Source organism: Spodoptera frugiperda, chromosome 31, assembly GCF_023101765.2.
Source record: "Spodoptera frugiperda isolate SF20-4 chromosome 31, AGI-APGP_CSIRO_Sfru_2.0, whole genome shotgun sequence".
In the NCBI taxonomy this organism is placed as follows: domain Eukaryota; kingdom Metazoa; phylum Arthropoda; class Insecta; order Lepidoptera; family Noctuidae; genus Spodoptera; species Spodoptera frugiperda.
The window spans coordinates 9,525,606-9,596,062 of record NC_064242.1 but is presented as its reverse complement, the minus strand read 5'-3'; the positions used below and the strand labels follow the sequence as shown (position 1 = coordinate 9,596,062).

At 34.5% G+C, this 70,457-nt stretch overlaps 10 protein-coding genes across 10 annotated transcripts in view; 9 read left to right on the top strand and 1 right to left on the bottom strand.

Moving 5' to 3' along the window:
- Positions 1-4,616: 4,616 nt before the first annotated feature.
- LOC118276429 (protein takeout) lies at positions 4,617-6,712 on the top strand. The gene is made up of 5 exons (XM_035594732.2): positions 4,617-4,696; positions 5,180-5,387; positions 5,704-5,834; positions 6,175-6,327; positions 6,526-6,712. Exons 1-5 carry the CDS (start codon positions 4,639-4,641, stop codon positions 6,681-6,683), a joined length of 708 nt encoding a protein of 235 aa, XP_035450625.2. The 5' UTR covers positions 4,617-4,638; the 3' UTR covers positions 6,684-6,712.
- A 2,954-nt stretch (positions 6,713-9,666) lies between these two features.
- On the top strand, positions 9,667-11,748 carry LOC118276340 (circadian clock-controlled protein daywake-like). Its single transcript, XM_035594612.2, has 5 exons — positions 9,667-9,764; positions 10,370-10,580; positions 10,844-10,974; positions 11,160-11,312; positions 11,519-11,748. The coding sequence occupies exons 1-5, from the start codon at positions 9,707-9,709 to the stop codon at positions 11,674-11,676; spliced, it is 711 nt and encodes a 236-aa protein (XP_035450505.2). The 5' UTR covers positions 9,667-9,706; the 3' UTR covers positions 11,677-11,748.
- Positions 11,749-11,796: 48 nt separating this feature from the next.
- On the bottom strand, positions 11,797-15,294 carry LOC118276339 (uncharacterized). Its single transcript, XM_035594611.2, has 5 exons — positions 15,193-15,294; positions 14,254-14,467; positions 13,268-13,404; positions 12,513-12,668; positions 11,797-12,109 (listed from the first exon to the last, which is right to left on the bottom strand). The coding sequence occupies exons 1-5, from the start codon at positions 15,245-15,247 to the stop codon at positions 11,955-11,957; spliced, it is 717 nt and encodes a 238-aa protein (XP_035450504.2). The 5' UTR covers positions 15,248-15,294; the 3' UTR covers positions 11,797-11,954.
- Positions 15,295-16,951: 1,657 nt separating this feature from the next.
- Positions 16,952-18,907, top strand: LOC118276338 (uncharacterized). The gene is made up of 5 exons (XM_035594610.2): positions 16,952-17,079; positions 17,223-17,433; positions 17,683-17,816; positions 18,038-18,193; positions 18,708-18,907. Exons 1-5 carry the CDS (start codon positions 17,007-17,009, stop codon positions 18,836-18,838), a joined length of 705 nt encoding a protein of 234 aa, XP_035450503.1. The 5' UTR covers positions 16,952-17,006; the 3' UTR covers positions 18,839-18,907.
- Positions 18,908-20,032: 1,125 nt separating this feature from the next.
- Positions 20,033-24,998, top strand: LOC118275992 (uncharacterized). The gene is made up of 5 exons (XM_035594118.2): positions 20,033-20,162; positions 20,842-21,052; positions 21,493-21,626; positions 24,323-24,487; positions 24,810-24,998. Exons 1-5 carry the CDS (start codon positions 20,108-20,110, stop codon positions 24,959-24,961), a joined length of 717 nt encoding a protein of 238 aa, XP_035450011.2. The 5' UTR covers positions 20,033-20,107; the 3' UTR covers positions 24,962-24,998.
- Positions 24,999-27,215: 2,217 nt separating this feature from the next.
- On the top strand, positions 27,216-30,615 carry LOC118276335 (uncharacterized). Its single transcript, XM_035594606.2, has 5 exons — positions 27,216-27,490; positions 27,977-28,196; positions 28,786-28,922; positions 29,430-29,585; positions 30,261-30,615. The coding sequence occupies exons 1-5, from the start codon at positions 27,436-27,438 to the stop codon at positions 30,398-30,400; spliced, it is 708 nt and encodes a 235-aa protein (XP_035450499.1). The 5' UTR covers positions 27,216-27,435; the 3' UTR covers positions 30,401-30,615.
- Positions 30,616-31,335: 720 nt separating this feature from the next.
- On the top strand, positions 31,336-34,686 carry LOC118276493 (uncharacterized). Its single transcript, XM_035594836.2, has 5 exons — positions 31,336-31,436; positions 31,731-31,944; positions 32,406-32,545; positions 33,397-33,558; positions 34,496-34,686. Exons 1-5 carry the CDS (start codon positions 31,385-31,387, stop codon positions 34,633-34,635), a joined length of 708 nt encoding a protein of 235 aa, XP_035450729.2. The 5' UTR covers positions 31,336-31,384; the 3' UTR covers positions 34,636-34,686.
- Positions 34,687-39,760: 5,074 nt separating this feature from the next.
- On the top strand, positions 39,761-46,694 carry LOC118276515 (protein takeout-like). Its single transcript, XM_035594871.2, has 5 exons — positions 39,761-39,881; positions 40,776-40,995; positions 41,426-41,559; positions 43,463-43,621; positions 46,416-46,694. The coding sequence occupies exons 1-5, from the start codon at positions 39,821-39,823 to the stop codon at positions 46,565-46,567; spliced, it is 726 nt and encodes a 241-aa protein (XP_035450764.2). The 5' UTR covers positions 39,761-39,820; the 3' UTR covers positions 46,568-46,694.
- A 4,713-nt stretch (positions 46,695-51,407) lies between these two features.
- Positions 51,408-57,341, top strand: LOC118276282 (circadian clock-controlled protein daywake-like). Its single transcript, XM_035594535.2, has 5 exons — positions 51,408-51,567; positions 54,358-54,577; positions 55,201-55,334; positions 55,578-55,733; positions 57,050-57,341. The coding sequence occupies exons 1-5, from the start codon at positions 51,480-51,482 to the stop codon at positions 57,199-57,201; spliced, it is 750 nt and encodes a 249-aa protein (XP_035450428.2). The 5' UTR covers positions 51,408-51,479; the 3' UTR covers positions 57,202-57,341.
- A 6,469-nt stretch (positions 57,342-63,810) lies between these two features.
- Positions 63,811-70,457, top strand: part of LOC118275991 (circadian clock-controlled protein daywake) — an 11,006-nt gene continuing 4,359 nt past the window's right edge. Inside the window, exons 1-2 of the mRNA XM_050707502.1 lie at positions 63,811-64,044; positions 64,234-64,453. Coding sequence (XP_050563459.1) covers positions 63,981-64,044; positions 64,234-64,453 — 284 coding nt within the window. The 5' untranslated portion in view covers positions 63,811-63,980. The remainder of the gene's footprint in view (positions 64,045-64,233; positions 64,454-70,457) is intronic.

Sequence of the window (70,457 nt, the reverse complement as noted above, 5' to 3'; positions counted from 1 at the left end):
ATCCGTGTATTCAGAAACGTCTAAGATGCCAAACTAAAAAGCAACGGTACATATTCTGATCTGCTCCATAATTACATGCAGCACGTCTTTCTAAAACCTTCATAGAATACATAGAACGTATTACTCAACAATTTCTTAGAAAATTGTCCCAGAACAGTTCCACTCTAGTTCAATATCGACGCGAAACTTCAATAATCGCGTCGTCCATTTTCTATAGTATTAATAGAGTGGGCCCTTGCAACGATAATAATGCCTATTTGCTGTGCTATTGTCGACGTGGTTTCTGAATGGAAGGCGGAGGTAGGCACGTCATTATTCTGTCAGCCGAATGTGCCGGGTTTGTTAGGGATTGGCATAACGTATCGATACTTTGTCCATTTTGTTGTGCTAAAAATATTCGTGTTTTTGGACACAAGTCAAAGTGGTTATTTTATAGGTAGGTCATGTTAGTGTTTAGTGAGATATGAGACTATATTTTCAGCGTGTTGTTAGGGATTCCAAATGGGGTCCTTTAAATTGAAAATGTTTTTTTTATGGAATAGGGGGGCAAACAAGCAGACGGGTTATCTGATCGTAAGCGATCAGCGCCGTCCATGGAAACCCGCAAAACCAGAGGAGTCAGAGGTGCATTGCCGGCCTTAAGTGTGTAATATTTTTAGAGCTAAACTTATTGTCTGTCTCTATATTTACTATTATATTGTCTGTAGATTTGATATCAATGTCATATTCATCATCATATCTGACACAAGACGTCATCTGCTAAACATAAGCCTCTGGCAATTACTTCCAAATCGGCTGGTTGAAAGCAACCTGTATCCAGTGATTTTCTGCGAACATAAATATAAATAGAGCATATTTTCATTTCAATAATGAAAGCTATAGACTACTCTTATTCTTACATAGAATTTAGTACTATTTATTTTCTGTTGATTGGTTACACACAGTGTCTAATTTCTATCATTTTTCGTGCCAAACGTTTGCAGGAGGATATCTCTTCAGGAATATGCAGTACCTATGTACCTTCTATCTATGTATAATGTTGTCCTGTATTATGTCCGTGTGTTGTACAAAATTAATAAATCTTCAGAGACATATCGATATAAAACCCCATCCCTAAACTGCAACATTATAGTTCCCACATTTTTTGCGCAAGCCCACAAGGATTACCAAACAATGTGCATAGACGCACACGCAGGCCACACATCATAGCAACGAGCGAAGTTTTTGCTTGTCACATTTAATGGGATTCCTGACTTATTGTACAACTTTTAAAGAAATATTATTGTAAGTTTAATTCATACACCAGTTTAAAATTATATAAAAATAGATTTGTAAGTGATTGAATACGGGATTAAAGATGGTGGAGCAAATCACTTGGCCGTTACTTTATTATGTTTTTAAATAATATTATGCTGGATGTCTTCTTTGTTTACCTAAGTTGGATTGCGTAATACGAAGTACTGCGTTTTGGCAAAACTATTGATAGATATTAAAATGACCGTACTAGGATTATTTTGACAAAAATAAACTGTTGATACCTTTACAGTGACTGCAAGAAATGATGGCTAGGCAACTGATTGCCACGCAATGTGTAGCAGGTTCGATTCCCGCTCGGAGCAACACTTTGTGTGATCCACAAATTGCTTTTCGGGTCTAGCTGTTATGTATATTTGTACTTGTATGTTTGTAAACACAACAAACGTGGGGCTTTAAAAATAATAAAAAAAAACATGAAGTTTTCAATTTTATATAATTCCAAATCAAATAAATATTCATAATTTGCCTAACCTAAGCCCAAACCAAGGCTTTTGTTAATGCTTTCGTACTCAGTAATTGCAATAAAGATTATAATAATGAAGCAGAAAAAAATATAATTTATTACTTTTCCTATAAAAAATGCCATTAACAATCTCTTGATGCTATGAATATTATACAATCTTAGAGTGATAGAAAAATACTAAAGGAGATTCTTATATTCAGATTACAATAAAATTTTGGTTCAGTAAATAATAATTACAAACATTGACGTTTTTGGCCCTAACTTAGTTTACTGAATAGCACAAAACATATCCCATGTTTTGTACAACGAAAGTACAACGTACTTCGCAAAGAATCTAAAGAAGAAGAATATCATAACGTGGTTAAATAAAATCATTTCTATGATACATTCATTTCTGTACATGTATGTGTTATACATGTGGCATCTAAAAATAGCCTAGTTTATGTAACATTTGAACTCAGCGCCTATAATATTTTTAGTATAGATGGTAACGGAGCCTCCCCACGTTACACATGAGTCCCCCACTTGTTTCTTTTCGGAAACAATTTGCAACAATGTAGGCTTTCGAGGCTAGAGCTTTGGTTGTTCATTCACAGATGGCGTTGTACTACATTTAATATTTTCTGAACGCGTACTAATATATTTTAACAAGTTAATTTGATTTTATAAAATAATGTTTTATATTAAGATTATTTAGAAAGATTGAGAATAACAATAAACATGGAATAACTAATCTATTATACAAATTCACTGTTTGTTTTCAATTTGATAGTAGTGAAAGAAAACACTTAAAATTTCTTAGTAGGTATGTAGTAAGAAAAATAAAAAAAATGCAATTAAATTTAATCTAAAAATCATTTTCAATGTGAATATATTGAACACGCAGTTCACACCCACTTCGAACAAGTTCACCAAATAACAGCAAATGACATAAAATAAACCTTGAATCCTTAAAATAAGGACGACCTGTTTTGCAATAAACAACGTCTTAGACAAACTTTTTAGATATTCAATATCATCTACAACAACACTAACCAAATCATTCAATCTTTAATCATTTGAAAACAACGTGTGAACGTGAAGGGTTAAAATCCTCACCTTAATTTAATTAAACCTTTACGTAAAGAAAAGTTTGGTTAAAAAGATACTCCTCAAAATGTGTTTCGTTCAACCAGATTCGGCTTGAATCTGATAAAACTCGGGCTCGATCCATTTCAAAACTTTCCTTTTATCTGGCCACAGAGAGGATGGACCGGAACGCCCGAAATTTGTATACATTTATCGCTGAATGGAAACTTCGCTAAATTCTATTTTATATTCAATCTTTCAAGTCTGTGTTCATTGACGATAAGAAGAAACGTTCGTCTTCAGTTTTAATCTAACGAAATTAGGTTTGCTTTTGACTTTGAAATTTGGTCTTATTTTTTAGTAGCCTTATTTATACTGTTTGCTGATTTGCTTGTTAAGGATACTTTATGGACTCCTATTACTTTACTTTTGCGTATATCCTACTAATATTATAAATTTAAAATTTGTATGTGTTTGTTTGTTTGTTTATTACTCCGACACTGAGGTGAAGGTCTTTTTGACAAACGGCTGAAGGAATCACAATTAATTTTAGAACAGGGGTAGATTATGGTCTGAAATATCACATAGGTCACTTTTTATCCCACGGGCAGAAGCCAGTAAATTATAATAGGACGAATTAATTGCTAATTTAATTCGTACATTGAATAATAACAATAACGTACCTATGACTGTTTATCCGTATGTATTAATATTGGTCAGGGTAGGAGCCATAGTATAAGTATCCATAGTTACCCGGTTAACTATTCCATAGCAACCCACACCCATAACCCTATCATTTTTTTACCATATTTCACAATAGTCCTGCATCGACCGGGGATTGTCCATGAGTGCACTTCCATAGTGCAAACAGGGATAATTGCTGACTGATGTCCCATTTAACTTAGATTAAAATTCTTCAACGAGCTTCTGCGAATTGGCTTCGGCTCCTCGTACGCCTTCCAAAGGTCCGGGACCCTGTAACCCCGTGAATTAAAGCGAATGTACCTATTTGGTTAACAACATTCGTGTTCAATTCAAATGGGAAGATTACACCTTATACACCTTGACTGATATGCGCCTATTTTTTTTTCTCACAATATTTCTATTTTTTTCTATTTTTCTTGGCTCACGAGGTTGTCGACATGTGGAATGTGGATTCGGCTATCATTGTGCCGATAGTCGTGTCGGCCAACGGATTAATACCCAACAGCCTCGACAACCACCTTAGGAGGCTGGGGTTGGGCGGATGGATCAAGGGTCTGATGCAGAAGGCAGTACTCCTCGAAACGGCACGTACTGTGAGGAGGTTTCTGTCTCTGGAGCCCTAACCACCGGTGGCTTGACCACGCTCCCGCTACTGGTCGGCTCCTATTTTTATATTTTTAAATATTATTTTATTTATTTTGTATGTATAGTATTTAAAAATGTAAATGTAGAAATTTTAAATAAATATAAAAAATAGCCATTATCCACTTTCGACGGTCGCCGGCAAAATATGTATATTTGTGTAATCTTTATTCAGTATGAAACTTAATTTATATTTTTTATATTTTTTACATTAAAACCCTTATACCTATAAATTACGATGATTGATAACCTTGTGTTTTTACTACTTCTAAAGTATTTTTGTTAAATCTATTAACACTTAATGATTTGCGTTAACCTTTAGATTTATGGTTTTTGCAAATTATAAAATATTTTATTCATGGACATTTTTGTGGTATGTTTTAAACTATAAATGCAGTAAACATTGAAACATGCCAACATTGCACAATTTGAACTGATCAAGTATGGCTAAATTAGTATTGTTGGCTGCAGTTGGGCTGTTTTGCCTCAACGGCGTTATTGGTAAGTGACTCGTTTACCATAATTATATATTTTGTCATAAATGATTGCCATCCTTTGCTAAAATTCCCCCAAAAATCTTAATAATCCACCTATTAAACGCCATCGTATGGAAACCATCGATAGCACTCATTCATAGCACGCATCTATAGCACACATCCATAGCACGCATCTTTACATATAAAAAACATCTTAGTTGAATCCGTTTCCACCAGTGCTAAGCTATGAGTACCAATGAATAAAATTAGAGATTGCCAAACGCATCTACAGCAACGTAGCATAGCACATGTGCTGTGGAAAAGCACCTAACTTATGCAGGGGTGTAAAACTACGCCATTTAAATTAGTTTTGAAATTAAAAAAGTAAATGTAACAAAACTGAAATTACAAATTTATTTTACAAATAAAATTAGGTTAAACTTATTGAACTTTTAAAACATTTCACTTGCAACAAAAAATTCTAAATCATAATTACTTTTATTTCCAGGTCCTAGAGTCCAGTGTGACTTTAGTGATGCTGACTGTATAACCAGAACTTCTCAAGCAGGTTATTCTGATTTCGTTAATGGTATTCCTGGTGTGGCACCTTCTGACCCTTTGCGCCAAGATTTCATTGTAGGAAATCTCCCAACAATTAAATACACTATTAAAGATGGCGTTTTGTCTGGATTCAAGAAATGTTCTGTTAAACTAAGGTACTGATAATTTAAGCAAAATCAACAGTCACTACTGGCCAAAGGCCTCTTCTGGTATGCATAAGGTTTTGAGTATTAATCACTACGCCTGCTCAATGTGGGTTGGCGATTTATTTCAAACTTATAATAAGCCCAGGTTTCCTTACGATGTTTTCCTTTATCGTTTGCCAGTGGTGTCCAAATAATCTTCGAAAGTAACATATAACTCGGAAAAAGCTAGATTAGTGACCAATCAGCAGATTTTTTTAGGAAATATCTTACACAAAAATTTAAGAAATAAAATATTTTTAAAGTACTATGTTTTATACGTTTCCAGATTTATGAAAGATCAAACATATGACTTTGAAGTTAGATGCCCACAACTTACTTTGGTTGGTGAATATGACCTAAAGGGTGACTTACTTAACAGCTATATTGAAGGCAAGGGTCCCTTTAAAGTAGAACTTTGTAAGTACAATTTCAAGTAATCATATTTAATTTTTCAAAGTAAAGTTAATTGTTAAATCAATCAATATCAAGTAATCGTCATATATAATTTTGTTTTAATGAATATGTTTGTAAACTAAAGAGCAAAAGCCTTTCAATCCTTAATTTACCGCCCGTCTATGTGACCGATAGCTCATACAAATTACACTCCTAATTCAAAATCAAGGCTTTCAAAACACTATAACAGAACCTTAAACCAGACTCAATGTGTCGATAATGAAATCTTGCAAACGTCTGATCCACTTACTGATTACCGGTTGAGTTGATTTTTGTAATATGCAATACGTTTTTAATCTTCCAGATGACTACCGATTCCTTTTACAAGGCAACTACGAAATAAAAAAACGCGATGGCAAATCATATCTACGTTTTGCAACTTATACACTAAATATGGATCCACAAGGAAAAGTAGTTTATGACTTCAAAAATCTCTTCAATGGTGATAAGCAAAAATGTAAGACTAAGATTTTTTATGGGATTGGCCGTTAATTGTGCGATCTAATGGGATCTAAATGGACACTCATGGATCACTCATGGACATCCACACTACCAGAGGATTTGCATGGCCCTTCCACGTGACTTGATTTGAAATAAAAGTTATCTGTTCAAATTATGTATATTTGTCATTATATGTATTTGTCTTATATTTCAGCTGATGCTGCTCTCAAAATGATGAACGATAACTGGAAAGCAACGGACGAAGCGATGCATCAACCAGCCATGGAAGCATTTATGAAAGTATTTGTGAAAAATATGAATGATTATGGAGATAAAGTGCCAGTTACCGACATATTTTCTTATGAGCAATGAAAATGTAACGTAAAACCGATGTACTTAAAATGACAATAAAGGAAATATGAGCAACTTATCAATATCAATCCTTTCTTTGGTATCTAATAGTGAAATAATTAATTGTAAGCGATTTAAAACTGTTGCTTAACAACCTTAAACATCTATCTAAGAGTAATAAGACTAATAAGAAGAAAAATTAATAAGCCACTTCATGAACCAAATATATACGCACTGAATACGGTTTCCGATTTTTAAACGTCATACTAAACAATATTCAAAGTCAAAGTTAATGCATTTATTTCAATTAATCCTAAATTAGGCACTTTTGAAATGTCAAATTGAATTGTCTGGCAGTCTGTCTGTCAGTGAAACTAGGTGCTATTAAACTATACGTAAGATACAATTGTAAAGCTCAAAACACAAGTTCAAATTAACCCAAGATAGGGTCACCTATTGGCAACTTAAGAGATATTTCTAGATTCTGAACTTTATATACCTTTAAATTCTGATTTTAATCATTCGTTGACCAACGAAGTCATTAATTTTTTTCTACTATCATAAAAATAAATATGTCATTTTACCTTAAAATAGAGCCAGAGTCATATCCAATCTTTTGTTTCAAGACAAGTTTGAAGCCAAATTACCACGTTTCTGCAGCGTACAGGTGGGATTATTTAATTTTGACGCTTCCTTGGCTATGATAGCTAAGAAATCTACTCGGATTATGACTTCGTAAACGACGGTTATGTTAGAATATTTCCTCTATGTAAACATAACATTTTCACGTCCATTGAATAGAAAACTGTTTTAACGTTTCTTTCCATTAAGATTTCCTCAACATCTATCTAGAAACCAATATATCAAACCGATAAAATTAGCGGTGGAGCATACGAAGACGGTGTGTCCTGCTTTTTTTTTGAGGGGGGAAAATCATCCAATGTCTTCTCCCTCCTTGGACGAGGCGGGAGGGAGTGTCAGACTCTTACTGACTAAAAACCGCCCCATTCCTACTCCTACTTTTCGAGGCTGCGGCCCAGGTAAACCCGCTAGGTAGTCCGCAGTTCCAGATCAGCACCCCATCTGTGGTGGTCTGATGGCTCTTTGAGGCGCGCGCGGAACGCGACGCTTGGGCTGAGCACTGCTGTACGGAAGTGATCCAGCAACCTCTCGCACATGGCTTTGGTTCAGCCTGTGGTGGAGAGTGAGTAAAATTGCACGAGTCGAGGGTTGAAACTATAAGTATAAATTTAAAGTTACAAATTTGTTGGTTTGATTTGCAAAATGGCTGAATGAATTATGGCTGAAAGGATCGAGATGAAATTTAGAACAGGTGTAAATTATGTTCTGGAATAAAACATAGGCCACTTTTTATCCCACGGGAACGCGGGCAAAACCGCTGGCAGAAGCTAGTAAATTATAATATGACAATATGTATTAATATTGGTCAGGGGCAGGAGCTATAGTATATTTATGAATGTTAACTATTGCATAGCAACCCACACCCTAACATTTCGTATTACCATATTTCACAATAGTCCTGCATCAACCGGAGTTTGTCCTTGGGTGCACTTCCATAGTGCATACAGGGATAACTACTGACTGATGTCCCATTTCACTTAAAGATTAAAATTGTTCAACAGGCCTCTGCGAGCTGGCTTCAGCTCCTCGTACGCCTTCCAAAGGTCTGACTGGGGCTCGGTGATTTTTTTTTATGGAATACGCTGTAAACTAGCCGACGTATCACCTGATGGTAAGTAATCACCGCCGCCCATTGACACTTAAAACATTAAAGGCGTTACAATAAGTGCGTTGCCCGCTTTTTGGGGGTTAGGAATTTAAAGGTTGTTGGGGAATCGGGGATTGGGAAGATTGGGCCTCCGGTAACCTCACTCATACAACGAAACACAAGGCAAGCGTCGTTTCACGTCGGTTTTCGGTGAGGCCTTGGTATCACTCCAGGCGATTTGGCCCATTCGTGCCGAAGCATGGCTCTCCCACACTTGAATGGAAGCGAATGTACCTATTTGGGTAACACCATTCGTGTTCAATTCAAATGGCAAGATTAATAGACATTGACTGATATACGTCAATTTTTTTTTACTTATCACGATATTTCAATTATAAATAATAATATTATATAAGAGACATTACGCACTGTCGACTATTCGCCGGCGACACAGTTGCCGGCGACTGTCTCTTACTATAGTTTAAATAGATACTTGCACACTAAGTCGTCAGTCGCCCAAGCGACTCGAAGACTCACCACGTTGTGGAGATGCACAGGCGACAATAGACACACGATTTCAAATGGGAGCGTTTGCACTGCAAGCAACTGTCGTAGCAACTGGAGGCTGCGCACTAAAATGGCACAGGCTTTAGCTACTTAGAAATTTATTTTGGACATACATATTATAATCCCGAAAAGCAATTTGGGTCAATAATATTTTAATCGGGACTTAAAGAAATAGTGGAGTTATTTGGAGATAAAGGATTACCAGACGGAAAAAAAAGACAGTCATTTATTTGTCTTGTTACAACAGACGTACCCAACACTCTTTTGGTTTTCTTTTATTTTTTCTTTTTCTTTATTATAAGTAGCGCTACTATTGCACTTCTTCGATGTTCATTCTGCATGAATGTACTTAGAGTACTGTCGCTCGGCTTGATCCTGGACCTAGTTTCTCTGTTTTGGTCGCCGAGAGACTGAGTCACCGGCGACAAGTCGACAAGTAGGTAACGGCTCTAGTAGGTAATTATGTATATTTGCTGAATAAAGATTATATCTTTATTCAGCATGAAACTTAATTTATATTTATTACATAAAAACCCTTACAATTTACGATGATAGATAACGTTGCGTTTTTACTACTTCTATCGTATTTATGTTAAATCTATTAACACTTCATTATTTACATTATCCTTTAGATTTATGGTTTTTGCAATACGATTTTTTATCATGGACACTTTTTTGGTAAGTTTTATACTATAAATGCAGAAAACTTTGGTACATGCCAACATTGCACAATTTGAACTGATCAAGTATGGCTAAATTAGTATTGTTGGCTGCAGTTGGGCTGTTTTGCCTCAACGGCGTTATTGGTAAGTGACTCGTTTACCATAATTATATTTATCATAAATTATCGCCATCTTTTGCTAAAATTCAATAAAAATCTTAATACTTCCTCTATTGGACCGTTTGCCTGAATGTCCTGTAAAACTGATTTCGAAGTTTTATCTCGGAGTATATTATACTTCTAAATAATCATTTATAGGTAACTCTGTGATCTGTTTTAAAATTAAAATCTTGAAGTGATAATTATAAAAGTTAAATATAAATGAAGTTGTTGATTAGTAGTAGTAGAAAACTTCCGCCTGTTTATCGCTTTTTCAATTCTCTTCTCTTTCATGCTCCTTAGGTGCTTTTCCACTTAAGATGTGCTATGTAGGGGTATAAAACTAAATTTTTTTAAAAGGAAAAAAACATTCAATGTCTTCTCCAGCCTTGAGTGAGGCGAGAGAGAGTGTCAGACTCTTACTAACAAAAAGCCACCCCGTTTCTACTCCTGCCCTTCGAGTCGGAGCCCCGGTAAACTAGGTACTAGTGCTAAGCTATTAGTACCAATGAATATGATTGGTGGATGCCAACGTAGCGTAGCAATTACCTTTAACTAAAATTTCTAAATCATAATTACTTTTATTTCCAGGTCCTAGAGTCCAGTGTGACTTTAGTGATGCTGACTGTATAACCAGAACTTCTCAAGCAGGTTATTCTGATTTCGTTAATGGTATTCCTGGTGTGGCACCTTCTGACCCTTTGCGCCAAGATTTCATTGTAGGAAATCTCCCAACAATTAAATACACTATTAAAGATGGCGTTTTGTCTGGATTCAAGAAATGTTTTATTGAACTAAAAAGGTTAGTTGTCTAAACATATAATTCAAACAACATCAACAGTCACTACTGGCCAGAGGCCTCTTCTGGTATGCATAAAGTTTTGAGCATTAATCACAACGCTTGCTTAATGTAGGTTACCGATTTACTTAAAACTTATAATAAGCCCAGGTTTAGTCTGGAAACTGCAATTGTAAGTTCGTAGTTTTCCTTGGAAATTCCATACGCAAAAATTAAAGACATAATATTTTTAAAGCACTATGTACTTGTGTGTTACACGTTTTCAGATTTATGAAAGATAAAACATTCGACTATCAACTTAGATGCCCACAACTTACTTTGGTCGGTGAATATGACCTAAAGGGTGACTTACTTAACAGCTATATTGAAGGCAAGGGTCCCTTTAAAGTAGAACTTTGTAAGTACAATTTCAAGTAATTATAATATTTAATTTTTCAAAGTAATGTTAATTGTTAAATCAAGCACAATAATTGTAAATCAAGTGTCTGTTTTAATGAATATGTTTGTAAACTGAAGAGCAAAAGCATTTCATTTTCGAATTGATTTTTGTAATATGTAGGTAATACGTTTTGAATCTTTCAGATGACTACCGATTCCTTTTACATGGCAACTACGAGACAGAAAAACGCGATGGCAAATCGTATCTACAGTTTGGAACTTATACAGTTAATCTGGATGCACAAGGAAAAGTAGTATATGACTTAAAAAATCTCTTCAATGGTGATAAGCAAAAATGTAAGACTAAGATTTTTTAATGGGATAGGCCGTTAATTGTGCGATCAAATGGGACCTAAATGGCAAGCAATCATCACTTTCACGGACATCCACAATACCAGAGGATTTGCACGGCCCTTCCACGTGACTTGATTTTGAAATAAAAATTATCTGTTCAAATTATGTACCGTATATTTGTCATTATATGTATTTGTCTTATATTTCAGCTGACGCTGCTCTCAAAATGATGAACGATAACTGGAAAGCAACGGACGAAGCGATGTGTCAACCAGCCATGGAAGCATTTATGAAAGTATTTGTGAAAAATATGAATGATTATGGAGATAAAGTGCCAGTTACCGACATATTTTCTTATGAGCAATGAAAATGTAACGTAAAACCGATGTACTGAAAATGACAATAAAGGAAATATGAGCAACTTATTGTAGAAACGCAATTAGTATCTTATTTATTTTTTAACTTAACCTGCAAGAAAACGCACGTATACGATTTCATAATGATTTTATTAGGATTTGATTAATACATGGAGCCATTCTCAGTCATCAAGGTCAATTAGAAACAACGTAGACAACAGTTCCAAAATCTAATCGAGTCATAAGAGTACCTTTATTGAATTAGGGTCGTTTTCCGAGTGATAATGAACTAATCTTGGTAGAATATATCATCCACGGGCACTTTACTGAGGTAAGTGTTGATATTTTTAATGTATTTTTTCATGAGAGCTCCCATCGTTGGTGTACGTAACAGTTTATTCACAAATTGCCAGTGTTCGTTCAAAAAGTCCTGTACAGCGGCAGCTAGAAATGTACAAAACAAATATTAGTACTATAATTACTAATATTTAATTTTAAGTATTATTTATTTTTTATGTCCTAGATAAGTCTAAAAAAGAAATACAATTTTGAGATGTTTTGAACAGACCTTGCCATAACATATCTTCAGTATTTAAATCTACAGATAAATAAGATATTGAAATTGGCCATGACATAAATAGGGTTTAAAAAAATTACTATAACTATACTGTCTGCGTGACGTGGCCACGTCTGCACACGCTGCTCATGATAAAGAGTCCCTCTGTGACTCGAAACTAGTAGAACTTTTCTCCATCAATTTACGTGAGTAAACCGTGTTTTCTGGTCTATTTAATGTCTCACGATAATTTTATTATTATAAAAGACGTATTAAAAAATAATAACTTACTTTTCTCTTTATTTCCATTAAATAGGTCTTTAACTTGATAAACCACTTTCCCTTTAGCTTCAATTTCTAAATTACTAGTTAGTAATTCGAAGTAAACTTTATTGTCAGGCCTTACTTTTCTGTAAAAGTCACCATTGAAAAGGAAATTGTAGTCATCTGTAACAAAATGTATAAATTATCAGCTTTAATTATTATATTTTTGTTCCTAGTGAAATGTGATTCTAGACATACGAACATTAATGTAAACCATGCTGGTACTCTACAGCATGAGTATGTTATGCTCAGTTGTGAAAGATACATAAAAGCATTATTGTACCGTATGTATTTGTATTTCAAAAACAGTTGAATCTAGTTAGAAAAATATTCGTTAAGGAGATAGAGAGAGTCATCATTGCCTAATCTCATATATGCTGCAACCAGTAGGCAAACCATGTCACCCCTGTCGCCACCTAAGGAATAGCCAACTGTGTAGTTCTGCGCGCATTATCTATTCGTCGGGTTTTCCTTCCTGATGCTAACACCCCAGAACGCATGAACCGGTTTCCACGGTTTTGCATTTGTTGGAAAGATCTCGGGCTCCGTGAGGTTTACGAGTATAGCAAAGAAAATTCACGAAAAATTTAAGAGAAAGGCAGGGAAACAGGGAAAATCATTGGTGGCAAAACGGTGTTCGCGGGGTTTGCTAGTAAACAATAATAAAAAGTATCTCTCTCTCTATCTCATGTTGAAATATTTAGGTGAAAAGAAATACTTACAATGGTCAACTTTGCACGTTGAGCCTTTGCCCTCGATGTATTGAGGACCTATATACCCTTTTAAATCACATTTTGATTGGAAAGTTAAATGTGGGCAAGAAACGTGATAATGGTACTTCTTTTCTTTTCTATATATTCTGAAACAGAAGTAAAGTATAGTTTTAGTTATCATAAGTAGATATATCTTTTTTTTTTTTTTGCGGTGGGAAAATCATCTAATGACTTTTCTCGCCTTGGGCGAGGCGAGAGGGAGTGTCAGACTCTTACTGACTAAAAACCACCCCGTTCCTTCTCCTGCTTTTCGAGCCGGAGCCCCGGTAAACCCGCTAGGTAGTCCGCAGCTCAAGTAGATATATCTACGGAACGTAAACAGACGTACGAGTGATACGGAACCGCTGGACTTAATAGGTGCCGGGGCTCCGGCTTCAAAAGCAGGACTTAAGCAGGACTCAAAACCACCCTGTTCCTAGTAAGAGTCTAACACTCTTTCTCTCTTTCACCCAAGGTGGGAGAATTGAATGCTTTTGTCCTTCTCAAAAAATCCGGTATTGCAGTGTCCGGTTAAAAAATGTTACAGTAAGTGATATGGACATCAGTCAACAATTTATCTTTGTATGCAGTGGAGTGCACCTTTATTATTAGCTATTCTGTATGTCAATTTTCTTTCTTTTTAAATTAAACGTTGCCCCACATTAGGATTTTCTCCTGTGTCGTGGGTGCGTTTACAAATATACAAGTTCACGGAGACTTTACACGCAGACCCGGAACAACAATTTGTGGATTACACAAAGAGTTGCTCTGTGCGGGAATCGAACCTGCGACACGTTGCGCGACAGCTGGTTGCCCAGCCACCGCACCAACCGTGCAGCAATTACAACACACAATGAAATAAAAGGCTTTTTGCTATATGAATACTACTTATTCTCTTTAGATCTGTAAGAGTAACAACTAAAAACACAGCTTATAAAGAGTTTAAATGTACTTACTTTACAAAATCCACCTTGCAATCACTCATACCAGAGAGTGAGGCTCCTATTAACTTGTACGATACCGTTGGAAGATCTACTTCTAAATATTCTAGACGTAAAGGGTCTGATGGTAGCACACCAGGTATACCTTTAATAAACTCATCGAATGATCTGTCAGCACCTTCTGTTAGGCATCTGTGGTCATCTACATCACATGCTATGCGTGGTTTAGCTGAAATTTTAAAAGAGTTTTGTATTAATAATATAGAGAATTTAGAAATTAGATTTAAAATCTTACTAATATCATAAATGCGAAATTTAGTGAGTTTGTGAATGTTTGTTACTCAACCATGTTAAAACAGCTGAAAAGATCGCGTTGAAAATTGAAACAAGGGATTATTGTTGAAATTTTATTGACTAAGATGGGTAGCTAAAACTATAAAAGTATTGGTAAAATTTTGGATCATCGATTGGCTGGATAGTATATTAAGTCACAGATACATAACTAGTCTTTGTTTGTTTGACGATATTTCAACGTATAACATTTATCAACATAACTTAATTGCAGTTACAAAGCTAGAAACTTTCGTTTAGTCCCTATCGGCTCCCGATAATTTATGTTTCCACTCGACCCCTAACTAGGGTGTCATCTCGTCCTTAGTTACCCCTAACTACTACTAATTGGAATTTAACCCCCTTTCTGATTTCCAATCGACCGATCTGATATTTGGTGCACGTTCTTAATCTTAATGATCATACAATATAAGCATATATTTAAAACCATTTAAAATATAAAAAATATGTATTAGGTGCTTGTTCATTATTGCAATTGAATAAATATATCGATAATAATTCTGTAATTGGCTTAATGTAGTTATGCTTGCTGATATGTGAATTTTTGTATTTGCATTAGCTGTTGGTTGCCTTAATATAAAATTAATAAATAATATCACTTACATGTTACGCTACTTATTAAAACTACACTAAAAACAAATATTCTACTTGAGCACATTTTTGCCAACAATAAACGAAATATCTAATCTAATGCAAGAGTTTCTTATATTCTACTGAATTTATACTTTGTGAAATTAAATTTTGAATACAATGTTATGGTTCCGCAGGACAAAGTTTTAAGTTATAATATAAAAATCTCTGAATCGTTAGATAAGATCAAGCCTTCTTTTTTAATAAAAGTAAGTAGGTATTTAGTAATAAGTTTCAATAAACTATTTATTAACTTAAAACAATTAAATAATCGAATGGAAAAGTCGACTCTCGATAATTCAAACCTTTGACTATTTAAACCTCTCGGTAATTCAAAGGTCCTCAGAGAATCTCTCTATATTTCCAACTCAATCAATTCATTTTTATACACTTGGTAATTTGATTGAAAAAATTACTGATAGGTAACAAAATTAATCGTTAATTCAAACTTATTGGCGTCAAACTATTTGAAAATTCGAAGTTGCAGAAAGAAAGAGACAGAGAGATTGCAGAACTTGCAGAGACAGTACCTATATTTTTAACATTCGGTAATTGGAAATATTTTAAGAGTCCCTTCAGTTTTGAATTGACCAGATTCGACTGTTTAAGAAAACTTTCTGGTTTATAAACTCCAATTGATCTCCAAAACCAAAATTAACATAAGTCAACCAACTGAAGATATTAAAATAAAATCAAAATAACTACATAAGGGTCATTTAACTCGTAAACGGAAGCAGACCCAAATTTAATTTGTTTCATACCACAAAAAAAAACTAATTATATTCTTTTACATTTAGTTTTATTTCAAAACAATTCAAACCCAACAATGAAAACCAAATATTTTATGCTGGTTTGCAACATCCTTTGTAATAAGCACGGAGTTTGAAACCAGTTGGAAATAGGATTTAACGTAAGAGTAGGAAGATAATAACAAATAAAATTCTTAATTTTCTCAAGGTTTTTTTTACAATTTTACATTTTAGGTATATAGTGTTACAGCTATGAGATTGGTGTCTATTAGAGTTTGAACCTGTATTACAGGGGGCCTACTCCAGTTCTCGAATCCGAAATTTCGTTTAATCTTCGTAGGTTTTATTGATTTACTAATAAAATTACATAAAATAACGTTTTATTTTTAATTTCATATCAAAACCTATTCATTTATTCGTTCATTTTTGTTCACGAAAGTTCGCAATAAATAGAATTGTAGTATGCAATCTGCGAAGCTTCGGACGAAATGTCGTTTTTCGTTGAATTAGGGTAGGCCCCCAGATCACTAGGCCCGGGTAAGCCCCGGAGACGTTGAACATTATAACATTACACAGTACTAGATACTAAGTTACAAAATTAATAAGGTACAAGATTAAAACGTTTTAACGTAAGATTTTAATACAGTTAGGTACCTAGTTATATGGCGACACGTGCTATGTATTATAAGAACGCACAATCATTGTCAAAAAAGTAAAAAAGAATAAACCCTACAGAATATGTAGAAAGACATAAGTAATTTTGAAATTGTTTGGTAGCAATTAGCATGTACCTATTTTTATAACAATTTTTATTTTAATAATGATGTATGTGAAACCTTTTCGTCCACTGAACAATGACGTCAGCATTTAATTTGATTATCGTTGTAATTATTTTTAATCCAAAAATATACCACGGTACTTTTTTAAACTGATCTTTTTATGTACGGCATCAAGCATTGCTTGATTGGATAGATAAACTTGTGCGTCGGTTGGGAACTGTTATATAAATATACAGCTGAGACAACATTTCGCCATTTCATGTGCATTAATACAGGGAAAATGTTGTCGGCATTAAACATTGTTTTTTTATTATTCTGCGAAAGTGCTTTAAGTAAGTGAAATAAACTTTTGAACTGCACAAACAGTTGTGTATTAAATGTGACGAGATATAAAGAAATAAAAGTATATAAGTTAAATTGCAATTTAAGCCTTAAATAAATTTATGAAAAAGAGTAAATATCACTTTATTTTCAGGTGAAAGGGTACTATGTGCCTTCACAGATGAAAAATGTTTAACAGAAAGTTGCGAACGAGCCTTTAAGAATTTCATAAATAGCAAGAGTGGAGTTGATTCTTCCGACCCGATGCAATTGGATTCAATGACAATAGATTTGCCTAAAATTAAATATGGTGCACAAAACAATACCTTCTTGGGAATGTCCAATTGCCATGTCGTACTAACTCGGTAAGAACTTTTGAATACCAAAACACCATAAATTAGCTAGGATCAAGGTTTTATATTAAGTGGATTTTTAGGGAACAGAGAGTAAAGTTCCCTTAGATCGGAATGGGAGGATCCTCCGATTAGGCGAGCTGATGTGCTTAGCGAGTTTTCTGCACAACAATTGATCATTGGGCCTTTTTAACCATGTTTATTTGCATGTAAACTTCGAGTACTCCGAGAATATCAATTAAAATTAATATTTATTTCCAGAATTTCGACTGAAAGGAGTAAATTTATGTACAACATCTCCTGTCCAAGTCTTAGTATGAAGCTGGATTATGATATGAAAGATCAACTAGGATCTAAGAACGTCGATGAAAAAGGAAATTGTGTAGTCAGCTTTGGTAAGTTAAACAATTAAAATTAAGATACCAAAATTCCGTTACAATAAGAACCTATCGCTAAACTCAAAGCTCGGTATAGATCTGTCGAAAATTTTCGAAATTGTAAATGTATTTTTTTATTATTTAAAACTTTGCCCTAGACTAGAATTTTCGCCTGCTATTTGTTTATCTGGTACCACCATTATACCATTCCGATATTAAACACTATCTTTTATTTCCAGATGACTATCTACTAAGATTTGTGGGAGACTATAGCCAATACAACGGTATTGACAACAAAATTCATCTTACAATCAAAAGTTACAAATTCACGCCTGACAACAAGGCAAGGGTGCATTACGAATGTAAAAAGCAATCCAGTGGCGATAAGCAAAACTGTAAGAGTATTTCACAAATTATATTATATACAGAAGTATTTAGATTTATTCGAGTAAAAAGGCCTGGATATATAATAAGAAATCTGAATAAGTTATTTTTGTTTTGAAATAAGTTATAAGTAATTCAGTAGGTTACTGAATGTCAAACCTCCAAAAACAAACCGGTTTCATTTCAAACATTAAAAATGGGTATAACTAACACATACGTCTTTTATCGCCGAAGGGATAGGCAGGAGTGCACATTGAGAAATTTTCGAAATAAAAGCCCAGCAATAGTTTTGTTCGAATCTAACCTGAACTTCGGGAGTGGTACACGAGGCCCTTGCCCGGCAGTCGCAATTACAACCACTTTGCCAACGAAGCAGTTCTTCATAGATAGTTTTGTGATTAAAAGCTTTCATCAAAAAAATAAGTAGAAATAAAAAAATAAGTGTATATAAATATACACTTATTTTTTGACTCTTTTAAGGTCTTTAATGTTGAGTGTAATAATAAAAATACAAAATATTTTCAGCTACCGACTGGCGTGACACACATCAACAAGCCGCAAAACATTTGCTGCAGAGTTTCATGGCAAAATATATGAATAAAGTTAATCATTTCTTGGAAAGCAAATCGAGTGATGAGATATTCTACCAGAAATAACAAAACTTGCAATTTGAATTATAATATGTGTACCTATATGTATAGAAATTAATAAATTACTGATATTTTTGTGTCTTCTTTGTATGTCCTAATGCTTTTTACCTTTTTAAATTAATTAATTTTGTTTTAGAATCCTTACAAAATATATCAGTCGATACGAAACGTAAAATCTTTGTTTGTTTAGTAAACGCACCACAGGATAAAATCCTAGACTATAGGGGCAACTTCTAAAAAAAGTAAAATCGAATTTAACGAAACTAAAATGATTATGATAATAAATGATATAAGTGTGAACCTCATTTTTTTAAGTCGAGTAATATACTTGAAACCTTCTCCTATGTATGAAATAAACCGATTCTGGTTCTGATCCGAAGTCTGAAAATTCAAATCGGTTCAGCCAAACGCGAGATAATCATTCACAAACATACAGCATACTTACAGGTAAAACTAAATACAAAATTAAGTCAGTAAAAATAATAGGTATTTAATCTTTATAACAAGAATGAAATATGTTCTTATTGTTTCGTGTTTAGAATGACGTGCAGAGAATTTAAATTTTAAATGAAACAAAGCAAATTTGAGGTATAATTAGCTAAGATAAATTATTATCTTATTTTTTTATTGGTTTGTTGACTTTAAGTTAACATCTACCAACTAAAAATTATACATAACGGTAAACATAAGGCAATGTACTTAAATATTATAAGGGTAGATTTATACACAGTGTTATGAAAAATATTATTAAAAGAAATCATTGGCAAAGAGGTAAGAACAAGTATTTCTAATATATTCATCTTTTAGGCCGGTAAACTAGCTGACGGATCCACTGATGGTAAGATAGCAATCGCCGCCGCCTATGGACACCTGAGCCTACCACAAATATTAAGGATGTTACAAGTGCGTTGCCGGCCTTTTGAGACTTAAGAATTTAAGGGCTGTTGGGGAATCAGGGATTGATAAGATTAGGAGGGGGGTAATTGTATATCTATAGTTTTTTTTTTTATTCATATCATAAGCAGGAACACGACTCAGAAAACAAAGTTAAACCACTTTACTTCAAATAATTTTGAATACTTTGGAGCCTCAAAACGGTCGCTCGTTGAATCATTCTTATAAGCTAGGTAACATTGCAATAATTTGGTTTTATATCATTCACACATTATGAAGACCACGCCTTAAGTTTTGGGTCCCGTTCATATAGAACATATATTCATATACAACCAGCTAATACTTCAGTCTGTGGTGTGCCAATCAAGCTACCACATCAAGATGTTAGCATTAAAATTGTGCATAATTACTATAATTTGTGTACAAAATTCATTTTGTAAGTTCATTATTTCAACTAATAAAAAACACGCATACATATTTTATGTGTGGCACAGAATAAATCATACTTTATAAGGCTTAGGTGCTTTTTCACTAGACATGTGCCATGTAACGTATCAACGTAGCAGCGTTGCTGTGGATAGGTTTGGGTTCCACCAATCATATTCATGGGTACACATAGCTTAGGTGGCTAGCAAGCTTAGGCTTAGGTGGAAACAGACTCTAGCTGAGTCCGTTATTATATGGAAAGATGCGTGCTATGGCTTCCCTATAATCGATACATCACGTACTCAAGCTGCGCATCTTTCTCGCACTGCTACATAGCTTAGTATCAGTGGCGACGGTCACATAATTTCACAGTTTTGCTATTACAACTTATTAGCATAGCTATATAGCACATATCTGGTGGAAAAGCACCCTCGCTCTTGACAGATGCATATTATAGACCTGTAGATATATTAAACTGGTCAACCACAAACTTATTAGTCTACGTGTTAGCTTTAACCACTACGTGTCTTCTATTTGTTTTAAAAGGCTATAAAATCACATAGGTACTTCTCAAAGTTGTATAAAAAAGTTCTAACATTGTTGTTTCATCTTCAGTACTTCTATTGTAATGTATAATGTTATTAATATACTTTGAATGCTCCTAATATCAAGTTTGATTTTCTTTTCAGGTCGAAAAATCTTCTGTGATTCTGATGATGACCTTTGCCTGTCAAATGCAGTGAATGAAAGGGTCTTCCCAAAGATCATAGAAGGGATCCCTGGTGTCGAACCTTCAGAGCCAATACATCTGCCTCGGTTCGAGATAGTCCTGCCTGATTTGAAGTATTCGCTCCTGAACGCTTCTATGTCTGGTGTAAAAGACTGTACCATAACATTCAAGTATGATAATTTTATGTTAATCTTACAATTTAACAATTATCCAGACCAGCTCAATACCCTTGGTAAAGAAATCGAAACGAGAGCGCATTTTGCGCTCTGATTGGCCGGCTCGAATAAACCAACCAATCCGCAGTTTATCCATTGAATAAATTGTGGTAGTGCTTTAATAATATGAACAAATACTTTTTGGCTTTTGGTCGCACATACTTATAGCATTGTTCTTAAACTACTTTGATTAAGAACGTTTCCAAAATGTATAAAAAAATCTATATTCTCATTTTTTCTAAGTTATCGATCCGTACTTAAGTATCAGAAATCTGTACCTAAGCAAGGAATACATAAAATTCAAATTCAAATTCTTTATTTGCAAACTATGGGTGTGCTAACAAGATGTTTTAAAAAATAAAAGGCGAAATACTATATTTTTATTTTCTTTACAGAAAACTCATGAAAGAATGTAAGTTTGAATATGAACCATGCTGTCCTCGACTGATTCTACAATCTGAATATGAAGTCGATGGCAAAGTCGATGCAGTATCTGTTAGAGGAAAGGGGACATTTAAAATCACTTACGGTGAGTATATTTCATATAGTCGCATTGCATACATATTTACATTTATACGGTAGAAAGGAGATTTTAAATGATACCTAGAGAAATGACAGAAAATATTCTAGTAATATTAGATACTGCAATTTCTGTCTTTGTAATAATATATACAACGTGTAACAAAAAGGGGGTATACATATCAATTGCACGGCTTCTAGACAACATAACAAACGATACGGGAAGGGATTTTTAAGCTCATGTATACATGGTACCAAGTTATGATTTTTTCAAATCGCGCCGCCGCGTGATTCAAAATTAGGTAGAAAGGTACTAGGCGATCAGATTGACAGAAGAAATGTTTCATAATATTAGTGAGTGATCCCTGTAGTGTTGTGACACAATTTTGTGTATTTTAAAATCAAGAACCATGCGACACCAAGTATTGTGTACCAATTTTTTTTTAAACGTATTTTAAGCTGAAACTTTGTGTAGAGATTCTATTCAAACTATTCTTCAGTGCTTCTTGATATATATGGGTATTTTGTTACATGCTGTAACTACTGTGCGGCAGTGGTTGGATACATCGGATATCAGGCGTTGTATTGACAGGGCGGTCCCACTACATGACTACATGGCATGCACAATGACCAGAACCTAACGCCGGTTGAGTTTTACATGAACTCCCTTGTTTATACAGATGAAATATGTAGGCCGTGTATCGAAATTCTTCTCCAAAACATATTTGAAGATAATGACTAAATAAGACGCATATTCAGTCCAAGAGTGACCGTCATAGAGATAAGGAAGCGTGTTCGGGCATGTATTTGTCATAGGGGAAGTCACTTTGAACAAAATTTTGCAAATTAAGATGTTTTTGAAATTGCCCTTTTCTCTTTACACTCTACTTATCATCAATTAATTCATTTATTTTTGAGAATGTTATAAATAATTTTATGTTTCTGGGTAGCTAATAAACCAAGGAAGTTTTTCTAATAGTTTGTACGCTTAGTGTCATATATTTTTTTTGAAATAAATCCAATTTTCTATCGACCAAAATAGTGACACAAAACAAAATTTGATAAGAAATTACTTGCTATTTTAAAACGAATGATATTTCTGCCATTATTAGTATTTATAAATGATAACTGATTTATTGGCAACTGATTAAAACTAAAACTACTAAAATCCAACCAGTATTTTTTTATTTATTGCTGTTTTTGTAATCAATTCGGGATTTTTTTACCAAAACCAAAAATGTTGAATATCTCAGAAACTAGCCACTTTCCGCCCAAGGACCTCAGGGCTAATTTTGTAGGAAATTAGTTGTATTATCACCTCCCGAGAGGAATACGTCGAATTCAAAGTCACCCTGTATATTAAAACAAAGATAGAATCTAAAAAATAGTATCTAATAATAATAATAAGTCCGCAAGGCAGCTTGTGGCGAGCTGTTGGGCAGTGGCGACCCCACGGACCTGACTCCCGGGAGAGGCCCTACTTTTTAACTCCGGTTGGTACTCGTGACTATCCGGAGTGGCCTCTCCTACCTCACTCTTGCCTTAATCGGCTGGTTTGAGTGGAGATTCGCAAGAGTGGAGTTGCCTTCAGCTCCACTTGGGGGAAGGACGTATCCCAGTAAGATGCTGGTAGGGGTCTTGACCGTACTTCCGGGATTGCTCTGATAGCCGTGGGATGCCCCCTTCCTCAAGCAGCTCAACGGATGTTGCTTCCCTTGTCGCTACATGCTAGCGGCCGTTTCCGGGGGCCCACTATTGAGTTTGCGAGTCACCCCCTGCCTGTTTATCCGTATTTTTCAATATTGGTCAGGGGCAGGGGCCATAGTCCCCATAGTTAACCGGTTAACTATTGCACAGCCACCCACACCCATATCCCTATCATTTCCTTTTACCATATCTCGCAATAGTCCTGCATCAACCGGGGATTGTCCTTTGGTGTACTTCCATAGTGCATACAGGGATAATCGCCGGCTGATGTCCCATTACATTTAGATCAAAATTGTTCAACGGGCCTCTGCGAGTTGGCTTCGGCCCCTCGTACGCCTTCCAAAGGTCCGGGACCCTGTGGTCCCGAGATTATGTAAAGAACAGACATAATAATAACCTTTATTGTACACCTTTACATAAATTCAGCATAAAATAACAACGTATCTAATATTACTAGAATAATTGTATTAGAGGACTGACCGACAGACTGTCGTTATTAATATTCGTTTTGACGTTCAAAAGTGCCTTCCTGGTCTATTTGAAATAAATAATTTTGACTTTATGTATAAAAAAGCTCAAAATGAGCAATTGATTTCTAGTTACTTAAGTACAATGACTAAAATAGTTATTAACTACATTGTTTCTGGAGCGGTTACCGGGGCCCGGTTTGAAAAGCAGGAGTATGAACGGGGTGTTTTTTAGTCAGCAAGAGTCTCACACTTCCACTCGCCTCTCCCAAGACGGGAGAAGAAAATTGATGACTGTCCTCACTAAAAAAAACTACATTGCTTTTCCAGTTACCCAAATGGTTTTTAGTTTGGAAACTTCCTTGGGTCTTTAAACAAAAGCCGACTAGAGTGACTGAATGTATATAAGAACTGAGTTACAAAACAATTTTAACCAATATATTTTTATTCTTTTGTTTAGGTTCCATTAAAACTAACTTAAAGCTATATAGTTTACAAATCTAAAATAAAGAGTTTTTTTTTCATTTTACAGAGGAAATCTACATCCATATCTTAGTACATCAAAGAAAAGAAAAATTCCCAGACAATAAGGATCATTATCGCATTTTAGACCACACAATGCAATTAGACCTGCGAGGAAACAGCTCATACGAATACAGTAACTTGATATTTAGCGAAAGTGGCAGATGTGTGAAATGTAAGGGATTTTATTTTCCTTTTGGTTGTTTTGTTTTATGTTTCACTTAACATTTCAGCTATTCTTTTTCAATTGGCAGATCAAAGGTGTACATAAAAAATGCATGAAACAGCTACGTCAGTTATGTTATTAATCCTAGAAAATCTCTTTATGTTAGTGACTACCTTTGTGAAATCAGGTTTTATTAATTTTTAAGGTATAAAACCACATTCGATAAGCTGTCTTTTTTCAAATCAGTCGCACCAAAAAGTGTTTAACCTGGTTTGTGGTTAGCGCCATCTATCTTAGCAACATGGAACTACTAAGAGAATTTTATTTCTAGGTAATCCAGCGTTGAGGGAGAAATATTTTGCCAGATTCGAAGAAGTCACTCGAGAACCGCTTGTAAAGGCTTTCATAGACAAATTGATGGAAAATATTCGAGATTTTCATGTAGCGCGGCCTGTGGACGAATTGTATTACAAGTACGTTTAATGTTTGACCGATTTATGCGAATAAACAAAGAAATGTCGTAAGATAGTTTTATTCATTACATTTAGTGATTCATTTTCATATTATTAGATGTAGAACGTACTCACTACGCTACTAATATTATGTCTACGTTATTATAACTCAATGAGAAGACGACGAGATAAGAAAATTATAAAGGTATTCAAAGTTAAAGTCAAATCATTTATTCCAATTAAATCATAAATAGGTATTTTTGAAATTCATGGTATTTAGTCCGTCAGTTAGGTAATAAAAAATATTGGACACGTATTTATTATTTTTCTTTTTTTATATTTTCTTATAGAAAACAATATGTACCTACATAAAACGAATCAAATTTAAGGAGTGGGAGCTAACTTCCTGAATGACTGAAACACCAGAACCGTAACAAGTACATTGCCGGCCTTTTGGGGGTAAGAAATTTTAGGGTTGTTAGGGAATCAGGGATTGGGAAGATTGGGAAGGGTGGTAATTGGTTCTCCGCTAATCTCACATTCACAATGCAAGCGTTGTTTGACGTCGGTTTTCTGTGAAGTCAAGCCGGCCCATTCATGCCGAAGCAGGGCTCTCCCACACTTCCATCTACCCTATTATGGCAAGAATTGTACAATGTTATAGTTTTAAAAACATCACTACTTAGTTAACTGAGAAAGACTAAACATTTTTCTTAGAACAGGATACTTTCTTTTACACTTTAACACAGAAGTACTTTTACCGTCTAGGACAGTGTGCATAAAAAATTTGGAATTATATTTCTGTAATATCATATTTTAATAGAATCTAATATTAATCGATTTTATAATAAGAGGCGAGTGTGTTTAGAATTTTGATAACACCCTATACCAAAAAAAACCCGGGCCCTATGCTGACTGTGATTTAAAAAATAAAAACTGTTTATAAATACGTCAGTTTCATGTTCAAGTGAGTTCATGGTAGCAAAAGTAAGTAAAATAGGAAGGTGCCACACTACGTGCATGCGCAAGATTCCTTCCCGCGAATTACGAATAACTCATTTTATTGACTGCCTCGTTGGTCGAGTAGCTACAAGTGCGACTGCCGTACAAGGGGTCTCGGGTTCCATTCCCGGGTCGGGCAAAGTATTACTGGGCTTTTTTCGATTTTCCGAAAGTTTCTCAGTAGTAGCACGGAGTCTGGAATTGTGTCCAGTTTATGGCAATAGGCTCACCCCCTATTATATGGGACTTCTAACATAAATGGTGAAAAGTGGGTGTACATTGTATAGCGGCATTACGTATCGTAATGAGCACCTCTGCCTACCCCTTCGTGGATAAAAGGCGTGACGTTGATTTTTTCATTTTATTGAATAGAATTATCTTGTACAATAATTTTTAAAACTTCATAATTTTCAAATTAAATTAAGTACCTAAGCTAATTCTTTCATACATAAAAATGGTATCATACAAAAATCTTTTAATTCACATAGTAAAAAAAAAATTAATGTGATAATTCGTTAGCAATTCAAATGATCGTTACTTCTGTGTGAGTGTTATAACCTTTTTGACCGACTCAAAAATAAAAAGAAGCAGGTTCTTATTTTGACCTGTATGTATGTTTGTCCGCGAATATCTCGCGATTGACTAAACTGTTGTGATGCAGTTTTCAGTAAAGCGTTTGGTATTTAGAAGTAAGTTTTAGTACATTAACCAATTTCAAAATGAGGCTGAAGTTTATTAAACGTGCATAGTTTATTGAAAATTAGTTTTAAAGTTTTATTTATCTTACGTTATAAAACGGCTAAGGTGGACCTTATAAGCCATTGAAATAATGGCAGTTACTTGTAATGATTAATTCTCTTTCAAGGGTAAATAAAATATTGAGTGTTTCCGGAAATTCCCCTCAAGAATGGGAAAGGACGGAAGAAGAGCGTAGACAAATTAAAGATTTTTCCGGAGCTGCGAATAACCTAACGGGTTGCCCGGGTTCGGGATCAAAGCAGAAGTAGGAACGGGGTGGTCTGCAGTTAGTAACAGTTTCACCTCATCAAAGGTGGGAGAATTCATTGCCTGATCTTCCGCCTTCAAAAGTAATAATAAAAGGACGGAAAAAGTTTCTACCGTGCACACAATTGGTAACATAAGCTAGTAACTTGTTAAAATAAAAAAATTATCGTTTCTATTACAAGCAAATAATTCAATTTAATTAATTTCGATGTTGTCCGTACATCCTTGTCTAATGTTATGAAATCAAGAATTACTATGAGGACCGCTGAAAGACTTGTCTTTGATTCATAATTGATAGTATCTACAGACCGTCATTACACATTATGAAATACAACACATGCACGGGGATAATTAAGGTGATTTGAATAAGCCTTTAATTGCCAGTTTTGATAAATGTGTGAGAAATTAATATTTTAATGCTTAATTTGCGGTAACGCCTAATCTATAAAGGTTGTTAGCAGTATCTTATAGACACACTTTGCCATTGGATCCTTAATCATGTGGTGGACTATACGTTTTTTAATCGCCTTGTTTTATTTTCACAATGCCTATGGTAAGTACTTTGACTAATATTATTTTCTGTTTCATAGTCTTTAATCTTAGAACTACAGTATTTTGTTACAAAAAAAAAATGTTTTCAAAAGTTAAAATAAAAAATCATACTCTTTTAGGCTCAATTTACAACTCCGCGGAATGGAACCTGTGTAGTCCCAAAAATGAATGAGGACATTCCATTTTTTCATCTGCATCTTTACTATCTTTTACTCTTCAGAATGGCCGTTTGCGCGTGAATTACACAGACGATACGTTTCTTCCGTGGACTCTGCGGAAGACGCGCATTAATTTTTGTTTTTGGCTCGTATTTAATCGATATAAAGTTCATTATGCTATGTACAGTTTCGCTTTCATTTCCTTCCACTGCGGTGTAAATTGAGCCTTAAATTCCATTGATGCCGAAAATATTTTCTATTTCCAAGTAATTATAGTTTTTGATGACAAAGTTATTATTATACTTACTATTTATAAATACCCTTTTCAGCGTTGAAGAAACAATTCTGTGGACCTACAGACAATGAATGCCTAACGAAATCAATAAAGGAACATGTATACAAGAAGTTTGTGAGAGGTATAGATGGAGTGGAGTCTTCAGACCCTCTGTATATTATGGACAAAATTGAAATTAATAGAGCTAATTTTAAATACATTCTTTATAAGCCCATATTATCAGGAATGAGTAAATGTAATTTTATGAAGTTAAGGTAAATATATTTTTTTAAAGTTGCTCCACATTAGTATATTTTCCTGTGTCGTGGGTCCGTTTACAAACATACAAGTTCACATGCACATGACACCCAGACCCGAAACAACAATCTGTGGATCACACAAAGAGTTGCTCCGTGCGGGAATCGAACCCGCTACCCGTTGCGCGGCAGCCAGTTGCCCAGCCACCGCACCAACACAACAGTGCAGTCGCAATATAGAACTGATTTTATGATAAGTTAAGATTAATATTACAAATTCTATATTATATTGGATTTATATGTATAAGTAACGCCTTTTATCCCCGAAGAGTAGGCAGAGATGCACATTACGGCACGTAATGCGGTTATACAATGTACACCTACTTTCAACATTTGTGTTATTAGTCCCATGTAATAGGGGGTGAGCTTCTTGCCATTTACTAGACACAATTCTAGACTCCGTGCTACCACTGATAAATAAGAATTTCTGAAGAAGTGAGTATTGAAATCAATCTGATATCCTAAGATTGGAACTCAACTTAGGTATTTGACATAGTACTCTGTACTCATTTAATCTGTTGTTAAAATTTTATTTCTTTTATTTCAGATTGGCCCATGATGAAGTATCTACAGTAACTTATGATCTAGAGTGTCCAAACTTGACTATCAGATCGGGTTATGAAGTGAAAGGAACTATTGACAGGATCCAAGGAGAAGGAAAAGATTTCTGTGAAATTGCATTCGGTACGTATAACTGAAGAGTAAAAGAAGTGTGAAGTCAGATGAGACAAGACATAATTGAATACTTCCTTTCAATAGCTCTAAAGCAATTAGTAAAATGTGATTAAAATTTTTATTAGCATAATATGATCATTTCACACTTTAACGGGACCGCTCCAAGCCATCAAAGAAGATGTCATTTAAATTTGAACATTAAATCTTATGTAGTATGATATATTTCATAACGGCAATTCAAAACGGCTGTAAGCTTACGGTCGGTGCGCTGACAGCGCGCTTACAGCTTTTTGTAGCCAAACAATACATATTTCCAAAGCTAAACGCGGTATACCGTAGCAGTGCCGTGTCCGTGCCGTTACTGAGTGCGATGTCTCTTACACTAACATATCTCGAAAGATTGTAGTGAAGTGTAGAATGAAAAAAGGATGAAAATAAAGTATAGCTACAACGCCTATTTTATATTATTCGAACATATGATGATTTAAAATAAAAATAAAATGTGTGTTATTGCAGATATTTACAACGTAAACATTAGTGGGAAATATGAAAGAATTAAGGGGAATGATGGGAAACTACATTTCCATTTACTGACACATGCTTTAGAACTGGATCAGAATGCAATATCAACTGTCAAGTATCGCAATCTCTATACTCATCCCACTGATATGGGTAAGTTACTAAGACGCAATTATTTTACCTTTAATACATAGTACAATAAATCTATAATTCTCAAATTCCTAACCCCAAAAGCCGGGCTTCGCAATTATAGCTCTTCTGGCGTTGGGGGTATCCATGGGCGGCGTCGACTGCTTACGATCTAGCAACCCTAAAGGCTAAAGCTGTGAAATTATGCATGTTTCTTTTACTGATATATAAATAACAAAATGCTTACTTTTATTCTTCTTATACCACTGTACTTCTTAAATTATCCTTGGCCAGGTGGAAAAGTGGTTCAACAGAGTAGAGTCTTTATTTTTAATATATATACTTTTATGAGATCAAGTTGTACCAAACTATTCATATTATATTGAGGAGTATGCAGTTTCTTGCTCGTTCTTCTCCATTTGAAGCTACACTTTACGACGAGCGAGTGAACGAGCATCTAGCTTCAGTGACATACTATTATATATTTATTTGTTGACATTCCAAAGGTACTGATTTATGGTTTAATTGGAATAAATGATTTGACTTTGACTTTGTAATAAAATCTGAGAATCTTAATTACACGCCCTTCTAATAGTTGTAAATCAATAAAACTTGGCTATTTTATCTAGATTGTAATGGTTGTACTAATGCCACATGGGTACTTTGAATAAATAATTAAGTTTAATATTCTATTTTCAGGTGATTATTTTGGACAATTATTAGAGAAGCAGACACGAGATATTGTTATGACGACATTTCTAAACAAATACGTCAGCAACCTTAAGGATTTCCAGCGAATTGTGCCCATAGAAGAAAAACATTTTAGATACGTTCTCTGATGAATGAATTTTGAGGAAAAAATATAACCTCGACATAGCATTAAATTAATACTTATAATGTATCATTTAAATTATCTTTTATGCAAATAATGATCAAAACGTGCAAAAATTAAACATTATTTTTTTTTATTGTTATAAAACTACGATTTTTTTTAATTTTCATGCCTATTGTAATAAAAATCTAAATAAATGCCAATTCTCGAAGAAATATTTGATATTTTGTGTCTTTTTTTTAAACCAGTCCTAAAAAAATTATTTAAGTATTACTTAAATAATTTAAGTATTACTAAAATAAAAATTATTTAAGTATTACTAAAATAAAAATTATTTAAGTATTACTTAAATAATTTTTAATTTTAATAAACTTGCTTCATTAATGTCTTTTACTGCCCCGTTGGACGAGTGGTCACAAGTACGACTGCCGGGCAAGAGGTCTCGTGTCCGATTCCAGGGTCCAGCAAAGTATTAATGGGCTTTTGGCGGCTTTTCGAATTTTTTTCAGTAATTGCACAGAGTCTGGAATTGTGCCCAGTATATTATGGCAATTAGATCAATTGTTGTTCTTAAAAAGTTATTGACTTTGTGCATCAGAGATCTATATAATGTAGTTTTGTTAAGTAAATAGCCCTAAAAAAACCAAATGACCCATTGACTAAAAATCCATTTTTTCTTACAAACATTTTCATTATGAAATAACACAATTTTTATGTTATTTGTAATATCCAGGATTACTTGATCGTTGCAACGTGTAGGCTACACAGCATTTTCTGTAACAACAAAATATTTCATATTATGTTAAATTCCTAGTTGCTGGTATTTTAGGAAGTTAAACGAGTTCAAGATTTTCGAGGTCCAAACATTAATTAGGAAGCGAGAATTATCTTAAATTGTTACCTATATCCACCATATCATGCACGTTTATATTTTATAAATACTAAAATCTCATACAACAATGGTCATTATTTTCTGAGAGTTAAAGCCAAAATGTTCACATTGTTGTTAGTCTTTATTTTGTTGTGTTTTAAAGACGGATTATGTAAGTACCTTTAGTATTATTTCCATTAAACTACAACCAAAAATTTACAAAAATCATTAAAAATTATGATGGCTATATGATAAATCAGTCATCAATCATCATCTTCAGACTGACTACCAAAAAATGACTACCAAAATGCCAAAAATTACCAGTAAAACGTAAATTGTGTATATTAGAGTTTTCTGTTTTTATCAAACAATTGCAATTAAATTATCTATCTTATGTTATTTAAGATTTCTCTCTCTCTCCCACACTTAAATCTTATGTCATTTAAGAATTAATATCACATTTCAGGTCTACAAAAGCAATTTTGCTACAATGACGATGAATGCCTCATAAATGCTGTTATTGAGAGGGTTTACCCAAGATTTGTGGCTGGAGGAGATGACGTAGAGACTTCTGATCCTCTTCACATCGACGCCATTGTTACCGACCTGCCAACCCTCAGATATGGTCTGTACAACGCTTCTATTATTGGCTTTAAGGACTGCGAATTTGTTAAATTGAAGTAAGTAGGATTTTTTTTTAAGTTATTCTTCTTCTCTGTAACCTTTTCTTCTTTGTCAATTATGAAGTCACACTAATATTATAAATGTTCAAGTTTGTTTGTTTGAATGTTTGTCCGCTAATCACACTGAAACTACAGAACATATTTCGATGAAATTTAATATAGAGACAAGGTTGGTTGGTAGAATACTTTTTATCCCACAGGAAGGCAAAAGCCGCTGATAGAAGCTAGTAATAATTAAACTGTGTTTGTTTTTATTCATTAAAGATATCGGGACTACAAAATAATTAGAATATAAATATCACCGTTCATTTTATATACCTAAATACAACTGCCACGGTTCTGGTTCTTGCTTTAGTCAACTAAAACCAAAATAAAATCATTCAAACTAAAATACCACATAATATAGATACATTAATTAGTAACACAATAATTTGAACATCTCTTTTATATTTTTTCAGCAATAAACGAGTCGATTCATACACGTATTTCGACTATGCAATAACCTGTCCAGTTCTCACTCTACAAGCGCGGTATGAGCTCAATGGCGTCATAGACTCCGTTCCAGTTGAAGGCAGGGGACAATGTAAAATTGTTTACGGTATGCACCCAATTCAAAATATTTGTTCGCACCTTAAAAAATCTAAATATGAACGTTTAATAGGTAACGAGTTTGGCATTATAGTTTTTGTAGCGACGTAGAGACAAAAGTACTTAAAAAAATAATGTGACATTTAGCTAATATTTGGCCTTAGAACTCAAATACAGGTAACAAGAATTTATTGATCAAATTAAAAAATAAAGAATAATATAAATGGGACTCGGAATCTAGCCATCTTCGTAGTAAACATGCGTGTTAGCACTTTTCCAAATTACTTTAGGCACTGAGGACTTACTTAAATACCTCTGACTAAAAATCTACTTTTTATGATATAAGCTTGTAAACGAACAGACTTCAGATCACTTGCGGGCCTACTCTAATTCAACGAAAAACGAAGTTTCGTCCGAAACTTCGCAGATTGCATACTACAATTCTATTAATTGCGAACTTTCGTGAATAAAAATGAACGAATGTAGTGAAGATAAATAAACAGAAGATAGAAATTAAATTAGAAATGAAATTAAAAATAAAACGTAATTTCAAGTAATTCTATTAGTAAATCAATAAAGCCTACGGCCGAAGATTAAACGAAACTTCAGATTCGAGAACCGGAGAAGACCCCCTGATGGTAAGCAATTGCCGCCGTCTATGGACACCTGAAACACCAGAAGCATTACGATTGCGTTATCAGTCTTTTGGGACTTAGGAATCTATGGTTTGTTGGAAAACCGGAAATTAGGAACTCCGGTAACTCACACACGCAACAAAAGTCATGCGTTAAGCGTTGTTTCACGTCTGATTTCTGTGAGGCTTTGGTCGTGGGTTTAATTCTTATCAAATTTTTATTCCAGAGAACTATGACATATCTATAAGTGGAAAACATGAGAAAGTAAAAGACGATGAAGGAAAGGAGCACGTGAATATACTGGAACACAAAGTAGTCCCTGATCTGAAGAATGGGAGTGTTAGAGATCCTGAGTACACTGACTTGACTTTTAACCAACATGACAGATGTAAGTACTACCCTTTACCGGGTTTATCGGAGCTCCGGCTCGAAAAGCTGGAGTAGGAACGGGGTGATAGTCAGTAAAAGTCTGGCACACCCTTTCACCTCACCCGTGGCGGGAGAAGTAATTGGGTGAAAAAGTAGGTACTTTCTTTTTTTAGTGGTTCAATCGTGACAAAAAGTTGTAGTCTTCATATAGAGGAAAAGGCAAACTCACTGTATGCTATCAGGGTACCTATTATTTCCAATGAAATTAATAAAATATTATTATAACATGATAATATTACATGGTACTTATAAGACAAATGATGAAAAGTGGCATTACGTGCCGTAGTATGCACCTCTGCCTACCCTTACCGGCGTACCGATACATCAACATGACAGTATTCAATAAAAAAAATACAAATAATTAAAAATATTTAAAGATCAAACAATCCACATTGTTCTTGGGGCACATATTTGAGAACAACGCCATCTCTAGCTTGTAAGTTATACTAAGTAGTGAGAAGGCAACAGCGTTAGGAAATTACACAGAACTGCGCAAACAAGTTTTTTGACATGGAATATATTGTAGGCGTAAAAAGAAATAAAAACTACATTAATTATTCCATCAACATGCATAGTATGGCTGTTTTTGCACAGTCGTATATTTATTTATAGCATTAATATTTCAATGTAGACCAATGCTGATCATGTCAATAAATCAGTTTTAGGCAGATTATTTTTAAAGGATTTTGATTTGTGTTTGTATTAAGTTGGTTTGATGATATAGTTTATATTTGAGTGTCGACACAATCCGCTGCTTCCTAATCTCAGAAAATTTCAAAATTAATAAGTATTTTTCGATGTTTGCTCAGTGTATGGCAAGGCTCACTTGTATATGGATCACCCTCAGACTTTGAGCACATCAGTTACAAATTATTTTTATTTTATTTCATTTTCAGGTAGTGGCCGTGTAAGAATAATAGAAGAAATGACCCGGGATGTTGTGATGGATGTCTTCCTGAACAAATACATACAAAATCTAAAGGATTTCCACAAACACACACCTATTGAGGACTTACACTATAAATATGTTCGATAAATGGTTTTGTCCACTGAACTTCGTGCCAAAATACATATTTTGTTTTATTTATTTCGTAACTAAAAAATTTAACTTCTTTAACCAACTCAGATCAATCTTTCTAACAAGAAATTAAAAAGAAATAAAAATAAACGTTGAAAAAGTAATCCTCATCGGAGTCGCTAGGTAGGGTGCTCAAAAGACTGGCAGCAGATCACGGTAGTAGCCAGCCGTTAAGTCACCTGAAATATCAACCATCCTCTTTACAATATCTTTGTAAAGGAGATGTGCTCTTGGACCCCACGGCCCTAAAGTTTTACTTATCTTATTATATACACTACCGCTCAAAAGTATTTAGCCACCCTATAAAATACATCTTGTGAAAGTTTGAATAAATGAAACTGCTTAGTAATATTTTTAACTATTTATTTAGATTATTTTAGGCATAAAACATAATATTTTTCTTAAATTTTAGACTCATCTATATGTCCACCTTTGTTTTTAATTACGGCTTCACAAAGCTTCGGCATCCTCGCTATTAGTTTCTCCAGTGTTGTCTTGGTTATCTTCTGCCATTCCTCTTGCAACTTTCTCCATAGGTCTTCCTGAGATGTAGGACAACATTTCCGCACTTGTCTATCTAACTGATCCCACAAGAGCTCGATAGGATTGAGATCTGGAGACTGCGGCGGCCATGTCATGAGTTTCAAGACATTTTGTTGTTCCTGTCCTTTTAAAAACTCTGCACAGAGTTTCGACGTGTGCTTAGGATCATTATCCTGCTGAAATACAAATCCTGGACCAATTAAACGGATTCCTGAAGGTACAGCACTATTTTCTAGTATGCTTTTGTAACCTTCTTTTTTTAAGATTCCCTGTATCCGCACAAGATCCCCAACGGCAGAGCCACCAAAACAGCCCCAAACCATCACAGACCCTCCGCCGTGTTTAACTGAAGCCACAGTACAAGCGTCAATCACTCTTTCGTTAGACTGCCGGCGTACGAAAACTCTTCGCTTGGATCCAAAAATATCGAATTTCGATTCATCCGTCCAGAGAACCTTCTCCCAATCTGCTGCTGTCCAATTCTTGTGTTCTCTAGCCCAATGAAGTCTCTTCTTTTTATTAATAGCTTTAAGAAGTGGTTTTGAGACCGCTACACATCCTTTAAGCCCTGCGTCAAGAAGTCGTCTTTTAATCGTGGATACACTCACTGGTTTATCACGTCCTAAATTGAATTGTGCTGCTATTTCTGGTGCAGTTAAACGTCTATTACGTTTGCTTTTGACAACAATGTTCAAATCTTCACTCGAAGTGGTGGCTCTTGGTCTACCTGGACGAATACTGTTGCAAATTGTTCCTTCAGATGCAAATTTTTTAACAATGTAGTCCACAGTTTGTCTCGGAATCTTCTGTAATCTTGAAATCTCACGGTTACTTTTACCGGATTTATGAAGGCCGATAATTATGCCTCTAGTCTGTTCGGAATGTTCCTTAGTTTTAACCATTTTCTTACAAAAAAAAACAAACTTAGCAGCGAATGACAAAGAAATTTTACTAGACTTTAAATGTTGACGTAAAGAGCGTGTTTTCTAGTCAAATGACATCAATTAGCGTGGGTAATGCAATTTCTAATAGTTATTCCACGTTTTTGACTTATTAGTTTGTGAAAAAAACAACTTAAACGAAAATAACAACCAATAGAAATTTCGAAGAAATTCCGACAATAACACTAACTTGGTAGTATGGCCAGAGTTTGCAAATAATAATAAGCGGTTCACCAAATTTTAATGTAATTAAGTATTTTACAGTCAAATACAAACATAAAACGTAATAAACTGGTTTTTTAAATCAAGTATTGTTGGTGATTATGACGAAAGTGCAGGTGGCCAAATACTTTTGAGCGGTAGTGTAGTTATACTACTAGTATCTACATTATAAATGCAAATATTTGTCCGTTTGTGTGTATGTTTGTTACTCAATCACGTCAAAACGTCTAAAGCGATGAAGATGAAATGTGCAACATGAATAGATTATGGTCTGTAAGATTACATAGGCAACGTAAACGAAGCCGCGGGTAGAATCTAGTATTATGATAATAATAAACCACGTGAAAATTAAGTCATAACTTGTTTATTTCTGGATTGTTGACGTATTTAAATAAAAAATAAAATAGTAAAGAATATTAATTATAATATCTCGACTATATATCAGTGTTGCATAAAATTAAATATTTAAACTATATAATTATATGGCATTTTATTATCAGTCGCCTTTTATTTAATAATTAATTAACGATACAATTCAACATACGTCACTATTGTATGCTTTGTTTGGTACATTTAGTGTTCCTTTTTGAACCAAAATTTTAGCCTGATTATATATAATAAAATTGTTGTGTATGTTGTCAGCCTCTCTGCATTGTGCATTGAGATTGAGACCTACTCAATCTAAATACATAATGATATGAAGGTAGTAATGACATTTGACATATTGAGACAAAAATAGGTCTGTCTGAGGATAAGTATTCCCATACAACGTGGCAATATTACTAGCTAGCCTTCTGGGCACGTTCCCTAGTGACGTCCATGCGGATGAATTATTTGATGCTCTATAAATAGTAAATATTTTTTTGTATACCTTTAAATTTTAGTTTTGTTATAAATAGATACTATTTACTAATTATAATATACAAACTTCAACCTATACCTTAAATAATTTAATTTAAAATATATCTTTAATTTTATTAATATATGTTATATAGGGAGTTAATCAGGCATTAACTCCAAAACACAATGATGTATCTCATGTATTTATTCATTAATTAAATGTAAATATTATAATTATGAGCCATAATATTGACTAACAACAGAATTTGGTTTGTCTATTAAGTGTTAGTTTTAGTTCCAGTTCTGCGAAATTTGGTTATGACTCAGTGTCGATCTCACAAACCATTCAAAGTCAAAGTCAAAGCATTTATTTCAATTAATCCTGAATAAGGCACTTTTGAAACGTCAAATTGAATTGTCCGTCAGTCTGTCTGTCAGTGAAGCTAGGCGCTCCTTCCAAAGTGTAGCTTCGAATGGAGAAGAACGAGCAAGAAACTCCATCGTTACTCTTTTAAAAAAGAAGATTTTTACAATATCTCTGATAATATCATTAAGGAAAAAGGATAGGATACCTTAGTTCTTTTTTCGATATTTGTTCTTAAAATATACCAAAATCACTAAATAAAACTACAGAACCAGAAATAGATTTACGCATATACTATTTTTTTTTTTCAGATAAATAATTACTTTGTTCAACTAGTTTCTATACGGTTCCTTGGTTTTGTTTTACGCATATAATAGTCCATTGAAATGTTACATGAGCTTTACATTTTTTAGAGGACGCAATTTTATTTTTTGATGATGTAGGGGGTCAATAGAAGCTTAACTTGAAGTTTGTGGGGTCGCCACCCTTGTCCCTCGGCCGCCATCTTGGAAAAAGGGATGAAAACACTTTTTTTGCTATATCTCGGAAACTATGCATCGTAATAAAATTTTTAAAATCATAATTTGTAGAAAATTATTTTGCCTACAAATATGTTTATATAACTTTTTGCCCTAAATTAACAATTAAAGAAGTTATAAGTAAAAAAGTGAATTTTTTTTAATAAAATTTTCTCTTTTGCTCTATAACTTTTTTTTACATTTTATAAATAAATGGCTTCAGACCAATCTTGTAGAATATTTTTCGAGAAAAATTTTTCCCTACAACTGTTTTCAATTTCATTCATTAGAAACTCAGTTACAGCGCTCCAAAGTTAACCGGGTTCGTCAAATTCAGTCAAATTAGTCCAGTCAAATAAGCTTAAATTAGGTAAGAATCTTGGAATGCGAGATGACCAGCTGTAATTTTGTATATACTTGTATATTGACCCCCTAAAACTTGTCTCAAAACCTACATATGGTAGGGTGTAAGTAACTCATAAAATTCAGGGTCAAAGGCCACAAAAATCGTTTTTTTGCGATTTTTTGGAAATATCTCATTTCCTATGGGTTTTTGGTATTTGTATTCATTATCAATATTGTAGAATACAAAATTGTCTACAAATTTCACTAAGTTTTTTTTTATACGGTGAACCGTTTTCGAGATAGAGGGCGGAGAACGCGCGGTCACTGCATCACATCAGACATTTTTTTTTTTCAGCTAACCTATCCGTGATGGTTGGTTATGGATAGGACATTAAAAAAGACGTTATAGTTTCTAAAACCATTTTTCGTCAAATTCAATTGTTTGAAAGATAGACGCTTCCAAAGTGGAAAACTGACCGTGCGTTCTCCGCCCTCTAACTCAACAGCGGAACACTATATATAAAAAAAAAATTAGACAAAAGTTGTAGAGAATTTTGTATTCTACAATATTGATAATGAATACAAATACCAAAAACCCATAGGAAACGAGTTATTTCCAAAAAACCGCAAAAGAACGATTTTTGGGACCTTTGACCCTGAATTTTAAGAGTTGCTTACACCCTACCATATATACCATGGTTTTGAGACGAGTTTTAGGGGTTCAATATACAAGTATTTACAAAATTACAGCTGGTCATCTCGCATTCCAAGATTCTTACCTAATTTAAGCTTATTTGACTGGACTAATTTGACTGAATTTGACGAACCCGGTTAGCTTCGGAGCGCTGTAACTGAGTTTCTAATGAATGAAATTGAAAACAGTTGTAGGGAAAAATTCTACTCGAAAAATATTCTACAAGATTGGTCTGAAGTCATTTATTTATAAAATGTTTAAAAAAAGTTATAGAGCAAAAGAGAAAATGTTATTAAAAAAAATTCACTTTTTTACTTATAACTTCTTTAATTGTTAATTTAGGGCAAAAAGTTATATAAACATATTTGTAGGCAAAATAATTTTCTACAAATTATGATTTTAAAAATTTTATTACGATGCATAGTTTCCGAGATATAGCAAAAAAAGTGTTTCCATCCCTTTTTCCAAGATGGCGGCCGGGGGACAAGGGTGGCGACCCCACAAACTTCAAGTTAAGCTTCTATTGACCCCCCCAACATGATCAAAAAATAAAATTGCGTCCTCTAAAAAATGCATTATTCGGCCCTCAAATTGTAACATTTCAATGGACTATAAATACATTTTATGTATTATTTAGTTGATTTTATTTAGAACACCTTGAAGAGAGGCCAACATCATGTTTCACATAATAATTGCAATTATATTTTCTGTCTTTATTAGTGTGCAATCTGTTCCAAGTAAGTAATTCGATTTAAGATTTTAATATTTTTGTGGCATTTGTCTGTATTTTAACAAATGTTTCTATACTAGGTAGTTCTAAAATAATATAAGATGATATGTATATAAGTATTATTTTTTTATTTAATTCTAGGTGATAAGTAGAATAATGTCGGCCATTAATTGTTTTTATGTACCTTAAAGTTAAAATAGAAAATAAATATGATTACTACAATAGGTACTAATTGTATTTGAGAAACGAGCCTATCATTATCAAATGTGTAGATACAGCCCATATATGTAGAGTCCCATATTTGCATTAAAAACGATATTGAAAAGCCATCATCAATTAAAGACGGACCAACAACATGTCGTGTATTACATTTCCACATAGAATAATTATTATTGCTTGAACAACTAATTGTAATTCCGGGTTCGGTTGAGATGCCTGAGTATGTGAACAGAAGAAAATCACAGCGTGGGATAACCTTTTTTATTACAAGAATACTATCAGATTACCAAGAAAAGTAATTAAAAGTAAATATAGAACAACGCCATTAAAACTGAGCTACTATTTTTTTATATTTTATATACCGTCGCGCCTTTTATCCCCAAAGGGGTAGGCAGAAGTGCACATTATGGCACTGTATATTGTATAATGTACACCCACTTTTCACAATTTATACTGTAAGTCCTATGTAATAGGGGGTGAGCCTATTGGCATATCATGCCAGGCACATTTCCAGACTCCGTGCTACTACTGAGAAATTTTCGAAAAACCGAAAATAGCCTAGCAATACTTTGCCCGACCTAGGTATTTAACCCGAGACCCCTTGCACGGGTCAGTCGCACTTACGACCACTCGGGCAACGAGGCAGTTCTTTTTATAATTTCATAAATTTCTTTCATTCCAGCTCCAACCTTTCAACAATGTAAAAAGACCGATGTCACTTGTCTAAATGGTAATATAAACACTATATTTCAAAAATCTATAAAAGGAGATCAAGATTTAGGCATAAAATCGGTAGACCCTATGCATCATAAGGAGATAGATGGACAATTAAGTGTCATTGAGTACCAACTATACAACAGTACCGTAGAAGGATTCTCAAAATGTGAAGTGGTTAATACAAAGTACGTATATCTTTTTGTTGTATTACTCTCAAAGTTAATATATCATCATCATCATGAACAGCCCCTTGCTGCCTTCTGCTAGAATATGTGCATCCTCTAGTCGTAGGGCCTAAATAAACCTGTAAAAAATATTATTAACTAGGTTGAAAAGTATCTTAAAAAAAAATCATAAAAATCCGTTCAGTAATTTCAGCGTAATTGATAGACAAACATCCAAACATAGTTTCACATTTATAATATTAAGTTTGTCATGCTTTTATAAAGTTTGGGTAATAAAATTGCATACGTTATTCATTGTTTCGTATATAGATTTCAATATTACTAAGTTTTTTTTTTATTGATGTTTGAAGAAAATTTGGAAAACCATGTAAATTATTATTTTATTACTAATTATATAAAACTTAATAATTGTCTAATCTTTAAATTTCAGGCTAGATTTGGAAAAACGCGAACTCAATTTCCGTGTTCTATGTCCAGTTCTTGTTATGTATGGGGTATACAATATAAGTGGTACACTTATAGTAATGCCAATAGAAGGACATGGAGACTACAAAATTGTATGCAGTAAGTTTTTTTTAATGTATTTTAAAGAAGACCTGTGGACTTTTTTTTTTTTTTTTTTTTTCAGGGGGAAAATCATCCAATGACTTCTCTCGCCAGGGCAAAGCGAGAGGGAGTGTCAGACTCTTACTGACTAAAAACCACCCCGTTCCTACTCCTGCTTGTCGAGCCGGAGCCCCGGTAAACCCGCTAGGTAGTCCGCAGCTCCGGATTAAGCATCAGCCCTACTAGGCCCCATCTGTGGTGGTCTGATGGCTCTTTGAGGCGCGCGCGGAACGCAACGCGCCGCACGCACGGGTCTGGTTCTGGTCGGGCGGCGAGCTACCCTTGCTCGTCGTCCGCAGACCCGCACTTACGGTGGCCGGAGATCGTCACGCGATCCCCGACGCCCGGAGTGTCTTTCGCGTCGGCTAGGGCGTGAGGAAGATCGTTCCCTCACGCGTCCCGCCTCCTCCTTAGCTAGCATAACTGCTTCGCAGAAGGAGGAGACGGCATCCCAGTCCCCCTCGCTCCGCACCATGGTCTGAACCAAAGCCGGACGCGAGAGGTCGCCGTCGCCGATCACTTCCCTGAGGGCACGGCGGTGCTCAGCCCACGCAGGGCAGACCGCAACCGTGTGTTCCACCGTGTCCTCCGGGCGGTCTTCGCAGTGATGACACCCGGGCGTTTCCTCCCGCCCAATCAAAAACAGGAACCTACCGAAACTCCCATGTCCGGTAAGCACCTGCGTCAGGCGGTAGGTGAGGACGCCATGGCGCCTCTCTAGCCACTCCTCAAAGAGGGGACTTACCGCTGCAATGACAGCGAGCCCAGCCCTCGGTTGCGACAGTCGTTGCTGCCAATCCGCCATGAGATCGCGCCGGAGCTCGTCCCGCCACGCACTAATCTGGCGCGGCAGCGGAGTTTCGCCCCGGCGACGCGCGTCGGCGCGCAGACTAAAGACGCGCGCGAGCACTTTCGCCTCCAAATCCCACGGCGGTAATCCGGCAAGGAGGTTCGCCGCCTCCCCGGAGATCGTGCGATATCCACGGATCACTCGGATGGCCATGACCCTCTGGGACGTGAGCAGCGTCCGAGTTGGCCGCCGCATCAGGTTCGGCGCCCACACAGGGGCGCCGTAGAGGGCCATGGACCGCACGACCCCCGCATACAACCTCCGGCAGGAGGCATTTGGCCCCCGAGGTTGGGCAGGAGCCGCTTAAGCGCAGCCCCCGTCCGTTCCAACTTAGGAGCCAAACGTCGCAAATGCTCCACGAAGTTCCATCGACTGTCGAGGACGAGTCCTAGGTACTTCATCGTCGTCTCGACGCCGATGGTAACCCCTCCTGCCGTTATTTGGGGCCCACCTGGAGGTGGCGCGTTCCCGCGGCCATGAAAGCACAAGACCTGTGGACTTAAGTACTCTTGAATCCATCCGATCGGTTCACAATGATATTATGAAATTTTGAACTCTTTAATTGCAATACTAGTGGTCATTGCATCCGTATTGCGTAGATATTGAATGAACTAAATGGTCAATACCATTTTTAGGTTTAGCTTTATATTTCGTACTATTATAGTTTTGTCATTTAATAAGTTATTGAGATTTTATTGGATTAAAATTGCATTGAAATTGACATTGAATTCAAGAGTAAGGAAAGCGTCCTGGTAGATTAAGAAGATGGTTCCGTTTGGAATAGATTAGTGGATGGAATACACACAAAGCAAATCTATGATTATATTTTTAAATTAATTTATTACGATAACAAGTACCATTGGTACTAAAAACAGTACGCATTAAAATAACCCATTAATAATCCTTTGGGGAAAACCAAACATAACATTAATTACTTAGACAATGTAAAATAAAACTAGTAATCTCATACAATTATCTTATACTAAACAATTATTAAATATCAAATTACAGAAGGCTATGACATGCAAGTTGAAACTGATATAATGATACAACAAGACAACAATGGAATGAAACACATATCGATTAAGTATTTTAAAGCTGATGGTGAATTGACTGAAGGAATGACTACTGATCTCCAAAATCTGTTTGGTGGTAAACAACCACAACTGGGTAAGTTTCGACGTACTTTAAATAGAACTTCCATAATTGGGTAGTATCCTCGGTCAAAAATAAATTATTACAACTTATCAATACAATAAAATATTCAAAAATAATCACACTCTCATTAATAAATTTGATGAACTACTTAATTTTCGATTTTTTCTAGCAAAATTTCTAGAATTAAGTCTGCTATTTGAGGTAAAATCTAATAACGTCAGAATAGAGTATTTCATATTCAAAGTTCATAAAAAATATCGTTTTTGACGTTTCGAAAAAAGTATTGAATTTGACTAGTAAGAAACTAGAATATTGTCGAATGATCTCAAGTATTGGTGACCTTCGTGCATCTAGTGGTTCACTGCGACCTCTACGAAGTTTTCTGTCCACCTTGCGGGTATGTCCGGTGCCTCGCTTATCAGTCGATCTGGAAGTCGTTAAGGACATAGGGGAGAGGGGGGGGATCATCTAATGTCTTCTGCCGCCTTGTGTGACGCGAGACTGTCATGCGGGACTGATTAACAAACTACCCCGTTCCTACGCCTGCTCTTTGAGCCGGAGCCCCGGAAAACTTTCTAGGTAGTCCACAGCTCCAGGGTTAAAGCAGGCCTACATTTAGGAGTGGACGTTTTGTATCTGATAATTATATATATAATTATAATTATGTTCAAAGAATGTATACATAGAAAAAAATTGAATTAATTTTAATCATTTAAATCAATACGGCAACAAGCTGGTTTTAAACCTTTTTCTTCAAAGTCACCAAATATGGAACAAACATTTTTGCTCAAAACTTACTATCACGATACATAACAAAATCGTACTAAAACCCATTATTTTTACTCGTCCATAGTAACAGGTAAGCAAAATCCAAAGCTTCGGCTGAAGTACTTCGTTAGTTTCTAACTAACGGCAAACTCGTCTCATATTTCATGGTGCTAACAACATGGCGCATGGTATGGTACATATTTACTTAGGGTGGGAAGGCTGACCTTTCGGAAAATAGAGGCTGTAACTTGAATGCATTAAAATCTTGGTCTGGTCCAGTTTTAGACATTTTAGAAAAGTTTACAAAATTGTCATAATATATTACGTTCTGTTATTATTTTTCTTTTTTGCGGAAATAATATTAAAAAAGATTTTTTTATATAACAATCAAGGATATTAAATCATACTATTCCAACAGCATTGAGTATGATTTACTCATAGTAGAAGATTAATGTAATTCATAATAAATTATTAGTTTAATCAATTACGATGGAATTTTCCACTTCAAAGATTTGCAAAATTTTCCTCTTCATCCAAATAATTCCTGTTTTCTCCTAAAATAAACATCTCACTTGATACGGGTAGCTAATCATCCATCATTTGGTGATTAGCAAAGCATTTTGTTCTTGCTAGTTAATTGCCACTTACCTTAACTTAAACTGAGCCCCTACATTATTTGGGTCAGCGGTTTTCGTTAACTGGGCCATGCCAAAGATCCTGTGGCTTTTCTAATAATATACTACGGGTAGCGTTCAGTTTGGTGGCAATAAATTGGATTAACTGAAGTGTAATATACTGAAACGAAAACTTTTCTGTGACTTTTATTATTAGAATTAACTTTTGTTTGAATTGTTTGTGTAACAATTATTATTAATGGCTTCCAGACGTTGGGGTTTCTTTCGTATTTTGTTTGTGTTTTTCTGATTCAGTTGAAATATGTGTTTTTATACTATACATAGACTGATTATAAATTATTATATAATTATTATAGATGTTAACTTATGCTGAATTTATGTAAAGGTGTACAATAAAGGTTATTTATTATTATTATTATAGACTGGTAAAACAAAAGCGTTCCAGAGTCTATAGAGACACACATTTTTCCTCTATAATATACAGTAAAAAATATTTTAGTAAAGTTTTGTCTGCAGTTTTTGTTACTCGAGCAATTTCGATAAATACAACAACATATTTTTTCCTCCATAACAAGTCAAAATCAGTAAATATTCTAACTGACTATAGATTTCCGAAATAAAACTGAACGGAAAAGAAACGTCCAAAATTTTATTACGTAGAAAAATGTTAGTGCCTTTATTCAAAACCCCTACTACTTTTACTTTTTCAATTTCCTTACTTTTGTCCATAAATCAAACGCACAGACTCACTGTCTCAGCATACATAAATAATTCTTTTGCTTAATGGACCTTAAGAATGTTTATGACTTAAGTTTTCATGGCTTACTTTATTCTGTTCCTTCCTAAACATTTAGATATGAATAATGTTTTGAATAAATATAATGGATTTAGTTTTTTTCAAAATAAATAGGTAAATCAACCCACGCCTTTGACCCGTGGGAGTAAACAGAAATTACTGAGCACCAACTAGGTACTACGAATCTTTGAAGTTCAATAAAATATTTAAAACCCGGAGTGTACCTACTTATTTCCAAACTTTTACCTTTTCTTTATAAATCTAGTTTAATTACGTTTGATGTAAATGTAGTTTAATTTTCTTTGGCATGATGCGCATTTCTTTATTTTTATTTTATCTATAGTTGTTCCAATGCACGGCAAAGGCCTTCCTAACCCCCGTCCACTCATCTCTGTGCAGAGCTTTCTGCAGCCAATCCTTGTCGTAGGTGTTAAGTTCGTCCCGCCATCTCCTTCTGTACCTGCGGCGACGTCTGTTGATGTTATGAAGCACATAACATAATTAATTTTATAATACGTTTTTTTAAGATTCTATTTTAAAATAATGTATTGTAGGTGTTTTGACGACAATAGTTGACTTATTTAACATATTTTTTTTATGTTTTCAGCGAAAGACGTTCTTAAATTTGTAAATGAAAATTGGGGTCCAGTGGCCAAGGTGCTCCAAGGTCCGGTGTTCGGCGCTAACTATGGAAAGATAGTCAAGAATATAAACAAAGTCTTGAAACATGTTCCACTGAATCAAATTATAGAGGAATAGTGCATTTAATTAAACTATTTTTTTTTTATAAATCTATATTGAATAAGATATTTAGGTATTTACGGTGTACAAAAAAGTGGCCTAAAACCTATTGCTGTACAAAAAGTAATAAAAATGTTACAAACTATGTATTTTTACTCCTACTTACTACCAAAATTGATACATAGGAATCCTCCACATTTTTCCTAACCTCTCGTATGCCGTATATAAAACACAATAGAAAACATATTGTGTCTTGCGTGGATCTGCGTTCTGGCACACGCCGGTTCAATCGATATTTTTTTTGTAACCATTTAAAAAATAGAAATTATTTTCTGTACCTGTGTATCCGCTTACCATGAATAATACTGTCATAAATAAAAATATTATTTATTTTTATAAACTAGAACAAACGCCTTCCATGTACAACAAAACCCTACACTATTATTAAAATAATTATATCTTCAACTTACTGCTTTTTAATAACACTTAGATGTCTTTAATAACAAGTAATTTTAATAATACGCCACTTTTATACTAATTATAGGTTTAAATCATCATCGTGTGACATGTCATTAATGAATGACAAATGCAACGAGTGGAACACGACTTGCGAACTGATTTTTTAGTTATAACAATACGTACTTTAACTTTTGTATTTAGCTTTAAAACGTTGCTCTACATGAGAATTGTATACTATGTCGGGGGTGCATTCTATTATAGATTTTTGTATGTACATACAATATACATATGTAGCACCTTTTTGTGAGGAGAAAATCATCCAATGACTTCTCCCGCCTAGGGTGCGAGAGAGAGTGTCAGACTCTTACTGACTAAAAACCACCCCGTTCCTACTCCGGACTCCGGCAAACTTGCTAGGTAGGTAGTATAGAGCTACAGGATTAAAGAAGGCCTATATACAGTAGTGGACGTTTTGTATTATAATAATTAAGATTCAAAGAGTGGATCTACAGAAGAAAATAAGTAGGATAATAATCCATAGACAATAATATAATATTTTTTGAGAGGGGAAAATCATCCAAATTCTTCTCCCTTCGGGGGGAGGCCTGAGTGTCAGACTCTTACTGACTAAAAACCGTTCCAGCTCGTGTTCTTCGAGGTGGGTTAATTGAAACATTTTATAAAATCTTTACCATTTATGTATATTTACCAACACGTGTAATAGCGGGTATTAAAATATCTTTACTAGTATCTCAATTTAAAAAAGCATTTAAAAATGCTGACTTTAAATAAAACGTGTTGAGAGTATTTATGGTAATTGTAACAATTTAATCTTTTCCATACTTTAATGAAGTGTCTAATTTTATTGATAATTATAATGACTGTTATGGAGATTAGTAGATGAGCTCTTTCGGGTTCGACACCCGGAAATATATGCCTATCTTTTTATTCCATATATTTAATTAAATATTACTTTAAAAATACAATCAAAATCAAATAATATTTAAAAATAGGAACCGATAGCGGGAGCATGGTCCAAGCAGCTACCGATAGTTATGGCTCCAGAGACAGAAAGGTCCTCCTAATACGTGTCGTTTCGAGGAGCACTGCTTTCTACATCAGGTCCTTGATCCACCCACCTAACGCCAGCCTCCGCAGATGGATGACGAGGCTTTTAGGGATCAACCCATGGGCCTACACGACTATCGGCACAATGAAAGCCGATTATCTTTCTTATAATTGTGCATTTTTAAACGAGCAGACAGATCACCTGATGGCAAGCAATCATCGCCGCCTATAGACATCTGAAACACCAGAGGCGTTATAAGTGCGTTGCCATTCGTGCGTACTATTTGGGGGTAAGGAATTTAAGGGTTGTTGAAGAATCGGTGATTGGGAAGAATGGGAAATATTGGGTAATTAGGCCTCCTGTAACCTACTCACACACACGAAACACAACGCAAGCGTTATTTCACGTCGGTTTTCTGTAAGGCGGTGGTATCACTCCGGTCGAATCGGCCCATTCGTGCCGAAGCATGACTTGCATACAAGTCGCATAGTAGTACCAAGTTCCCACTATTGGGTCTTGTTGTTCTTTGAGTGAAGGGAAAGAGGAGGGAGAAGGATGATAAATAACTAGTAAAATAGAATAATTATAAATAAACATAATTTCTCACAATTTAGCTCTTTTGTTTATAAAAACGCAAAGTAAGTTTTAATATGGTCATGGAATTCCCAAAACCAACAATGTATTGTCCAGCTACAGAATTTGTTTGTATGTGTGTTCCAGAGTGATTCGAATTCAGTTGTTTTTTGTGCTGGTCTATTTATCGAGGAATATACTACTACTAGTATCGAGGAATATACTACTAGGTAAAAATATACTACTAGGTAACAAAGCAGTAGGTATAGCTAAGCGAAACGAGTTAGACGAGAACAATAGTCCATGCAATTGGTTCTGCGAAATCTGTCGTTTTAGCTTAAATGTTTTTATTTTATTAAAATCTATAAGTATACGTAAAGTCAACGGCCTGATGCAGTTTTCTTACTGAAATTCATTATAGAATAATCAAAATTAAAATTAAAATTGAATGTGTCATTAAGATTATATACTATACAAAAATTGTTGATCTTATGAGAACATCTGAAATAATTTACAAGTTTATAAATATTTTCCCAAAAAGTTTACAGTAATTTTAATATCTAAATATAATAAACTAACAAGGTCATTAACTGACTATTGTTTGAAAAATTAAGAAATCATAATAATTATATCAACTAAACAAAATTTGGTAGGTATACCTAATATTAAGAAGGAAATCTCACATAAAAGTTTGTTTATATTATGAAATCCTTAAGGCCGTTTTCAACATACTTTCAGATATCCGAATCTGCACTCCTGATCTAGAAAACTGATTTGGAAACCAAACATGTCTCTCCCGGCCTAAAACTAAAGCAGTTACAAGTGCGTTGACGGCCAAAGGCTGTTACCTAAAGGTCTCCCAGTTGGTAGCGGATTGAGGCAAAATATGGATTGTAGGCGCATAGCATTAGGAGTTTTATGAATAAGTGGGAGCTGAGATACTGATATCACTACACAATGGATAGATGGATACACTACAATAGTATGATACAATACAATGCAATACTAAAGTAGGGAAACTGTCATACTCTTCCTGTTGGCTAAATGGCTCAAACCAGAACTTGGATGCATCCATCCTCTACATACAAAAATTAACATTCATGTACGTAACAAAACATTTAACAAAAATAAGAATTGTAATAAAATAAAATATTGTGCAATGCAAACTAGCATAACAGGATTATTAGAATCTGGAACTTAGTTAGTTCCTAAGAAATGAACTATATTATGCAGTTTAACTGTCTGCAAGCTGCTTAGAAATTTTAAAAATAAACTATTTTGTCGAAGTCAATGTCAAATTTAAATTAATTCTATTTTGGGCACTTTTAAAATGTTAAATATAATTGTCCGTTAGTCCATCTGTCAGTGAAGTTAATTGCTTGTTGAAAATACTTATACCTAATACATATACCATGTCCAATTCGGCAATGTAGTAAGCCAAGCGAAGTGCAGTGGTACTGCCTATAGGCAGGATTCCTTATAACTTAGAACCGACTTAGTCTTAGAAGAAGGTAGTATACTTCATCGACCGTACTATTAATGAAATGTAAAACCTGTAAAGTCACAAAAAAAGTAATACCTAAAGTATTTCCTATATCTTCCTCAAATTATTTATCTGTCCCAAACAAAAACACAAAAACCCTAATGCTTATAAAAAAACTGATTGAATGATGGTCGTATACAGATAAACATAATATAGTTTATCTGCAAAAAACAAAGTAAAATAATACTCGTACGTACATAATTAATTTAAGTATATTTGTTAGAAATATAAAGCTAATAACCCCAAGTCGGTAGCGACGAAAGATTCTTATCAATTATTTTTAACCAAATTCTGCGGCAGAGGTTCCTTATAAAATTCAATTTTAAAAATTCTCTATCATCGGCATCTTCATCATCATATGATATCCTCAAAGATCCAAGTCGGTCAATTAACAGCGACCTGCTAAGCCAGCGGTTCCTGGTATGATCCGGAGCTGCCTACCTAGCGGATTTACCGGGGCTCCGGCTCAAAAAGCAGTAGCAGGAACAAGGTGGTTTTTAGTCAGTAAAAGTCCGATACTCCCTTTTGATTCGCCCAAGGCAGGACAAGTCATTAGGTGATTTTCCCCTTAAAAAAGAAAAGTCTTTTTTAATCTGTCTGTCTATGTAAAGGGTAGACAGCGCTGCGCTTGCTAATGCGGATGTCGATTGTCTGTGATATCCCGCTCACTATCTCTTAAGCTGCTAATCCGCTACACACTAGGCTACTTCATCATCGACATAGGTATTTCTATGTCAATGATATATATTAGTCGTACGTACGCACTGAACTTAGGTTCAATCGAAGTTATCATCTTATATTGCCTTGAAAAAGAGTAACTTATGGAGTTTTTTGCTCGTTCTTCTCCATAGGAATCTACACTTTGGAACGAGCAAATAGCTTCACTAGAGGACTGACCGACAGACAGACGTTATTAATATTATTATAATATTTGCTTTGACGTTCAAAAGTGCCTTCCTGGTCTATTTGAAATAAATAATTTTGACTTTGAGTTTAAAGAAAAACAACCCGGTTTCGTCTATTTCTGGAAATATGCTTAAGTTCTATTTCTATATGGTTCCTTCGATTGAGTTTATTAGTACACTAATATGAACATTAAATATTTGTAAGCAAAAAGATCGCAAGATAGCACTTACCTTTTTGAGGTTTTTTCCTATACAGGTACGGAACCCTAAATATACATACTTACATTATATGTGTAGGTATGCAATATTATTATTATATTGTATTAACAATAATATAAACAGATATTCCGTCGATATTCTGCACACGGCTACCAGGAGCGGATGTCGTCGGAGGCAAAATCCGTTCTAGCCATGCTATCTATACTTCTTCTTTTGTTTTGCGCGGTTGTCAGCGTCTTGTCAAACCCAGGTAAGTTATTACTTTAATTATATAAAAAGAAATTCATATTTAATATAAATCTTGATAAATAATTAATAAACTAAGAGGAAACGTTTATCGAGTGTTTGAAGTCTCTGATTCAAATTAATCCCCCATAATTTTTTTTAATCCAGAACTCTAAATAAAAACTGCTATACGTCGTACAAAAATGGAGTATTGTCTAACTAAAATAGGTACCTACCCCATTGCATTTCACATTAGCAGTTTAACCTACGAAAAATGATACGCTGTTACTTCAAAAAATAAATTCATTTGCCTTACGGTAATTAGTTTAACAATTATAATAGATAGATCAAATAAAAATAAATTAAACATTATTATAATCATACGATTACCTTTGCTAAGTCAATTTTTTTTCAAAAATTTATGCAAAGGAGCCTGAACTAGACCTTGAAAAGCAAATCAAAATAATTTTGACATTTAAATAACATAACGTTTCTTATTTCTTTTATTTGGTATATCGTGTATGTGACTTTTATACATCGTGAAACTGTCGTTTTTGTCCCGTGGCAAAATAACTGACCATAAGGAGTATTTTAGATACATAAAGTAAAAAAATATATATAATCAATTAAGTAATATAATCAAAAATATAATTAGTTTGTCAAAGGATCTCTCTTTAAGAATTACAAAGCGTGAGCATTTGATAATAGATAGCTCATTATCAAAACATCATGAGTTCATCGGTTATTTGTTTTAAACATGAATCCAAGCTAGTGGCGGTCAGCGCTCAAGAGAGAGTAATTTTCTGCATTAGACTCAACCATCTAACGTTAGACTACACAGGTGTTAGTCCAGGCTCTTGGCTATAAGGCCATTGGCAAACGACTATCAGTACAATGATTGCTGAATCTGGGGGCACGGTAGTGCCCCCGCCAAGACGAGCCAAGCGAAGCGCAAGGGCACTACCTACCTTTTCTCGAAGCGCTTCGTCGTATTTTTGAACCTTCATAACTTGAGTTTGGGTTATACCAGATAAACAAAATTTTCAGGATATAATGTCAGTGGTAGACTTAATAAACCTCTAAAGTTTCAATTGCATAGCTCTTATACTTTAGATTTTATTGATATCTAAAATACCCCGATTTCGTCACTCACTCACTGATGATCAACAAAATTCTTAAGGTACTTCCTGAAGTCCTAGAAAACTGAAATTTGGTATGTAAGCTAGTATTAGTACCCAAACAACAAAAAAATCCTAAAACTTGGAACTTTTACCCCCAACCCCTTAAACTAGGGGGTGAAAGTTTGTTCGAGACTTCCGCAACTTTTGACGCTAGAGGTCTGAATGCGGCCGCGGAGGGGTAAAAATCTGAAATAGGGAAACTTAATTCCCTATTTCCTGCTTGAAATCTGAAAATTATACACAAGTACATAGAACACAAACTTTTCATCAAATCAAAACATTATCCTACCCATAAGTACTTAGATATGAATAATATTACTACACTTCACTTCGGTAAGTGTTTATTAATCAACCTATACTTTTGAACATAAGCATCGTAAGTATAGTATGCGCCAACGCCCGCCGCCTGCCCCCTCGTCCCCGCGCAGTAGCTAAAAATAATCGGCCCGTCAGCGAGCGCGGCACCCGAACGCGGGCAGACGCGCGAGGGCAGACGTCGTTGACGGTTGTCTCGTTGAATGAAAAGTTTTCGGAATATTTCGGTGATTTAAAAGTTTGCTATCGCGGAGAAAAAAACCATTTGCCTAATATTTAATTGTTAGTAGTTTAGTAGGTAAAGGTTTAGATACCAGTGTTTTAATTTTCATTGATAAAAAGTATTAGGATTACGTTTCCAATTTTCTTATAAATTTAGTAGTTTAGTAGGTGAATTTGTCGCTCATTTTATCTTTCTATCATAAGCAACCTACAAAAAGAAATGAAATCCCACAAAAACATTTCATGTTAAATGTTGCCAAGACGAGACCATATAGCTCGCACTGTCAAAAAGTAATCAGATCCCGTGTAGAGCCAAGTTTCTAACCCTATACTTTTGAACTGGCGAGTTGGCCGCACGGAAAGAGTTTAGAAGATTGAATAGATTTTTAAGCTCAAGCCCATATGACGAATAGCAAAAAGTCCGTGCGGCCGACTCGCCAGTTCAAAAGTATAGGGTTAGAAACTTGGCTCTACACGGGATCTGATTACTTTTTGACAGTGCGAGCTATATGGTCTCGTCTTGGCAACATTTAACATGAAATGTTTTTGTGGGTCTATATTCCACATATTGACAATCTCATGAACTAAATCGAGATATTTACTGGCTTTTAGATAATTTTGTTATTATAACATTTTCTTTCATATTTGTTTTATTTGTATTAAATATAATTTATACGTAATCCATTAGAGATGAATCAGAAATTACTAACCGGTATACATTTGATAATAATACTTGTTTGTTAGTTAGGTACACTAAAATAAAACAAAAGCTCTAGAAAATGTAGCATAAATTAATTATAAATTCAACACAAAAATATTATTTTTAATTTGACGTCATTGCCTTCTCAATCCATTTTTATTTTGCTATAAGTAGCAAAAAAACTTGGCATAGCCGAAACAACTGTTTGTGTGATCCGCAAATTGTTTTTCGGGACTGGGTGTCATGTGTATGTGAACTTGTATCTTTGTAAACGCACCCACGATACAGAACAAAAACCTAGTGCGGGACAATAATTTTTCAAAAAGAAAATTCAATCACTTTTATAAGATCACAAAAAGCTTTGCTTCATAAATAATTTGTTTTATTATTTTTTCAGCTATAAGCCTGTACCAATGTAAGACTGACGATGACGTTTGCGCGACCAAAGCTGTAAATTTGGCGTACCCTTTAATTCTGGAAGCCAATGAAGAAATAGGAGCTGAATCCATTGATCCCTTATTTCAACCAGAAATTGAGGGCAATCTCTCCATTTTGAAGTTTAAACTCTTCAATACGACTGTAACAGGATTCAAAACATGCAGTGCCGAGAATGCTAAGTAAGTTCTCTTTTGTTCTTTTTATTTGTAACCATTCCTCCTATAAAAAATGCTACTACTAATAATAACATAGGACAGCCAAGTCATAATTTTGTGTGGTCGCCTAAAAGTTATTTAACTTCTGCTCGTTTGCCCCCACTCGCATAAAAAATATATATTCACCTGTATAACCTGGGTGTCTTTAAGGCCCAAGTGAATAGGTTGCTCATAAGCGTGCGTCCATCGTAGGCCATCGCTTACCACCGCTTACTACCTCATCGCTTACCACCAGGAGAGATATTGGTCAAACGTCGAACTATTAAATACAAAAAAAGGAGACAGGCAAGGGATAGCTCTTGCCTTTCTCCTTATAAGACAAGGAAATCTCAAGTGAAGTGATTGTTATTAGTATTGATATGATTATAATTTTACTTTTAAACTGTATTATTTGATTAGGACTAATGATAAATATGTTCTTTTATGGCAAACTATTTTCAATTAATCAGAATCTACAAAGTATTCTCAATTAATCAGAATTTTTAATGGCTAACAAATAAAAGAAAAATGTGCAAATCACAAGCAAGATAAATACTTACCTACCTTAATTTTTCCCATTTTTAAGATTTTCATTATGCATATTCCAGATACAATGATGAGCAACAAACTTTGCGTATTGACATTGTATGCGGCGCATTCACTTTGAGCGGTTCTTATGATATCAACGGCCAACTTATCGTACTGCCGGTCCAAGGAAATGGAGATTATGTCCTCACAACAAGTAAGTACATTCAATCAACTTTTAACCTAAAAACTATAACTATAGGGTAGAAAAGTAAGATTGAAATTTAGGATAGAAACATACAATGAAAAAATGTGAAAACATTTTTATACACTGAGCATCACTCTAGACTTCGCTATTATGTACTAAAATTTACGAAAAACCGAAACTTAAAAATTTTTCTTTGTAAGAATAATAATATAGTCTGTCTACCATTAATAAAAATTTATTTAAATTTTACAGAAAAATACCGTCTGATCATTGACTTGGAACTGAAAACAATAACCGGCAAAGATGGCAAGACCTATAGAACTGTCAAAAACTTCAAAATGGAGGCAGACCCCTTGGAACCTGTTAATTACGATTTTAGGAACCTCTTTAATGGACAGAAAGATCTGGGTAAGATAAGTATAAAATTGTACAAATTTAATAAGTACTAGTGCGCGCTGTGTCAGTAATAAAACACTTCCTAACATGTCAAACACCATAAAACACAACAACACAAGATCCCTCAAAACCAACGATCCCCCTTTAACCTTTTCAAAAATATTGTTTTACCAGTCTATATAAATAAACCTAAGGGGTGTTTTACTAGAGATTTGCTATGTAGCTATGCTACGAAGATGTAATAGCTCACCTGTGAAACAATGTATCCGTTTCCACTGATACTAAGCTATGTAGTTGTGCGAGGAAGATGCACAGCTCGAGTATACGATGTATCGATAGTAGAGGAGCCATCCATAGCACGCATCATAGCCGTTTATACCAGTGCCAAGCTATATGTACCAATGAATATGATTAGTGGAAACCAAACGCAACGTAGCACATCTCTGCTGTAAAAGCACCCAAATCATTACATTCAAGGTCAAATTTCGATTCCTTCGTGAAAGACGATCACCAGTTACAATCTAACTTTGAAATTGAGATTCGATCTATCAAATCTCGTTAGTATCTTCGCATTTTACGATACCGTTAACCCTTTCTCAGTCCAGTGCTCACATAGAGTTCACTACAGACATCTGACTTAATGTGTCTGCTTGAAGCAGTTACAATCGAGGTCTTGATTTATTTTACGACTATTATGTTATAGATTCTATTCAAAACGACTATTCCATTTCCAATATCACACAAAGTTGCTGAATTAGATAGAATTGCTTTATGATAAAAATTTTGAAAGGCTAGTGAGAACATTTTTATGAAGAAATAGATAAAGACAGTATTGTGGATTGGTCATATTGCCACACTGGTTCTTCTTTTTTGTGGTGTAAGAATTATCAAATATCTATTATATTCTTACTGACTAAAAACCACCGTTTCTACTCCTACTTTTCAAGTCGGAGCCCCGGTAACCCGCTAGGTAGACCGCAACTCCAACCGTATGGGTTGCTGCTGCTGTTTCAATCTGAAGGACAATTTTAAATATTAAAATGTGACTGGTTTCTCATCATTCTATTAATTTTGCATCTCTATTAATTGCATTGTTATAGAAATTATATTTTTTCTTGTTTGCTCACTACATTTTATCATACTTGTAGTGTTTGTCTAACTAAACGTTTTAAAACTAGACACGTACTGCACGATTTTAACAATTCTGAGTAAAAGTGTATAATTTCTGTAAATAATTGCCTAAACATCTAGTATTTACTACTAATAGCTAACTAATCAATGAATTAATATAAAATAAGCTCATTATTTAAAAAAATGTTTGCTTTCAGCCGATACAGTTCTGAAGTTCGCAAATGAAAACTGGAGGGAAGTCGCACATGAAGTGCAGTTACCTGTTTTTGTTGCGAACATAAAGAAAATGGTCAAAAACGCCAACAAGTATTTGAAGACGATACCAATCGAAGAATACACGCAACAGTAATGTCATTTCATATACATTTGTTCGGAAGAATTGGTAAAACAACGTATGGCCAGCTGACTAAAGAACCTATTTAAATTAATTATTTCATCATGTATTAAGTATTGTAAGCTTAGTATCATAATAAAGTGGCCACAAAAATATTAACATTGTTTCAATTTTCCACCATTTTGAACGTGTCTCATATTTAAATAGCATTCTAATGACTAAATTAATGAATGTGCCTCATACGACTTTTGTTTTAAGTTATTATATAAATCTCATTCATTGATTTTACCTATGACAGTTAGGGTGCTTATCCACAAAAGATCTCCTATGCTACGTAGCTGTGGATGCGTTTGGCTTCCACTAATCATATTTATTGGTACACATTACATAGCACTGATGGAAACCGACTCAGTTAAGCAATGTTTTTAACCGACTTCAAAAAAAGGAGGAGGTTCTCAATTCGACCGTATTTTTTTATAAATTTTAATCCATATCTCCGGCAGTTATAGACCGATTAGATTATATGGAAAGATGCGTGCTATGAATGCGTGGTACAGATGACTTCCCTACTATCGATACATCATAATATAGTCGAGCTGCGTATCTTTCTCGCACAGCTACATAGCCTAATATCAGTGAAAACAGTCCCGTAGTTCCACAGTTTAACTACTACATCTTTGTAGCATAGCTACATAGCACATCTCTGGACTAAAATCACCCTTAAACTAGTCCACTACAGCTATACCAGTCGAGTACAGTTTACCTGCTAGATATCTGTGCAGACGAGCATGTGCAGTGTCGTTAGTGCCTGTATTTGTTATAGTTTTAAATATAAAGTAGGATTCCAAATCCCTTTAAATGGTTTTCGACTTCTTTCAAAGTTAGATACAAAACAATGGTATCCAAACGAAGATCCGAAATAACTGCAATTTTTGGCAAATATTATTTTTATGGTGTAAGCTAGTAAACGAGTAGACAGATCACCTGACGGTAAGCAATCGCCATCGATCATGAACATTCGAAATACCATAGGTGTTACAGATGCGTCGTCGGCCTTTTGGGGGTTAGGAACTTAAGGGTTGTTGGGGAATCGGGGATTGGGAGAATTGGGAAGGGGTAATTGGGCCTCCGCCGGTAACGTCACTCACACAATGAAACACAACGCAAGCGTTGTTTCACGTTGGTTATAAATATTTTCTACTATTCTCACAAGAATATGATTTGAACTTTTATATAATAAAAATAAAAATCTAATTAATCTTTTTAGAGTATGCACATCTTGAACCGTGTTTTAACTGAATGAAATGGCTCTCTTACCAATAAAAGGGTATCACGAATTATCATATTTCATATTCATATTATCATATTGTTTCTCGGTATTATTTGTTTGTTACACCGACTTCCGAAATTAAAGTTATTTTTAACTTTTTTAGTGAAGTCTGAAGTTTATTTTTTTGTAAAAAGTATTTTATTTCACACTTTGTTGCGATACTCAGTATCGCAACTAAAAAAGTCGGTTAAAATTCTCTATCTCAATAACTACTTTATTTATTTGTATTGTCACAGTCACTTAATTAACTTTATTGTGATTTCTATGTGAGTATGAAGTTCCATTGGCCATTTCTGGTCTTATCAGTTCCACCTCTTCAAAGGTTACTTTTTGACTGTAAATGCTTCAATTCTAGATGAATATACCAAAATCACTATATAGTTCCCTATAATATTTGAGGAGTTCTCTCGATTTCTCTAAGATCCCATCATCAGATCCTAACTTGGTGACAATGGGACCACCTCAGAACTATCTACTTTCGAACAAAAAAAGAATTTTGAAAATCGTGTATGATAAAATGAGTATTCGATGAACAAACATAAAAAAAAAAACATACAAACAGCCGAACATAGTACCTCCTCCTTTTTGTGAAGTTGGTAAAAATAAATTATTATAAGTCTTGAAGTATTGCATAATCGCAACAGCAAAACAGTGTGCAACATTTAAAACCAAAAACTTTGTTATTTATATGAATGCACCACGTTTTAATTTATTGTTTTTGGAATATTTTAACTTTAAAATGACCTTAGCAATCTATAATTTTATTATTCCAAACTAATGCAATTAACAATATAAAAATACGATTTTTTGTAGATGATTATAATTGTCAGACAGATGATATAATAAAAAGTAGTCATACATGTTGTTCTGCTGTGGACTACATAATTATAAATAATTAGTTACGAAAAACGACAAGAAAAAACGAGTCTTCAAAAAAGCGATCTATAAATCTGGTTATGTGGTTCTGCCCCACTTAAATGAAGCTTATATTGCCATGTACCGGAGACTTTCCAAACTCGGTGCTACTACTGAAAGATTTTCTAAAAACCGAAAATCACCCAGCAGCACTTCACCCGACGCAGGAATCTTGCGACCACTCAAACAACGAAGTAGTAAAATTAATACAAAATAATAAATATATGAATATGAAAGCCAACCTTATTGGATGAGTTTCCCCCTAAAAAAAGAAAAAGGGAGGTAGTTAAGAACCAGTACACGGGCATGGAATATTTTTATCCAAGGAATTATCAAAAATCCTACGGGACTGGGAAAAACGGGTTTGCACGTACGAATTCAAGGCCAGAAGTGGCTCATAATAAAACAAACTGACTAATAAATTAGTATATGTAAGCGATATTTAAACTGATCACCGGTTTATACAAGATTGTAGATTATTTAAGTATTTTAGTCCATTGAATTTCATTAACTTATAAATTAATTATGTATGTAACTGCTGCTCATAAAATATGATTCATAGATAACTAGATTTTTCCGGCTATAAATCTGTATCGGAGTAAGGTTGCTTTTCAACCAGAGATGTGCTATGCTACGTTGCTGTGGCTGTACCAATCATATTCATTGGTACACATAGCATACTCGTGGAAACGGACTCGGAATGATGCGTGCAATGGATGCGTACTATGGATGTGTGCTAAGGATGGCTTTCCTACTATCGATACATTGCATACTCGAGCTGCGCATTTTATGTAGCTATGTGTCAGTGGCAATGATCACATAGTTTAACAGCTTAGCTATTACATCTTCGTAGTATAGCTACATAGCATATCTCTGCTGGAAAAGCACCCTAAATGCTAAATACCTATTTTCTCAATGTCATACTTTTTGTCATACTTTTAATTGCTTTACTTGATCTAATGTACGTTAATAATGAAGAGTATTGCAATAATAATAATATAGTATACACTATTAAACATTAAAGCATTCAGCTAGCGTATTTTTTACGGAATGGGGTGGTAAATGATCAGCCCCTTATGGTAATCAATCAGTGCCGACCATGAATACTGGCTACCCTAGACGAGTTACAATTGCGTTGCCAGCCTTCCTTTTTAAGGGACAACCAGTAAACACACTCACACGGCAATTTAAAACGCTGTCGTTGTTTCACATTGGTTTTCTGTGACAAAAATATAACACTCCTGTTGAGTTTGCCCAATCGTGGCTCAGGATTCTACCATGTGATCCGGAGCTGCGGACAACGTAAAAAAAATACCGGGGCTCCAGCTCAGAGCAGGAGAAGGAACGGGGTGGTTTTTAGTCAGTAAGAGTTTGATAAAAAAAAGGATTCTACCATGTATTGTATGTACGTTAATCCCGTTAAATGTCAAATGTCAGTTCAGAGGAAGCGTAACTTTATTTATTTTATATTTATAAATGATTTGGCATTTTTTCCTACTATTTGCAATTATTATTTTTGAAAGAAACACGCGGAACAAGACAGGCGATGGACTTGAAACAAGATAAGTTTTTTTTATTAAATAGTTTAAATAACACTTAAATACATATGTATAAGTATACAATATACACAGTAATGATGTTTAATGAAAATAACAATATGATTAGTTTGTTTTTATTTCTATACTTACTCTTGACCACAGGTTTTCCTGTTTTTATTTTTCGTATAAATTTAAATTCGTGGAAGATGTTGATCTACCAAGAATTAAGTTATAAATTGTATAAGTGCCTTTTTTCATATAGAATAACAATCTCAAAAATCTAGTTTTTAACTAGTTTTGGTCTACGAATTCGTTCATACGAGTATGTTTTTGATTTTGATTTACTTTTAATCACTGCAAGATTATGTTATCAAATTTTTTATCAAAATTTGTACAATAGTAACACAATCCTTGCCTTTCCTAGTTCTAAAGTAACTAATTTAATTTATAAATTAGTTTATTTAGGACTTAAGCGTATATTGTAAGTTTTGCATGTATATGTAGTAAATAAGTATAATGTTAAGTGTTCCTATGAAGGCAAGCATATTCGTGATTATGAACAAACCCTCCTTAACAAATAAATAATTAAAAAAAATTACAGTAGGTAGGTAATTTACAGTAGTATCTTTGACTGCAGAAATTGCAATGGTTAGGCGACAGATTGCCATGCAACATGTACCAATCAATAAATTCTTAATGTAACCAAAAATTATAATTCGGTTCTAGGTTCGGAAATTGTATAATTTCCCGTAAATATTCCCCCCCTAGAACTATCCTAGAACCGAATTATAATTTTTTAATTACTTGACTACTAGAACTAGAACCTAATATAAACGCACAACGTGAAAGGAAATACTAGTATAGGGTAACGTTTAAAGAAACATGTTAAAAGAAAAACAAACAAACATCACTATAACATGCATATCACGTACAAAAAATATAGTTAGGTAACAAATAAAACATAACTGACCTTTATTTTTCCGCTTGACATCATAAAATTACGACAAAGTTTTTTATACACAAGCAGCCATTTAAGGTTATATTATATAACAAATATCGTTAAATAACAGATTTTAAAAATAACAACATTAAAAGAAAAAAAAAATAAACAAAAAATATCTTGTCTTCTCTGTCTAATATCAGTATGACGAAATTTTATTAATTATGTATCTTATAAGATTTATGATGAGAGTTCTGTAGTTAATATCTTTATATGAGAATTATTTTAAATGCGACCAGATAACTCGACTAGTTTCAAGCCATGCTAGGAGTTCATACTCATGAGTAGCATTATTAACACAAATTATTGTTTGAATATGTGTCACGAAAGTTGTACAATGAGAACTATTTAACGTAAACTTAAATGGTGATGTGATATTGATAAGTGATATTTGCTGTGCCTAATTAAGATACTTTTGGTTTCATGTAACGTTTTTTGACATATTAAAGCCTTAACAAAATAACAGAATATATGTCTGCTAAAAATACTGGTTTCATTAGAAAAAAAATTTTACTTTATTGATAGGTACATTTTAGTCTCAAAGAATTTAAATTAGTTGACTACACTGACGAAGTCTTAGACCAAAACTAGTGCAATTTAAAATAATTACACTTACAACTACTCACTTCTGGGTAAAGTATCTTGATTAATGATCATTCGCTGTTGTTCAAGGCAAAGTAATTGAAAAAATTATACATATTAACAATAACTGCATTGTATAAGTACAAGATAATGACAACTGTCGATAAATAACTAATCGTTGAAAATGCAAGAAATTGTAACATAATTATTATACATGTCATTATACATCTGAAGGATTGACAAGGATTTGTTTATTTTAAACTTTATTTTTGTTGGTTAACGTACAGTTCATTTTCAGTCAGATGACTTTTGTCCCCTAGATGGGGGCAGAGGCTGTCCAGAGAGGTCCTCTATCTCGATCGGTCTTGACCTCCCCGCTTCACCTCGCTCCACGTCATACCGATGCCCGCCGCTTCTGCTATCACTGTACGCCTCCAAGTTTGCCGAGGACGGCCACGCTTCCTTTCCGCTTAGGGATTCCAATCCAAGGTCTGCTTGAGAATAATGTCGGGACCCCTTCGGAGTGTGGCCTATCCATCCCCACTTGCGACGTTTGATCTGACGGTCGATCGATATTTTTTGATTAAATAAATTTCAAAGTTTCGCATATTGTTAGGTGGCACTTTATTAATTACATATTTTGATATCCTAAGATGATAATATAGTAGATGATAGAGCCATGCTTCAGCACGAATGGGCCGGCTCGACCGGAGTGATACTACGGCCTCACAGAAAACAGACGTGAAACAACGCGTGCGTTGAGTGAGAGAGCTTATCAAAGCCCAATTATCCCCCTCCCCAATCTTTCTATTCCACGACAACAACTCTTAAATTCCTAACCCCCAAAAGATCGGCAACGCACTTGTAACGCCTCTGGTGTTTTGGGTGTCCATGGACGGCGGCGATTGCTTACCGCCAGGTGACCCGTTTACCAGCTCGCTTATAGCATAAAAATACACGAAAAAATCTAGATTACAAAATCTCCATTATTATTTGAAATCCGTCAGAACCCTCAAATCCAAATGATAATTACATATCACGTGCATTAACCGCATACGTATAATTCCACTAAAGAAATTACGGCTATAAAAACAGTTTAAAAAAATGGACACGTGACAGGCCGAAGGATATTTAACGTTAATTCGTGTATATTGTTTTTACATAGTTTTTTTGTGATAGACTTGTAAACATTTTTTTTTACTTATATGTATAATTAAACCAGTTATAAAATCAGGATACCAGACGAGCGTAGTTGCAGTTTCATTTAACATTTGTCTTTAAAACATCTATATGTGCGTAACTCTACGAACCTGATTTAGGTATCTTTGTATATATATAAAAGAGGACATTTCTTGTTCAAGGAAAATAAGTTTTTGATCCTATTGCGGTCAGTCGTGTCTTGAAGTGGATCTAGTATAAATTAATTATAATGTACGGCAAAATTTGTATTTTATTATTCATATCGTACACTTGTCTCGTGACCGCGGACCCAGGTATTTTTTATTTTATTTTTTCTTTGTTTCATTTTAATTGAAATTCAATTATTTTTTCTTACATTTGATCAATAAATTTTTAAATAAATGCAATTCTAACAACATAGTGTTTTTTTTTAAATGTATTCTATCATAATATATTTTTTTGCATAATGTAACTAAGTAATTCTTTTTAATTTGAATTTCCAGTGTCATTCATCAAAAAATGTAAATGGGACGATGGGAAATGTAATAAGGAATCAAGTCAGGCTGCTTTAAAAATATTTGCCGCTGGTATACCAGAATATAATGTTGGGGTAATTGATCCTCTTACGATCGAATATGTAGACGCTAGTTCACCAAACATGAAACTGATTGTCACCGATGTTGTGGTCACCGGACTCAGTAACTGTGAGGTCAAGAAGGTTCAGTAAGTATTTTTTTAATATGATACTACTCCTTAAATTTATCATCACATTTATTCTTTAGAGATAAGTATATTGAAGCACAGTGTTATCATTTTCATTGCCAATGCCAGTGGTACCACTGACCAAAGGCCTCTTCTCGGTTTGAAACAAAGATTTGAGCGTTAATCACCAGGCTTGCTCAATGCGGGTTGGCGATTTCAAACATATAATTAGAAGTTATAAACCCAAGTTCCCTTACAAAGTTTTCCTTCACCGTGTGTCAGTGGTGTCTCAACATGCTTAGTACATACTAGCAAACCTGGCGGACTCCATTTCACCACCAATGTTTTTCCCGTTCGAAATCGGTTCGTGCATTCTGGAGTTATGAGCGTCAGGAAGGAAAACCCGACTTTTTTATTGTCAAATTGGTCCTTGTCGTTCATAGGTTTTGTTGTTTGTCTAAAGCCCATTGGTACTCCGTTCAGTTCCATACAATATGCTTGAAAATGGTTGTACGATTGAGTTGAAGTGAATTTAGTTTTCCATTTATTTATACATTTTATTGTACACTATAAAACAAAAAAGAAATCAATTATGAAAAACAAAATGTGTACAATGGGCGATCTTATCGCAAAATGCTACCTACCATCATCGTCAAGTAGATGTCCAGTGCTACAAAGGTGGTGCTTTTTTTTTTGAGGGGGAAAATCATCCAATGCCTTGGGCGAGGCGAGAGGGAGTGTCAGACTCTTACTGACTAAAAACCACCCCGTTCTTACTCCTGCTTTTCGACCCGGAGCCCTGGTAAACCCGCTAGGTAGTCCGCAGCTCACAAAGGTGGTGCTACAAGGGTGTAATAATCCCAATGTTTGACAACCTTTTGGGATGAGTTAGGTTAATGGAAATTTAAAGAAGTTTCTACCTGTTACTAAGTCATTAGATGCAGTTTTACAATGATACATAAACGAGTCCAACTGACATTAAAACATACCTCCGTACTCAGAGTCATTTAATGGTTACTTAACCCAGTCCTTAGTAATTGTTTTCAATACAAAATCGTCACTAAGGAATAGTTTAAGTAATCATTAAATGTCTCTGATTACGGCAGTTAAAGTCCAACTGACCATTAGTTACGTATATGCGTACTATATCGTCGCCAATTTATTTCGAAACAGGTTTTTTTGCGTCAATGTCGTATAAAATGTTTTTGTTCGACGACAAACTAGCTGACGATGGTCAAAACTTGACTTGAATTTATGGAATATTTCAAACCTGTTAGTTGTAAAAAACAGGCAACAAAAACAGAAAGATCAACTAGGTACTTTTATTACTATTACCGGTTACTTTTTTTATTCAATCAGAAAATCGATATAAATAGTTTGAGAGTTAAATTTTTTGAAGATTCATTAATTAAGTCAACTTACATGCGATAAGTTGTAGAATTCCAACGTTCATAGTTATATATTTTCATCCTATAATTTTCCATTAATTAAACGAAGATCGAAATCTACACTAATATACAAAAGACAAGAAGGTATTTTGAGACATGTCTATTTTTTTTATTTCCGAATTTTCATCCAGAGGTTCACTCGTAGTCATCCCAATGGGTTTTCCTTTTCTTTTTTCATACTAATATAGTTTTCATGCAAAGATAAGTATAGTTACAATAAAAACAGAATTCTAACATTAAATATCTATAAAAATCTGATCGCCTAGTACCTGTCTACCTAATTTTGAATCACGCGGCGGCGCGATTTGAAAAATTCATAACTTGGTACCATGAAAAAAATAGTTTAAAAAACCCTTACCGTATCGTTTGTTATGTTATCTAGAAGCCGTGTACTTGATATGTATACCCCCTTTTTGTTACACGTTGTATAATAACAATAATAAGTTCCTTGACAACCAAATAATAATCTAGTGATATTGTGACGAATTCTGAGTGCTCTATTCAAGCGAAATATTTTTCTAAAACGATCAGTGACATATTAAAATATGTGTATCAAAATAAAATTATTAATATTCTAAACGTTTTTATGTTTCTTTGTTAAAAAAACATCGTCTAGCCATGTCCAATAGAACAAGGCAACAAGACTCATGCATAAAGATTTATGAAAATTCAAAATTGACTAAACTTGTACCAGGAAGCTAATTAAAAAAAAAACAAATCGGCTATATAATAGACAGACAGATCTTGCATTCTATTTTTTGTCGATGATATTTTCTGAGAAACACGTCTTTATAATTACTGGCATTAGTATTCTTATTACTATCACGAAGATGATTTTCTGCCTTTATGTCTTACTGCCGCAATCAGAAACATTTACCGTGCAAGGGCCGCGTCGCGCGCCTCAAAGAGCCATCAGACCACCACAGATGGGGCCCAGTAGGGCTGACGCCTGATCCGGAGCTGCGGACTACCTAGCGGGTTTACCGGGGCTCCGGCTCGAAAAGCAGGAGTAGGAACGGGGTGATTTTTAGTCAGTAAGAGTCTGACACTGCCTCCCGGGAAAAGTCGTTGGATGATTGACCCCTTAAAAAAATCAGAAACATTTAATTAATAGTCAAGCTATTCCTTAGTAACAATGGAGAATGCTCACGAAGTATGGGAAAAAAACCCAGGCCCGGCGCAAACGATTTGTATCTCAGTTTATCAGTATAAATGTGTAATAAAATCCCGTATAGGTACCATCGTCGAAAACGATGGCTAAATGTAGGAAATTGCTATTTGTTTTTTGTCAGGGACTATATTTAAATCGATCAGCAATGAACGTATTTCGGCTGGTATGATGATAATATTTAAAGGATATTACGAGTAGAAAGTATTCAAACAAATGTATACATTATCAAAACATCATGTATCAGATTATTCAAAGTTCAATCATTTTAGTTCTACATCTTATATTACGTTTTGTAGTGAAAGTGCGGGATTTTCAAAATCATCTTGGTGCCTTGCCCACCCAAGGTAGTATATGATGGACATCACATGGGCACAACAACCGAGCGTCCTTTTCCCATGTATGCATGAACAATAATATTCGCCAATTGCATTTGTCCCACTACCTCTACTATATAAAACGTCTTATATCACGCTGTATTGATGAGGGGGTGATCTGTAATTGATGCTCACGGCGTATACGAAGCGTATTAACTCAATAAAACAAAAGATATTACTAGTTTCATAAATCAAAACAATTATAAAAATTAATCCATGCTAAAAAATAAATATCAATTTCCAACATTTAGCCATCGTTTTCGATGATGGTACCTATATAGCATTTCATTACTCATTTATACTGATAAACTGAGATACGTATAGTTTGCGCCGGGCGTGGGTTTTTTTGAGCATTCTCCTTTCTATCGAAAACAATAGCCAAGGTCTGGGTAAAGTAACAAGTCTGATTACGGCGGTAAGACCTAGAGAAACCAATTATGTATATCGTTTGACATGTAGGCTACAAGCCATTATAGGTAATTGTGTGGCTCTCGTTAACTTTATTATCAAACGCATTTTCCTTCTGAGACTTTAATCTTTCATCTGTAGTTGATAAATGAGATTCTAATCATTTGCTATTAAGACGTATAATCGCAGTACAATCACTTAGAAAGGATATTTTAATATTCTGTATGTTATTTCGTGGTTAACATTTAGGCTGTTTTTCCACCAGAGATGTGCTATGCTATGTTGCTGTGGATGCGTTTAGCTTCTACTAATCATATTCATTGGTACACATAGTTTACCACTGGTGAAAACGGACTCAGATAAGCTATGGTTTTTATATGGAAAGCTATGTGCTAAGAATGGCTTCCCTACTATCAATACATCCCATACTCTAGCTGCGCATCTTCCACGCACAGCTACATAGCTTAATATCAGTGGAAACGGTCCCATAGTTTCATAGCTTAGCTATTACAACTTCGTAACATAGCTACATAGCAAATCTCTGGTGAATTAAATCTCACATTTATTTTACACCCACTTTCCAAAAGTCATTTTTGTTACTTCTCGCAGTAGCAGTAAACAAATGAACTTTGTGTGTGACGTCAGAGTTCAAATTCTAACGAATTATCTCTGGTTGCTACCTCAAACACGTTTGGCAAGACGGTTAAAAAAGAAATTCCTATAAAAATTAAATGTTAACATGTTTGTAATACCTACTAATAATATAATTAATTAAACTGTTATTGCAAAAAAAGTAGTCTCGAAAAATTTTAATGAAGCTAGATTTAAGACACCAGAACGATTTTAATCCAAAAAATCCAGACAACTTATGTCATAAAGATTTCCCAATAAGTATATGAAAAGTATTTTGATTGTAAAGTCTGACATACGTAACACTTATCTTATTATTATTCTTTGCATGCAATTAAGTCATTAAATTGTATTCGCATTATGTACTTATCCGTCAATAAAATACATTGTTTGTACTAGATAGGAAACTAACTCCAATCAGACCTTTGCGTCGCACAGTCCAATATAAACAAACTCTCTCCACCTTTTACAACCAAATAAATACTTCTAAAAACATTCCCCACTCCATGTTAATAGAACTAACACAAAATCCAGCGGAAACTTAGCCAAACCAGTCATAACCATTGCCTAGGTCGAAACCACTTCTAGGTGATTACAAGGCTTGTTTAACCAGTTGAATACATCTGCACCATTGGAAACGCATACTCATTTATACGTAACTAAGATGGTTCGATAGGTCAAGGCTGACAAGGCACGTGTAATACACACATACACAATAAATTACACTTTTATAGGAATTAATAAAAGTTTTATAGTGACTTTTATATTACATCTAATTGTTTTCCAGCTTCCTAATCATAACAAATGGCTTGATGTTGTTTTTCCTTAAGATATTGAGAGATATTTATTGCAAATTGCTGTCTCATTATTGCATAATACCTTATATTATTTATAGCTTATGTTTACCTAATCTTTTTTCTATTGTTTGCCTTTAGTCGCTGGTAGTATTATGTATTTAGCATATTTTTCTAGAATATTTCCTTTATTTTGAATCGGTATTAATGAATGCTAACTTCGATCTAATGTTAAGGTTATCTGTCTGATCAGGGTCTGATCAGGGTAATGAAGAAAATAATGGCTAACCAGATGTTTAAAGTCCCTAAGCTAATCAACTTAAATGATAGAAATATAGTTGATCTCGTCGTTCTCTTACGTTGTACTATTCACCGGACTTTTTTACCAAAAAATGTATAAAGCTCTATAGAGAGTTACTCACTGGTGTCCGCTTGGTTGACCAACCAGTCTGGCAGCGCGACCAGCTCGGATACCAGTGCAAAGAGGTTTATCTTGATACTATCGCAGTGTACGGACTAGTCTGTTAGTTTGGTAGCCTATGGGCACCATGGTGGCGACTGGTTGCGCGACCATGGTGTCCCGGTAAAACACATATACGCCTTCTATTAAGACGTTAGTAGGTAAAGAAGATCCCTCAAATTATCTGCAAATGCTAGCTGGTTACTAAGAAGGCTATTTGCTTAAATTATGTGCCACGATAAGCTTAATAATAATACCGAAAGAGTTCACTGGCCCGTAACGACGGTTTGAGGACATGAATAATATTACAATAATGTTATGGAAATATCTTGGTATTTTATACAATTTGTACTCCTTTTTTTATTTAACTGTTATTATGTACGGTACTTATTTGTTTTATGTACGTTATTATGATGAAACAATAGACACGTGGACGGAAACAAGGTGTAAGATATAATCAGTGCAAAAACGTCTACCTTATCGGTCTAATTTTCTCAAACGAGACTGTCTAGTAGGTACCTATGATGATTCACGAATAGGCAAATGTATATATTATTTAGTTTTTCAGTATTCAAAAGTATATATTAATAACAGCACGAAGTCTAGAATTGTACTTATCTATCTAGTACAAGTGGTTTCACGCTCGGCTCCTATTGATCGAAGCGTGAAGTTATATTGCCTAAAGCATTCCTCAATAAATGTACTATATTCAACACAAAAAGATTTATTCAAATCGGTTT

Bases quoted from the DNA above. Each gene is read 5' to 3' on its own strand.
- LOC118276340 (XM_035594612.2), top strand. From the start codon at position 9,707: ATGGCTAAATTAGTATTGTTGGCTGCAGTTGGGCTGTTTTGCCTCAAC. The intron at 9,765-10,369 runs GTAAGTGACTCG...TTTTATTTCCAG, and splicing joins TTGCCTCAACGGCGTTATTG to GTCCTAGAGTCCAGTGTGAC. The intron at 10,975-11,159 runs GTAAGTACAATT...TGAATCTTTCAG, and splicing joins TCCCTTTAAAGTAGAACTTT to ATGACTACCGATTCCTTTTA.
- LOC118275992 (XM_035594118.2), top strand. From the start codon at position 20,108: ATGTTAGCATTAAAATTGTGCATAATTACTATAATTTGTGTACAAAAT. The intron at 21,053-21,492 runs GTATGATAATTT...TTTTCTTTACAG, and splicing joins GACTGTACCATAACATTCAA to AAAACTCATGAAAGAATGTA. The intron at 21,627-24,322 runs GTGAGTATATTT...TTCATTTTACAG, and splicing joins GACATTTAAAATCACTTACG to AGGAAATCTACATCCATATC.
- LOC118276515 (XM_035594871.2), top strand. From the start codon at position 39,821: ATGTTTCACATAATAATTGCAATTATATTTTCTGTCTTTATTAGTGTG. The intron at 39,882-40,775 runs GTAAGTAATTCG...CTTTCATTCCAG, and splicing joins TAGTGTGCAATCTGTTCCAA to CTCCAACCTTTCAACAATGT. The intron at 43,622-46,415 runs GTAAGTTTCGAC...TTATGTTTTCAG, and splicing joins TGGTAAACAACCACAACTGG to CGAAAGACGTTCTTAAATTT.
- LOC118276335 (XM_035594606.2), top strand. From the start codon at position 27,436: ATGTGGTGGACTATACGTTTTTTAATCGCCTTGTTTTATTTTCACAAT. The intron at 28,923-29,429 runs GTACGTATAACT...GTGTTATTGCAG, and splicing joins TTTCTGTGAAATTGCATTCG to ATATTTACAACGTAAACATT. The intron at 29,586-30,260 runs GTAAGTTACTAA...TTCTATTTTCAG, and splicing joins TACTCATCCCACTGATATGG to GTGATTATTTTGGACAATTA.
- LOC118276282 (XM_035594535.2), top strand. From the start codon at position 51,480: ATGTCGTCGGAGGCAAAATCCGTTCTAGCCATGCTATCTATACTTCTT. The intron at 55,335-55,577 runs GTAAGTACATTC...TAAATTTTACAG, and splicing joins AGATTATGTCCTCACAACAA to AAAAATACCGTCTGATCATT. The intron at 55,734-57,049 runs GTAAGATAAGTA...GTTTGCTTTCAG, and splicing joins TAATGGACAGAAAGATCTGG to CCGATACAGTTCTGAAGTTC.
- LOC118276429 (XM_035594732.2), top strand. From the start codon at position 4,639: ATGGCTAAATTAGTATTGTTGGCTGCAGTTGGGCTGTTTTGCCTCAAC. The intron at 5,388-5,703 runs GTACTGATAATT...ATACGTTTCCAG, and splicing joins AAATGTTCTGTTAAACTAAG to ATTTATGAAAGATCAAACAT. The intron at 5,835-6,174 runs GTAAGTACAATT...TTAATCTTCCAG, and splicing joins TCCCTTTAAAGTAGAACTTT to ATGACTACCGATTCCTTTTA.
- LOC118276338 (XM_035594610.2), top strand. From the start codon at position 17,007: ATGTGCATTAATACAGGGAAAATGTTGTCGGCATTAAACATTGTTTTT. The intron at 17,080-17,222 runs GTAAGTGAAATA...CTTTATTTTCAG, and splicing joins ATTCTGCGAAAGTGCTTTAA to GTGAAAGGGTACTATGTGCC. The intron at 18,194-18,707 runs GTAAGAGTATTT...AAATATTTTCAG, and splicing joins CAGTGGCGATAAGCAAAACT to CTACCGACTGGCGTGACACA.
- LOC118276493 (XM_035594836.2), top strand. From the start codon at position 31,385: ATGTTCACATTGTTGTTAGTCTTTATTTTGTTGTGTTTTAAAGACGGA. The intron at 32,546-33,396 runs GTATGCACCCAA...TTTTTATTCCAG, and splicing joins ACAATGTAAAATTGTTTACG to AGAACTATGACATATCTATA. The intron at 33,559-34,495 runs GTAAGTACTACC...TTTCATTTTCAG, and splicing joins TTTTAACCAACATGACAGAT to GTAGTGGCCGTGTAAGAATA.
- LOC118276339 (XM_035594611.2), bottom strand. From the start codon at position 15,247: ATGTGCTCAAGTAGAATATTTGTTTTTAGTGTAGTTTTAATAAGTAGC. The intron at 14,468-15,192 runs GTAAGTGATATT...TTAAAATTTCAG, and splicing joins TTTAATAAGTAGCGTAACAT to CTAAACCACGCATAGCATGT. The intron at 12,669-13,267 runs GTAAGTATTTCT...ATTTTGTTACAG, and splicing joins AACGTGCAAAGTTGACCATT to ATGACTACAATTTCCTTTTC.